The 72,089-nt window shown below is 38.1% G+C and overlaps 2 protein-coding genes across 2 annotated transcripts; one reads left to right on the top strand and one right to left on the bottom strand.

Moving 5' to 3' along the window:
- Window positions 1-11,175: 11,175 nt before the first annotated feature.
- Window positions 11,176-15,939, top strand: LOC131413800 (HLA class II histocompatibility antigen, DR alpha chain). The gene is made up of 5 exons (XM_058554677.1): window positions 11,176-11,342; window positions 13,405-13,650; window positions 14,089-14,370; window positions 14,667-14,832; window positions 15,527-15,939. The coding sequence occupies exons 1-4, from the start codon at window positions 11,261-11,263 to the stop codon at window positions 14,819-14,821; spliced, it is 765 nt and encodes a 254-aa protein (XP_058410660.1). The 5' UTR covers window positions 11,176-11,260; the 3' UTR covers window positions 14,822-14,832; window positions 15,527-15,939.
- Window positions 15,940-33,140: 17,201 nt separating this feature from the next.
- Window positions 33,141-48,995, bottom strand: LOC131413799 (DLA class II histocompatibility antigen, DR-1 beta chain-like). The gene is made up of 6 exons (XM_058554675.1): window positions 48,800-48,995; window positions 37,941-38,210; window positions 35,060-35,341; window positions 34,239-34,349; window positions 33,770-33,793; window positions 33,141-33,469 (listed from the first exon to the last, which is right to left on the bottom strand). The coding sequence occupies exons 1-6, from the start codon at window positions 48,897-48,899 to the stop codon at window positions 33,456-33,458; spliced, it is 801 nt and encodes a 266-aa protein (XP_058410658.1). The 5' UTR covers window positions 48,900-48,995; the 3' UTR covers window positions 33,141-33,455.
- Between the last annotated feature and the right edge of the window lie 23,094 nt (window positions 48,996-72,089).

Raw genomic sequence — 72,089 nt, 5'->3', positions numbered from 1 at the left:
AAAATTAACTCGAAATGGATTAAAGACTTAAATCTAAGACCTGAAACTAGAAACTCCTAGGAGAAAACATAGGAAAAAATGCTGTTTGATATGGTATTGGTAATTATTTTTTGGATATGACACCTAAAGCACAAACAACAAAATAAAAAACAAACAAGTGGGGCTACGTCAAACTGAAAAGCTGCTGCTAGACAACGAAACCTTCAACAAAGTAAAAAGACAACCTACGGAATGGGAAAAAACATTTGCAATCTACATATCTGGTAAGGGGTTATTATCCAAAATATATAAAGAACTCATACAACTCAATAGCAAAAAAACAAATAATCCAATTAAGAAATGGGCAAAGGACCTAACAGACATTTCTCCAAAGAAGATACACGAATGGCCAACAGGTACATGAAAAAATGTTCAGGATCACTAGTCATTGAGGAAATGCAAATCATAACCACAATGAGATATTACCTCACACACGTTAGAATGGCTATCATCAAAATGACAGGAGATAGGGGCCAACCTGGTGGCATAGTGGTTAAGTTCGCACACTCTGCTTTGGCGGCCCGGAGTTTGCAGGTTCGGATCCCGGCACGGACATATGCACCGCTCATCAAGCCAGGCTATGGCAGCATCCCACATATAAAATAGAGGAAGATGGGCACAGATGTTAGCTCAGGGCTAATCTTCCTCAGCAAAAAATGAGGAGTATTGGCAATGGATGTTAGTTCAGGTCCAGTCTTCCTCACACACACACACAAAAAGACAAGGGATTAAAAATGCTGGTGAGAATGTGGAGAAAAAGAAACTCTTGTGAACTGTTGGTGAGAATGTAAACTGGTACAGCCACTGTGGAAGACAGTGTGGAGGTTCCTCAAGAAATTAAAAATAGAACTACCATATGATCCAGCTATTCCAGTTCTGGGTATATATCCCAAGGAAATGAAAACACTAGCTTGAAATGATGTCTGCACCACTGTGTTCATTGCAGCATTATTTACAATAGCCAACACCTGGAAACTATCTAAGTGTCCATCAATGGATGAATGGATAAAGAAGTTGTGGTATATATACATATACACAATACATATATATATATATATATACACAGACACACACAATACGTATATATATACACACACACAATACATATATATACATATACACAATACATATATATATACACACACACAATACTTATATATATACACAATACGTATATATATATACACACACACACAGTGAAATATTATTCAACCATAAAAAATAAGGAAAGCCTGCCATTTGCAACAACCTGGTGGACTTTGAGGGCATTATGCTAAGTGAAATAAGTCAGACAGAGAAAGACAAATACAATATGATTTCACTTATATGTGGAATCTAAAACAAACAAACAAACTCATAGAAAAAGAGATCAGATTTGTGGTTACCTGAGTGAGGCAGAGGGTGGGGAGAGGGAGCATTGAAGAAAGGTGGTCAAAATGTACAAGCTTCCAATTAACAAGATAAATAAATACCAGGGATGTATGTACAGCGTGATGACTAGAGTTAACACCACTGTATAATATATATGAAAGTTGTTAAGAGAGTAAATTCTAAGAGTTCTCTTTAAAAGGAAAAAAAATTTTTGTTTTCTTTTTTTGCTTTCTCTTTTCATTGTATCTGTGTGAGATGATGGATGCCAACTAAACTTATTGCAGTAATCATTTTACAATATATGTAACTCAAATCATTGTGCTGTACATCTTAAACTAATACATTGATGTATGTCAATTATATCTCAATAAAACTGGGGAGGAAAAAAGAAATTCAGGCTCTCTGCTAGGCCTCTGCTTCCACAACCCTGGCTGGGAGAGGAAACGCACGTTGTCACTGTTCCCACATGGTCTCTACTGACACCAGGAAAGTAGGAGTGCCTCATTACAGCTGGACAGTGGTGCAAGTCCCAGCTTTCCACTTGGGCTCCTCTGAGAATACCCTGGCAGAGAAGGGGAGGAGTGCCTCATTACAACTGGGTGAGGCGGAAGTCCAGGCTCTCGGTATAGACCTCACTAATGCCACAGTGTGTGCGTGGCTTATTACTGATAGGCAGTGGTAAAAGTCCTGGATTCCCAGTAGGCGTCCTCTGACACAGCCCTGATGGGTTCAGAGAGGCCTCGTTACAGCCAGGCAAGGGTGGTGGTCTGGGCTTCCCACTCAGCATTTGCTGCCTGAGGTGGGGGTAGGGGCCACAGATTCTTCTGTGGTGTTTGGCTGGAGCACTGTGGTAACTGACTACCTGTTCTGCCTAGTAGGCTGCCCTTTCCTATTCATTTGGGCAGAGAAAGCGTGCTTCCCTTAGGACATTTTTGTCTATGCTTATTGGTGTTTCCTGGTTTGTAGTTTCTCCAACACCCACTTCCGAAATATATTAGGCAAAAAGAAAACCCAGGGAACTCACCACTTTGTCATTTCTTAGTTCCAAGGCCTGTAGCCAATTTGCCATCTTCTCTCCACCTTTCAGAGTCGTCTTATGTTTGTCTGTAGCTGTACTTAGCAGGAAGAATAGGAAGAACTGTATCTACTGCATCTCGTCCTGCAATCAGAAGTCTCTCACCATAAATTTTTAATATCTTTTTGACATATATTAAAATATTGTGGGGGCTGGCCCCTTAGTGTAGTGGTTAAGGTCGCACGCTCTGCTTCGGTGGCCTGGGGATCACAGGTTCAAATCCCGGGCACAGACCAATGCTCCACTCATCAAGCTATGCTGTGGTGGCATCCCACGTGAAAAAATGGAGTAAGGGGTCAGCCCAGTGGCATGGCGGTTAAGTTCGCGCGTTCTGCTTTAGGGCCCGGGTTTGCCGGTTTGGATCCTGGGCGCAGACCTACTCACCACACATCAAGCCATGCTGGAGCAGCATCCCATATAGAGGAGCTACAACTCTACAACTATGATACACAACTATGTACTGGGGCTTTGGGGAGAAAAAAGAAAAAGAGGAAGATAGGCAACAGATGTTAGCACAGGGCCAATCTTCCTCAAAAAAAAAAATGGAGTAGTATGGGCACAGATGTTAGCTCAGGGCCATTCTTCTCACCAAAAAAAAAACGTATTGTGCACTATCCTCAGAAAATTATATGTTTACTTAATGTAAATTAAATTTGGTAACAAAAAGAAAACTAAAACAGCAGGTGTGAGATTAATTATGTTAAAACCATAAAAATGCAGATTTTTTTCAAAAATATCATGGGAAATTGCATATACATATATTTCCCATGTATGCATACACACATATATGCACAAAAATAAAATGAAAATTATCCATATATCAAGACCTGGGGGGGGGTCTCCTAAGGCTTAATCAAATACTCAGACTCACATGATTACCATAGGCCACACTTCGCTCTCAGATTCACTTAGAAGGATATCAGACAGGAATCAAAGCATGCCAAGGGGGCAGCATCAGATGTTTCTCCTCAGTGAGACAAGTTCTTGAAATAGTCCATAATGCAGTCCAGCGCTAATCTCTACCCACCCCTCCCTCAAGTGACAGTTTAGGTGCAAGTTTACACCTGTGGGAGTGGAGTCCACCTGGCTTAGACTCATCACCCCCCTTGAAGCCAGTACCTCTTGTAACAACTCCATGGGCCTAGCTTCTAGAATCCCTATAAGGGCATGCCCAGTTACAAGGGTCCCTGCATTCACAGATGCCCAAACTATGGGTTCCTAGTATTTGTTGTAGTTCATCAAATATCTCTCCCAAGCAAGATACAATTTACCAAGCAAAGGCCATTTTTAGCATAGGCAATTTTGTCTAGAAATCCAACTGACATTCTTTTTTTATTGGGTTTCCAAAAAGCAGCAAGAAAATTAGCCTCAGATTATATTCATCATGGAGAAGTAGAAAGGGTGTTAAACATTTACCTGCAAGAATCAAAGTGATTTACAGTTAATTTTTTCCTTTTGTAAAATCACTTCATTTTTCAAATTATTTAAAAGAAATATTCCATATTTTGTGTGCTTATCAAAAAAGGCAGGGATATTTAGTATAAAAAGACTTTAGGATGAAAGGGATGATTAGGCACATGTGTGTGCTGATGGATTGTAATTAGTCTTTGGGTGGTGAACATGATGTAATCTATGCAGAAATAGAAATATAAAGATGAACACTGAAATATATACCATGTTACAAACCAATGTTACTGCAATAAAAAAAAAATTAAAAAAAAGACTTTAAAGGTTTTTAAATTGCAAATCATTTGAGCAACCTAATTAGATCAAACACACTTGGGAATTTTTGAGTATGTACCTAAGGAAAAAATTAATTAAAGCATCTTGAATTAAGAAATCTTTGACCTTTCATAAGCTACCTGAATACTAATGTCAAAAAGATTTATGAAGAATTAAATACTACTGACCACAAGAGGGAAGCCTAGTCCCACTTTTACAATGCATTAGAAAAACAGGGGGAAAGATATTTCCTGAGAACATTTGAAATATTGACCTATAAGCACAGTGTACAAGACAAAGCAACTGTCATTCCCACCAGAGGCAGCATTTGTGGTTGGACTGGTTTACTGTTTTGAATGGACTTGCTCTTGGACTCCACATATTACTGGCTACAGAGTTAGAGACTTGATTTAGAATACCACTGTTCCCACTTTCTAACATTGGCCAAAAGCCTGGGGTTCTTTATAATCCAGGCTCTTCAGAATAAATTGGAAATACAATTATTATTTAGTGAATAATATGGTAAGATTTAATATGATATCTATTATTAGTCATATTTTTTAATTAGTGAGAGATAAAATGTGTGCCAAAAAGAATTTCAGTAAAACCAATAACAATCCTCTGGCCTATTTCTCACCTTTCTTTCCATCTTAAAAGTTCAAAGTAACTTCAGAAATCCAAAATATGTTAGGTTACTCTCTATCGTCAGTCTTGTTTTTTCTGAAATATTTTACAGCATTGATCACTCCTCATGTACTATCCTATCTAAGTCTTGAAATGATATCATCTTTAGATGCTGTTTATGCCCTCATGTTCTCCCCTGTTCTGCTGTGGTCACTGTACAAGTTTCCCTCTGACACTATGTTTGACCTTGTTACACTCAGTACAAACAAGAGCTACCTTCTCCTCATGACTTCTATTTTTTCGTGAAAATTTCTTTCCTTCATTCATGACATTTAGACTGAAAACTTTAACTACTTAAGTACTTTTTTAATCATTTTCCACCACCTTCCTCATCCTAATCCAGCCAGTCAGCAGGCCTAGGGATTCATTCTTCACATTTCTTAATTTCTCATCTTCACGCTTGTTTTCCTAACTTCTTTACAATGAATGTTTTGCATGTTTAGAACCCAGCTCCTTGACTATGATTGCTGACCAAATTGATTAAACAAACCCTGTTCAAGTTTTCAATTTCTTACCCTCAATTACACCCTTTAGAAAAGGGTAGATTTAGAAGAGGGCTGCTATACAGACATTCCTAACAATCTTCAGAAATGAGCAGAGATTGTGCTTAATGGATAAACATTTCCAAATAATGCTGCATGTGCCCAGAGGAATGGTGGCAGAAATGGCTGCACTATTGTCTGGACAGGGTCAGTTCTTAAAACTCCAGCCCCTAAATTCCCTCCTGACTAAAGGAAAGGGTCTTTATAGAAAGCCTGCTACTTTCCTCTGAAAGAATAATCTTCAATACTAAGCAGTTCTATGTGGCACATGCTCCAAGAGCAGATGTCTTTTAGTAACTTAAAAGCACGCTAACACTGTAGTGCTGAAGAATTTGATAAAGCACAGAACTGACTGATGCCTCAAATACCAATTTTATACGTGGAACAAAGAGCAGGAGACTTAGAAGAGATTGAAAGAACCTCAGATTTATTCCTTATCAGAGAGACCTTAGTGTGTGACAATGTCTCTTGTGTGAGATTTTTGTCTCTAGTGTGAGCTTTTGTAGGCTCTTCAGATTCCCTCATGGCCTATGTCTGGTGTGTAGGAAATACTGAAACATCTTTTGTGCCCACAGACTCTAGGACTGCAGACTATTCCCAACACGCCACCTCTTCCAGGATCTACCACCAACTAGTCCATCTACTCTTCCCTTTAGGTTTCCTGGGTGGGGTCAGGAATAGATTCCTGTATGATGCTTAGTCTAAAAAAACCCATGTTATATGCCTACTCTTCTCTATTAACCTGGAAGAAAATTGGACTCAGAAACATACCTTACATTGCTAATTCTATGTGCATTTATTTCACTGTATTGTAATTATGTCTATATAACTAATGTCAGACGACGACTGTTACTTATACTTCTTCATATAGCATGTTTGTTTGTTTTTATAATGTGTATCTTTCCTCGGTTTCACCTAATGGGACCGTTAATACAGATGTATCTGTGGACTTGTAAGCTATGCCTTACCTCTTTTGCAGAATTTACAAGTGGGAAAAACCTGTTTCTAGTATTGTCTCTCCATCGACCAAAAGATGGTCAGAAAGTATAGAAGGGAGCATACTCATGATATCTTTGGGTAGACCTGCTCTTTACTATTAATTCTATTATCTACCCCGAAAGCATAGGAAAGGGACTAACTTACTCACCCGGAACTTAGTGAAATTATTTCCTAGGGGGCCCAAGAGTTTGCTTTACCTGCCAGGAAGTTGGGTGGATGAGGACAATGGAATCTGTTCCTGACCCCGCCCAGGAAACCTAAAGGGAAGAGTAGATGGACTAGTTGGTGGCAGATCCTGGAAGAGGTGGCTGTGTTGGGAATAGTCTGCACTCTTAGAGTCTGTGGGCACAAAAGATGTTTCAGTATTTCCTACACACCAGACATAGGCCATGAGGGAATCTGAAGAGCCTACAAAAGCTCACACAAGAGACAAGCTTTGCTTTGAACATCATCCCAACGCAGAGAACAAACATTTTATTTCCACTAAAACACTTCTTGCCTGTTTCTCTTCCTCCCGTTCCCTGAACCCACCCCAACTACAACGTGAGGAAGAAGGAGAATCAAACTCATTCCTTCCTGCAAAAATTTCCAGCAGAGGATAGGAAAAGATTTACCTTAAATCAAATTGGGACTTTTGATTATTATGTAGTAGCAAACAATCTAATTGCTGACTTAAGATATGTTTGTGCAACTTAAAGGAATTATAAGATGGTATGTTCATTAAAATTGAGCAAATAATTCATGTGGTTTGGTACACTTTCTATACAATGGCAAGAGAATAGCTCCTCTAAGGAGACTACCTAAAGGGACAATAACAGACTCAGTGAAATTCAGTTTAATTAAAAATTTCATTTAGTGCTTATCCAACCTAGCAGTTACGGTTGTATACTTAGGATGTTCTAAAAAACAGCAACAAACAGTACCTTAAATATAGAGTATGGTAAAATAGTATTTAGTTAAAGAATTAATAAGTAAACAAAAAATTATATCAATTCAATTTATTGGAAATGGAGACTTTTCTACCCTCCTTCCCCAACACACACTCATGCACACATAGGTGTGTGCACGCAAATACATCTGTAGTCTATAAAATCATTCAGGTCTAGATGAGATCCCATCAGTTTAGACCTCATGCGATAGAGCATGATATTTTAGGATGCAGTTTCTGGACTCTGTCTTCCATGGACAGTTGAGTAAAATCATCCTCTAATCCTGGGAAAATAGCTGAAAGGAGGATTCACAGGTGAGGGCAGGCACATTCTAAGGAGAAGATGAAAGCAACTTTGCATTGGAATGCCCTGTGTGCCTAGGATTTGTGCTGGCTTTTGAGTGGCAAAGATGATAGATGGAGTTAGAAGTAGCTCTGAAAATAAGTTGCCAGAATGTCTAAGGAACAGGAGGAGGTGCTGAGGAGTGAATTAAACTGTTAATTGGCCACATGGGGGCAGCTATGAAGGCAACCACTCAGACATCTTTGGTGATTTTTCAAACTAGTCTTTTCCTTCACAGTCTCTCAATTATCAAGTTCAGCTTCTGCCTTTTAAAAAAGACAAGGAAATTGGGAGTTAAAGAACAACCAGACTATAGATGCTCAAGTTATAGCAGCGGAACCTGTGGTTGGCTGGCAGAGAAATAGTCTGAGATATGGATTTGAAGTTTCCACTCCCCCTGACACACAAATACATGTATGTGTGTATACATATGTACATATGTGCATATATATTATATATGTAAGGAAATGCAGATATATATATAGGTAGATATGCATTTGTTTGTTTACAAAGACTACTCAAACAAAGAAGGGCAATTTTACACGCCTGGGGGCCTTCACAAAGATAACTCTGGTCTTTAAAACATCAGGTTTCAGGTGGAAGTGAAGAGAGAACTAATTAAACTCTCAAACTGTTATCCTCCCAGATTAGAGATGAGCCCAAATACCATGGAACTCTTTATTCACACAGAACATGTAAGGAAGGCCCATTAACCCACCACCCTAGCTCATTTGTTGATATCAACAATTGGCAGTTTTCACTCTGATAGAGATTTATTTTAGCAGACTAGCTTCTGCCCTTTCTCAGGATGGGGAGGAGAAATGATACAAAACAAGAAAAGTGTCTTACATGGGGATTTGGGAAGAAAATGCCTAGATCAATATTTCCTTAGCTCCTCTGGTAGGAAGTCCTTAGCAGGAGAAACATCACAAAGACTCTGAGTGCTGAAGGGAAAAAGGGAGAAGGGAAGCTAAAAGAAGGAGCTGGAGATTCTCAGAACTCAAACCACACAAACGTGAAGTGGTGAGGTCTCAGACTTGACCTGGGTCCAATGTGAAAGCTATCTCATTTGTAAATCTTAGCCTATTACCCCCAGATAATATTATCTCTGGATCTAGGTTTGATATTGCGTGGAGAACCACAGCGAGCTATATATATTTGCATTTAGTAATTTTTAAAAAAATTCCCATTCACTTCTATGGTCTGTCCATATTGTACGGAAGAGAAGTAAGAATATTACATTGCCCAGGCTCCCCTTGCCCAGGGTTCTGAATGTGGCCTACATTATGTAGTGAAACTTAGTGTTATGAGATTTGGAAGGTGGCAGGTAGGCTGAAGCCACCTCATGTAGTGGACACAAGGGTGTCACAGACAGGAGCCTTGTGTTCCCAAGACATTCCACACTCTCGGGGCTCTAGAGGAGCTGTGATGTCAGTAATGGAAAGCTACTAGGAACCTCAGAGGTCAGGAATCTCTTAAAGTTAGGGGTCTGTACTGACATACTAACAGTTTTAAGGTATAATTCCTCATCATAGGGAAAAATTGTGATAAACAATTCTGTTTACAGTGTCTACAGAGATTTCTATTTCCTGACTGAACTCTGACTATACAATGGCTCATCATCATTTAATCTTACCAAAAAGACCTCATTCAGGTGCCCTCAGAAATTCCCTCAAACACACAGGAAGCTAAAATTAGGAAGAGAACAGAGAACTTAGTGTCCAAATAGGAACTTCTATCCTATCACAGGGAAAGGGAACTGAAAGTCTTTTCTAAAGTCTCCCAAATTTAGTAATCTCATGAGGAGAACCAATCAGTGTTTTAGGACTCAACAATATCATAAGTTGCTGAGCAACGCCTTGGGTTGAAGATGCTATAATGACATGTAAAATTTCTTTCTGTTAAATGTCTCTGAGTTTACTATATATTTATTGAGCAGCTTGTAAGAATGAGGCATTATGGCAGCCAGCAAAGGGTAGGCATAGAAAAATTATCCTTGGTTTTGTCTCTGAAAGAGATGACAAGCCTAAATCATAGGATCAGACTCTCAGCAGACTGATATTGTAGGACTTTCATCTGATGTAATCCCCTGCCTCCAGCGAATATATTCCTTAACAATTTTAGGGCAGAATCGTGCTATGGGTCTCCTCCAAGTGATCTAAAAGTCAGTGTCAGAGGATGTTCAAAGCCCCTAGGGTGTTTGCACTCATGATTTTTGAAGGCAGCTGCAGGGCGATTAAGACCTCAGCACAATAGTGTAGAAAATCCACGGAGTGTATGTGTCATGACTGATATTAAACAGTGAACTCACCATCCGAGTTCACTGCCGGGTCTGTCTTCATTGGAAGTGTTTGGATTCCTTTCTATGTGTTGTTTAATTTTCCTTTCTATTGCACCGTATTTTCAGAAGCAAGAGGATCATATATACTGTTAAGTGTCTTATAAGTTAAGTGTCTTAACTTGCAGTATTCTCGACAGTGAACATCAAAATTAATTCTTTGGATCAGAACTTCAATAATCACATGACATGAGGAGAACTTTCATAATCTTATAACATGAGGGAAGTAATGGTAAAGGTCTCCTGCAGGTTATTATCTCTAGCATTCCCAGGAAAATAAGCTCTGCCCAATTTACTTCACCCTGTTCATTGACCTGAGTCTTCAAATGAGGTGTGTCCCAACAATTTACTTCAATCTCTCGTCATATTTGAGATGATAGGGATTAGGAAAAGGTATCCCCTTTACAGTCCACTGTTTCCAGTAACCACTACCCATGTTCCAAGGTGTAGCTTTCCATTGCTCTCTGGCATTGGGAGGGTTGAAACCCAGAGTTTCTACTCTGATGGTCTATAAATGTAGTTCAGCACCAGGGATCCCAAACTGTTGGGCTGAGTTGGCCATCGGGAGTCCAGGACACTGGAGGAGAAGTTTGAAACAATAAGAAGTTTCTTAAGTGAAGCTCTGTCACACAATACTATCAAGATTGAGGCATTCTCCATAGCCTGACAGTGTGCCTTCTCTTTAGATGATTTGTTGTCCCTTAAATAAACTTCCCAAGCTGTCACAGCACAGAGGCATGGTCTGTCATTAACTCTCACTGTAGGATATTTTCATTGATTCTATTGTCACTAACGTGCTTTAAATATATCCCTTTTTCTAACTTGGATTGGGGTGGAAGAGTCTGTGAGAGATTGTTCGATATTCTCAAAAACTTGATATTTTGTTGTTTTTATTTGGTTGTGTGATTATTTGATTGATTAAGAACTTTGCTTTTTTTAAAAAAATATTTTACTGAGGTCATATTGGCAAAGGAAACCAAAAACTTTACTTTTTTATCTATCCAATTAAGTATTTCCTTTCCTGGGCCCTTTACAAAAGTCCTTCCCTTATCAACAGATGTGTCATCTTCAAGGATTTTTCTGATTTGCTGCAGCTCAACTGATTTGAATTTTAATCAGTCAGACTCTATCACACCCTACATTCTCTTTTCTTTTATTCTTGTGTGTGCTGCCCCACTTTTAACCTCTACTGACCCCCATCAAAGCACTCAAGAAGAAAATGGCCCTAAGTGGAGTCCCCATGCTAGGATTTTTCATCACAGCTCTCCTGATGAGACTTCAGGAATCAGAGGCTATCAAAGGTAAGTGCTGAGAGAATCAAAACTAGGGACAACAAGCTCTGAGAGGACTGGAGAAATGAACCGTGGACACTTGCAACACAATCTTTGGAGTGAAAGAAAAGTGTGACAGGTGTTATGTGGGTCTAAATCTAAAAGTATTATAAATTGTAGTTGGAAGAGTTCTCTCCTCACCACAAGTTGGAGTAAGTCAAATTTAGTTTAGAGGAGCAAAACTGAGTTGTATATTGATCAATACCATTGACTTTGAGATAAGTCAAACTCGAGGGGGGAATATTTTCTGACAGGCACTAACAAGCTACCTCTCTGGGCTTTAATTTCTGTTTCTGGAAAATTAGTAAAATTAAAAACCTCACATAGTTTTGTGAGGATTAAATGAGAAAAAAATATGAGACGTTCTTGGCACCTGTTCTTAGCTGAATACACGGTAGTTATTTTTTGGCATGCGAATCCTGTCAGCATATTTTGAGCACAGACATTATATTGAAGATCACCAAAAAGGAAAGTCGCTAAAAAACAACAATCTAGCCAAGGGAGGTGGAAGGTCAGGTATGCTGATACGAATTGCATTTAGTTTATGCCTCTTGGGACAGTGATAGCCCCCCCACTACAGTGGATCTTACCATGATCTTTGGTTACTATTACTAAGTGATATTCCCAAGAGAGTAGAAAAATGAGTAAAGTGGAGTGTCTGCTATTCTCAGCCATCTCAGAGCAAACATTGTGCTGTTGTGAAGATGTGTTGTGAAAAAATATTCTTCACCCAGAATGACCCCACAGAGGATGTCAGGTAGACTGGAAACAAGTAAAGTAATAACCCAGCTTTAAGACTGACGATGGCAATTGTAGGTTTCTATTTCCCAGAAAGAGCCATATATGGCGATACATACCTGGAAAGACAGAGGCTCTTCCCAGGGACTGGAAAGGGACAGCTAGAATTTGTGTGTGTGTGTGTGTGTGTATGTATGTGTGTACACTTGCGTGTAGCGGCAAATGCTAAATAAATCCCTGGGTTTATCAATATACTGTCAGACTTTAAAATCCTCCTCTCATCTACATATACCACAAAGGCTGCATACTCTCCAATCGTAGCTTTCTTTTTTCAAGTTGATTGTCCCCTTGGTACAGATTATTCTCAGTATCAACCATAATAGAACATGTCCCTTAATGAGAGTCTCAAATTAAGGAGCTTTAAGATAATAAGGGCATGTTGCTGAGATAAATCCAAATATGATCCTTCTCACAGAGATATCCACGATGTGGGTGTGGATCTGGGGAAGTGGATGCTGCTCTATAACACTACAAGGCCTCGATCTTAATTTTCTGGGTACCTCAGTCCCCAGTTACATTTTCCGTGGGTCTGGTCCTTAAATGCAAAGCAGTTTCTGACCCTAAAGTGCTTGTTATAGGTCTGATGATATACCAAGAAATTACTTACCTTGTCTCATTTAATCTTAAGAACAAATCCATGGTAGAAGCAAAACCACAGCAGAATAATAGGAAAACTGCATGTAAGTGGGTAAAATAATCTACTCAAGATCACTAGGTAAGTAAGTAACCAAATAAAAATGCAAAATTTAATTTTATTCTAGAGTTCAGAACCCAACCTTTTAAACAGTATTCCCCTCTTCTTAGAGTTACAATGGTCTGAGAGATACCCTGGAATTCTGGCTTAAGTGTATTTAATGCCTGGGTAAACAGAGTGAGAGAACATTTCCCTTTTGGGAGCTGCTTCTGGATTTATAAAGAGAGAATTATTTCTCAGCTCATAACATGGAGCCAAACAACAGCTTCACAAGACTCTGGATTTTTCAGCCTTCATTCCTTTCAATCCACCCTTTCCAACACTGCCCCTTTGCTTCTCCCCTCCCAGCTCTATTTAACACAGATGTCCCTCACCCAGGCCTCATCTTCCTACTCATCTTTTTTCTCCATTACTCCTCCATTCCGCTTGGCCCTATCCATTTCCACCATCCTCTGCCCACATGTTTGTGCCTCACATCCTGGGTTCTTCTTAATCTCCCTCTCCTGGTTCTCACCCTAACTCCCTTTCCTGCCTTTTCAGAGGAGCATGTGATCATCCAGGCTGAGTTCTATCTGAATCCTGACCCGTCAGGGGAGTTTATGTTTGACTTTGATGGTGATGAGATTTTTCATGTGGATATGGAAAAGAAGGAGACGGTCTGGCGTCTTGAAGAATTTGGACGTTTTGCCAGCTTTGAGGCTCAGGGTGCATTGGCCAATATAGCTGTGGACAAAGCCAACCTGGAGATCATGATAAAGCGCTCCAACCACACCCCAGACACCAATGGTACCTCTCCCTGATGCACTCCTAGACGTGGGAATCACAGCTGTAATAAAGATACTCCAGCTGTTTGTGTTATATTATTGTGACTAACTTTCCCTCCCAGGGGCCTGACTTTGCCATAAGCAAGCCCCAAATTCTAATGCCACAGACCCAAGAACTTTATGTTTTTTCCTTTCTTAATGTGCTCATGTCTTGTCTCTGCCATCCACAGTCACTCTCAAAGTCATTGCCCTGAATCCATGCTGGCAGAGCCAGGAATGAGTCCTTGGATATCTCATATCTCAATATTGGTTCCAGTTCTTGGGGGGGGTATCCGAGATACATATATAAGACTGTGGCATAGATTCTCAAGGCACAATTTCAACTGCTTTTTCAGCTTTGGTGGGAAGGAGAGGGGAAAGCCTAAGCAGGGAAGGCTAATTTCTGTCATGTGTCCCCCAGTACCTCCCGAGGTGACTGTGCTCCCAAACAAGCCTGTGGAACTGGGAGAACCCAATATCCTCATCTGTTTCATCGACAAGTTCTCTCCACCAGTGATCAATGTCACATGGCTTCAAAATGGAAAACCTGTCACTGTTGGAGTGTCAGAGACAGTCTTCCTGCCCAGGGAAGACCAGCTTTTCCGCAAGTTCTACTATCTCCCCTTCTTGCCCTCAACTGAGGATGTTTATGACTGCAAAGTGGAGCACTGGGGTTTGGATAAACCTCTTCTAAAGCACTGGGGTATGGACCATCCTTCAATCTCCTTTTTTTTATGGTTTCCTCCTGTGATGCATGTATCTGATCCTTTGGAACCCCAAGTCCCCTGTTTCATAACAACTATTACAATTCCTATTCCTTGTCTTCTCCTATTACTCAGCTTCCTCCGCTTTCTAATCTATAATTTCCTTAATACATCATTCTGTCTCCCTCTTATGTAATTGATTAATAACTATTCTTTTGACTAAGTACCCCACATTTGGTCCTAAGTGCTGTTCCCTACACATTCTTTACTTCTGTACTGTTTTATTTTAACCCAGAGTTTGAAGCACCAACTCCCCTCCCAGAGACAACAGAGAATGTGGTGTGTGCCCTGGGCCTGGTTGTGGGTCTGGTGGGAATCATCGTTGGGACCATCTTCATCATCAAGGGTGTGCGCAAAGGCAATGTTGTTGAACACCGAGGGCCTCTGTAAGGCACTTGCAGGTGGGTTTGATGTGGTCAAAGAAAGACATGTATGGAGTTATCCAGGGGAAGGAAACAGAGTGAGGAAAAGGATATGTGATGCCTTTAATGGAAAAAGATAGGAAAAGTCAGAGCTCTTGATTTATCTTTGCTAGGACAGTATCAGACATTAACATTTTCTAGTATCCCAAGGCTTCAAGGTTCCTCATCCATCCCTTTCTATACATGTACACCTAGACCACATCTTCAGTCTTGGAAATTATCTCCAGTAGCTAATTTTATTGTTTTACATTAGACCACTGAGTCCAGTGATCTAGGAAAGTCAGCTTCAAGATTTGGGCACTTCCTAGCTTATATTTCCTGAGGCAGGCCATCAGTTCAGAAGCATTTCCAGGGCTTGACACTTTTGGGGTTAGGGTAGATTCATTGCATGAAATGGAAATCTCTTGGAGGCCAATGCTTGTTTATGCGCCTCCAATGTGAAAGTGGTGCAAGAGTTCTAAGAGAAGGTAAAGCATGGTCTGCTCATCCACGCTCACTTGGAGAGTAGGGTATAGTAGTTCATGTTGGAAAGGTTATATTTGCTAGAGATCAGATGAATATTAAGAGACTTTCCCAAAGTCAAAAGGTTAAGGGAGAAGAGAAAGGTATCTGAAGGAAAGAGCTCAAAATACTCATCTTAAATTCTTTAGTAACTATGTGTGTCCTGCTACAGGTAATGGACTTTCTTAGAGAGAAGATCAATGAAGAAACTGCTGCTTCAATAGCTTTACTAACCCAGCAATACTCCATTTGTTCACTTCAGCAAAGACAACAATTCTTCAGCACTTTCCAGCCCTTTAGCTACTCTAAGAATATTGATTTCTTCCCAATCTCTCTATACGCTAATAGCTAGTTATTCCTTGTCTATTGTCCCTTCTTATTTTTGTTTTCTTTCCATTTCCTACTATCTTTTTATTATTACCATGTAATGCCTCTGTAATAGACCCCACAGAATTCTTCCTCCACTATGGAACCTTTTGAACATTCTACAGGGGTGTCTTCTGTATACTTATTGCTTGGGCCTTCTTCAAACTGTGATTGTGATTTTTCTAAATACAATAAACTACTGAGTGGGTCTTAGGTGGAGTTTTTGGTGTCTGAGCCAGTTCTTCATGGGGGCTGGGGAATATATGTCATCCTTCCATCCTGAAATATCTGAATGTTTAATTTATCTTATAAGCTCTGTAATTAATCCGAAATATCCAGGTTCATTAGGGCTTGGCCTCATTCAGAGGATCTGCAAGCAATCCACTTGCTGTGGTCCAGTCGTCATCTGGAAAACCCTAGAGTAGGGTTTATTTGTTGGGAAATTTCTACTTAGTAATGGGTCCAGAATCTGATTTTGGTTCTTGAGCCTCCAAGATCTTGGATTTTCAGTAGAGTGAATCTCAAACCCTAGGGTTTGGCCTCTGATAATGGGTGAGACAGGTGATGGGGAGCAGAATAATAGAGGAGAATCCATATACTTTACAGAATTTATATGTCAACATCACCCGTTCCAGACTTAATGAGAAATGATATTGGATATGGAGGATTGGCATTACCCATTTTATTAACATAGTCTCAGAGGCCTGTTTCATTACCAGGAGAATAGTCTGACTTATTCTTGGAACCATCTTGTATTTGGAGATGTGTCCCTGAGTGGAAAAACTGAGTAAAGCGTTGGGGGCAAAAGTGGGGTATGGCATTAAAATGGGAGGAAAGAATGTTTGAGACACAGTGAGCTATTGCTCATTTATCTGTGAAACTATGACTTTATATTTATTTCTAAAATGGTTAGCAGAACCTACCCCAAATCATAAAGATTAATTATCCATGACAGTGTGGTAGACTAGCAAATAAGGGCTATCAAGATGAATTAGACTTGGGCTTCATCTTGGCTCTATCACTTACTAGATTTGTATTCAGTGGTATCTTACTTAACTCAATTTATCCTGATTTTTCTTATGAAAAATACTGATGCTAATTTTTACCACATTGAGTTATTACGAGAATGAAAAGAAAAGCGCAAAGTACTTAGGGTCCATGCTTAGTGATAATAATATTGCAAAAATTATCAATTCCATGATTTTTCTTAAAAATTCCTACAGCCTGATGAGAAAAATCTAAGAAAAGCAAAACAAAACAAGCACAAACCAAGGCAGCACAACCTTGAAGGATAGCAGAATTGCCACCCCATCATATGCCTCTTTGGCATAAGGATATTTTGAGCTGATGGAGTGGTGTTAGATAACAGAATTGCTTTAGATTACTTGCTGGCTGAACAAGGAGGAGTCTGTGCCATAGGAAATACTTCTCACTGTACCTGGATCAACACCCCTGGTATCACAGAAACTCAAATACAAGAAATTAACGAACAAGCCATTTGGCTCAAAGAGATTGATGCCTCTTCAGGTACGTTCTTTGATTTATTTGGTACCAGCTGCCAACTGGTTTGGTTCAGGGGGGACTTGGCTAAGAAGGTATTTCAGTCTCTTGGTATTATCTTCTTTATAGTCATCATCATAGTTTCCCTAGTGGGCTATGTTCTCTCAAAGGTCTTAAATACATGTTCACAACCATCAGCAGTACATTAGAAGATCTCGCTTGGACAAACAAAAAGACGATGAGCAATGAGATGAACAGCAAAAACCTTCCATGAAACTGACATCATAACCTGTAAGTTCACAGCCAAACAAGAATAACTTAACCCTGATGGAGACTGAGATTGATGCTAATACCAAATTTTTAGTCATCCTCTCACAGATGTCAGACAACTGTGAGAGGATGACCAAAAGGGGGAAATTGTCATAGTAATTAAACAAGGAGACCATTAGACTAAGATGGCTCCAATGCCTAGTGGCCTACATAAGCAAACCCAAACCTAACCCAAAGTCAATTATTGGTACTCCAGAAAATGAAATTTAAGAACAACCAATCACAAACAGCCAACTAAGATTTTCCAAGTAAGGCAACCACTTAAGCTATAGCCAGTCAAATAATTTTCTTTCTTTGCTTCCATGTCTGTTCTATAAAAGTGTTTCCCCTAGCTCTTGCTGGTGGAGCACTCTTAACCACTTTCAGTTTGGTGATGCTGGATTTGAATTGATGTTCACTCAAATAAACTCTTGAAAATTTTAGTGTGCCTCAGTTTATCTTTTAACAGACTTATAAGACTAGAAATAGAAAGTTTCCGTACCTATGGTTTATAAAATCAAAGCAAAGTCTTCAGAAAATTGAAGATAGAATAGGCACAGTGTTTCTTTTATATAGCTCCGACTTTTTATTATAAAATAAACAGAAGTACAATAAGGAATACATGAAAACTCAGACACATATGGAATAAAAAGAAAAACTTGATATCCTCCCACTTAAAAAAGACACTTTTTAAATATACTTTATTTTCCAGAGCAGTTTTAAGTTTATAGAAAAATTGTGCAGAAAGTATGAGAGTTCCCATATACTCCTTTTCTTCCCCCAGCTCCACACACAGTTTCTCTTATTATTAACATTTTGCATTAATGTGGTACATTTGTTACAATTGATGAACCAATATTCATATATTATTAGTAACTAATGTCCATAGTTTATATTAGGGTTCACTCTTTGTATTATACAGTTCTATGGATATCCACCGTTACTGTATCATTCAGAATAATTTCACTGACCTAAAAATTCCCTGAGTGTCACCTATTCATCCCTCTCCTCTTCCTCCTGAATCCTTGGTAACCACTGATCTTCTTACTGCCTTTATAGTTTTGCCTTTTCCAGAATATCATATAGTTGGGATCATACAGTAAGTGGCTTTTTCATTCTAAGATAATTCTTTCAATTAGCAATATGCTTTTAAGGTTTCCCCATGTCTTTTCATAGCTTACTAGCTTATTTCATCACTGAATAATACTTCATTGTGTGGATGTCCCAGTTTGTTAATTGTGCTTTCACCTTGAAAGACATCTTGGTTACTTCCAGGTTTTGGCAGTTATGAATCTTGTTCAGGTTTTTGTGTGGATGTAAGTTTTAAATTCATTTGAGTAAATACCTGGCAGCATGATCGTTGGATCACATGGTAAGAGTATTAGCTTAGTAAGAAACCACCAGTGTGTTCCAAAGTGACTGTACCATTTTGCATTACCACCACCAATGAATGAGAGTTCCTGTTGTACTACATCCTTGCACATTTGGTGTTGTGAGGGTTCTGAATTATAGCTAGAAAGCCAATTTTTTAAAACTTTTTATTTCAAAGTAATTATAGATTCACAGGAAGTTGCAAAGATGGTACAGAGAGATCCTGTGTACCCCTTCACCTAGTTTCCCCAAATGGTTATATCTTAAAAAACTATAGTACAATATCAAAACCAGGAAACTGACATTGGTACAATGTGTGTGTAAATTCTATGCCAATGTTTGATCACATTTGTAGATTTGTGTAACCACCACCACAATCAAGCACAGAACCATTGCATTCCTACAGAGATCTCTCTCATGCTACCCTTTATAGTTAGAACCACTTCCCTTCAGACACCATCACTTTGACATCTGACAACAACTAATCTGTTTTTCCATCTCTATAATTCCATCATTTCAAGAATGTTAGGTAAATGGAATCATACAGTGTGTGATTTTTTGAGATTGGCATTTTTCATTCAGCATAATGCCCTTGAGATCCATCCAAGTTGTTGGGTGTATCAACAATTGTTTGTTCAACTATTCACCTATTGAAGGGCATTTTGGTTGTTTTCTAGTTTGGAACTATTACAAATAAAGCTGCCATGAACATTTGTGTTAAGATTATTGTATGAACATGAGTTTTCATTTCTCTGGCATAAATGACCAGAAATGTGATTACTGGATCATGTGGTAAGCATATGTTTAGTTTTTTAAGAAACTGCCCAACTATTTTCCAGAGGGGCTGTACCATTTTACATTCCTACCATCAGTGTATGAGAGATTCAGTTTCTCTACATTCTGACTAACATTTTGCATTATCAATATTTTATATTTTAGTTGTTTAAATAGATATTAAACTTAATAGGTAGTGATATATCATGCTCTTAATTTGCATTTCCATAATGGCTAGTGATGTTGAATATCATTCCATGTGCTTATTTTTTAATGTGGAGTTTTGAGACTCCTTTATATATTTTAGATACATACCGTTTATGATATTTGGGGTGTGAAAATATTTTGTCTCTGTCTGTAGCTTATCTTTTCATTCTCTTAACAGAATATTTTGCATAACAAAAAATTTTAATTTCAATAAAGCCCAATTTACTGATGTTTTTCTTTTATGGATCGTGCTTTTGGTCTCATGTCTAAGAACTCTTCACCAGGCCCTTGGTCCCAAAGATTACCTCCTGTGTTTTTTTCTAAAAGATTTATATTTTACATTTAAATTTGTCATCTATTTTTAGTGAATTTTTGTATAAAATATGAGATTTGGTCTAGTTTCTTTCTTTCTTTCTCCTCCTTTTTTTCTTTTTTTGCCTATGGATATCCACTTGCTCCAGCACCATTGTTTGAAAAAACTAAACATCTTCCATTCAATTGCTTTGCACCTTTGTCAAAAGTGAGTAGATGTGAGTCTATTTCTGGATTCTCTATACTGTTCCGTCAATCCATGTGTCCATCCCTTCACAATACTCATCAGTCTTGGCTACTGTAGCTATAAAAAAGTCTTAAATCAGTTAGAGTGATCCCTCAACTTTATTTTTCTTTATCAAGTTTGTCTTGTCTACTCTAAGTCCTTTGCTTTTTCATATAAATTTTAGAAAAACTTTATCTACAACTATTAAAAATTTTGCTGGGATTTGGATTGAAATTGCATTAAACCTGAATAGCAATTTAGGAGAGACCTGACTGTTTTAGTATGTTCAATTTTTCAGCTGAAGACTATGGTAAGTTTCTCCATTTATTTAGATCTTTGACTTCTTTCATCAGCATGTCAGCATACAAGTCCTGTACATGTTGTGTTAGAATTGTACTTGTGTTTCTTTTTTTTATTGCTTGTAAATGGTATTTATTTTTAATTTTTGATTTATGTCTTCATTGCCATATATAGAAATACAAATGGATTCTTTTGGTTGATCTTGAATTCGGCAATCTTGATGAACTCCCTTATTAGTTCTAGGAGGCTTTTTGGGAGTAAGGGAGCATTTCCTGGGATTTTTTATGTAGATTATCATGTCAACTGAGAATAGGGATAGTTTTATCTCTTCCTTTCTGATCTGTATGTGTTCTGGCCACCTCCTCTTCACCCTGTCGATGAAGGAGGTGTCCCCTACCCTAAATAGTATGAGGTGGCTGAACACACAAAACCCAAAATGGACAGATAAGATTGATAGCAGTTTATTAAGTATACTCACAGCCTGAAGGAGGAGGACACTACAGTCCATGTAGGGCCACAGGGGGGTTGCACTCAGGAACAGAGTGAACCAGCAGGGGCTGTGAGAGGCAGGCTTTGTAGTTACAAGAGGATGGGGTCCTTCTGGTTCCCAAGGGGGAGGATGTTATTGGTTTGTTTGGATAGTTCCATGGGCTGGCAGGGAACTGAACTCAGGTTGAGGATCAGATGGAGTGCAGCTGTTCAGGCTGAGGGGAAGTTTCTGGGTGGGGGAACATATCTGGTAAAAGCAGGGAAACTCATAGTTAGGCCATTAGAGCCCTTCGAGGCTTGAAGATGTTATGCCAGCACTTGAAATTTCAGATCTCACAATATATCATGCCATTTATTATTTTTTTTCTTGTTTCTTTGTGCTGCCTAGGACTTCTGTTAGTATGTTAAATAAGAGTGGTGAGAGCAGAAGAGGGAAAAGCATTCAGTCTTTTATAAAGTGTGATTTAGTTGAAGAATTTTTGTAGAAGTTATTTATTAAGATGAGGAAGTATTCCTCTATTGCCACATTTTTGGTGGTTTTTATCAAGAATGAGTGTTGAATTTCATCAAATGCTTTTTCTTCATTAATTGACATGATCATGCGATCTTTCTTAGTTTATTAATTTGCTGGATTCCACTGGTTGATTTTCAGCTATTAAACCAAAATTATTGCTGGAATAAATCTCACTCAGTCACATTGTATAATTCTTTTTAAATTTTGCTGAATTTTATTTGCTAATGTTTTATAAAGGAGTTTTGTATCAGTAGTCATGAAGGTATATTTCTTTTTATTATTTCTTTTGTTGTACTGTCTTTCTCTGCTTTTGGTATCAGGAGAAGCTGACCTCATAAACTAAGTTGAGATGTGTTCCCTAGGTTTGGTAGATTTCTGCAATGAAACTATCTGGGTCTGGAGATTTGTCTTTCAGCAGTCTTTAAATTATGAGTTAAATGTCTTTAATAGTTATACAGCTATTCAATTTATCTATGTCATATTGAGTTAGTTGTGGTAGTTTTTGCTTTTCAAGGAATTGGTTCATTTCGTCTAGGTTGTCATTTATGTGTAGAGTTGTTTGTAGTATTCTCTTAGTGTTCTATTAATGTTTGAAGGGTCTTTAGCGATATCCCCTGATTTATTTCTGAGATCGGTAATTTGTGTCTTCTCTCTTTTCTCTTCTTTGTCAGTCCTAGAGTTTTGCCAACTCCATTAATCTTTTCAAAGAACAAGCTTTTTCTTTCATTGACATTTTTCTGTTTTTGATTTTGTTAATTTCTGTTCTTATATTTACTATTTCCTTCTTCAGCTTGCTTCAGGTTATTTTTCTCCTTTTTCTAGATAATTGAGGTGGGAATTTAGATTATTGATGTGTGAACTTTTCTCTTTTATAATGTATAAATTTAGTACTATAAATATTGTTCTAAGTACTTCTTTAGTTATGTCTTACAAATTTGATGTATTTTCAAAATTTGTTGTTATATTTTCATTTTTACTGAGTTTGATATAGTTTTTATGCTCCTTAAGACATCCACTTTGACCCATGGATTATTTAAAAGTGTGTTCTTTAGTTTCCAAGTGTTGGAGTTGTACTGATTATCTTTATGTTATTGATTTCTAGTTCAATTCAATTATATCCAGAGAGCACAATCTGTATGACTTCGGTTCTTTAGCATTTGTTGAAGTTCCATTTATGGCCCAGGATACGATCTATCTCTGTAGATGTTCCATGGCCACTTGACAAGAATGTGTTTTCTGCTGTTGTTTAGTGGAGTGGTCTGTAAGTGTCAATCAGATCCTGTGGATTGATGGTGTTGTTGAGTTCTATAGTCTTACCGAATTTCCATATAGTTATTTTTTTAATTGTTCAGAAAGGGGTGCTGAAGTCCTCAGGTATAACTGTGTATTTGTATATTTCTTCTTGCAGTTCTATTAGTTTTGCTTCACCTATTTTGCAGCTCTGTTGTTTGGTGCACACACATGTAGAATTGCTATGTCTTCTTGGTGGATTGACACCTTGATCATTATTTAATGTCTCTGTATGTCTCTGGCAATATTCTTTGCTCTTATTTCTACTTTGATATCATAGTGATTCCTACTTTCTTTGATAATTATTTGTATGGTTTGTCTTTTTCCATTCTTCTGTTTCATCCTTCCTATGTTGTTATATTTGAAGTAAGTTTGTTGTAGACAGCATACAGTTGGGACACTTTTTCCACTCTGACATTTGTCTTTTAATGGATGTTTTTAGACCATTTACATGTAATGCAATTATTAATGTATAAGTGCTTATGTCTGCCATATTACCTTTTGTTTTCTGTTTGTTTCTTTTGTTTTGCTTCTTGTTTTCTTTCTCTGCCTCCCTGTGGGTTGCCAAAACACTTTTTAGGGCTCCATTGTGTTTATTCATCATGTTTTTAAGCATATCCCATTGTATAGTTTTTAGTGATTTATCTAGGTATTATATTACAAATGCATACTTTATCATAGTCTGCTGGTGTTGGTAATATACCAACTCAAGTCAAGTGCAGAAACTTTACCTCTTTTTAAGTCTCTCCCTTATTTGTAACATATTTGTCTTAAGTATTTTCTCTACATACATTGAAAACCACATCAGTATTGTAATTTTTAATTCAACTGTCAAAAAATTTATAAAACTGAAGAGAAGGAAAGTCTATTGTATTTACCCATATTTTTACTAATTCTGTTATTTATTCTTCCTGATGTTCCAAGATTTCTTCCATTGCTGTTTCCTTTCCAGTTCAAGAACTTCCTTTAGCCTTTCTTTTAAGGTAGGTCTGCTAGCAAAAAATTCTCTTGATTTCCCTTCCTCTAAGAATGTCTTGATTGCTCCTTCATTTCTAAATGATAGTTTTACTGGATATAAATTCTGGGTTAACATTTCTTTCCATTAAGCAATTGAAAAATCTTGTGCTACTTCTTTATGTCCTCCATAATTTCCAATGAGAAATTTACTATCATTCCACTCATTTTCCCCTCATACATGAGATGTTATTTCTCTCTTGCTGCTTTCAAGATTTTTTTTATCTTTAGTTTCCAGAAGTTTGGTTGTGATGTGTTGACATGGATTTCTTTGAATTTATCCTGTTTTGAACTTGCAAAGCTTCTTAAATCTTTAGGTTGATATCTTTTGCCAGTTTGAGGAAATAGTCAATCAACATTCCTTCAAGAACTTCTTCAGTATCACCCATTTCTCGTCTCCTCCTGGGACTTGAATGACACAAAATTTTTATTTTTAGTATACTCCCACAGACTCTCCAGCATAAAATAATAATAAACCTTATGAACAACTTTACAAAAACAAATTTGTTTTTAATAAATAAGTTACTCAAAGTGTACAATGTACCAAAGTTCACAAATGACCTACAAAATATGAAGAGTTCCATATCTACTAAAGAAAGTCCATTATATAAAACTTTTCCACAAACAAAACCTCAAGTTTAACTCTCTTCAGTAAATTCTTTAAAATATTTAGGGAAGAAACCACACTAATTATATGCATAGTTCCAAGAAAGTAGAAAAAGAAAAATCACTTGCAAACACTTTTTATGAGACAAGCACAGCATTTATTTCAAAATCTGACAAGGATACTACAGCAAAAAGAAATATAAAGACATAGCACTCTTTAAGCATAGATGTCAAATTCTTAAGAAAATATTAGCAAATTGAATCTGGTGATATGTAAAAAGTATAATACACCATGATCAAATGGCGTTTATTCCAGGAATGCAAAATTGTTTGAACATTTGAGAATCAATTAATGAAATTCACCATATTAACTGAAGGAAGGAGAAAAGGCATATGACCATCTTGATGAAATCATAAAGTATCATTTGACAGAATTCTACACCTGTTCTTATTTTTTTTTTAATTCTAGTACTAAAACATTAGTTTTAAAAAGGAATTTTCTCAATCTAAGAAAGAATAGCTACTCCACTGCACACATCAGACTCAATAGTGAAGGATTTAAAATATTCCCTTTTCTGGAGTACTGGAGGTGTTAGACAACGAAAAATGGAAAGAAAAATAAATAAAATGTATAAAGGTAGCAAAGTAGGTATAATTGTCATTATTTCCTCTTGACATGATCAGGTACTTAGAAAACAAAAATAATAGACAAGCTAAAAGATTTAATAAGTAAATTTAATAATATTGCTGGATACAAGGTCAAAATACATAAAACCAATTATATTCTGCTCTACCAGAAACAAATAGAAATCAAAATCAAGAAAATGATACCATTGACAATAGTATCCCAAAATATCAAATATCTAGAAATAAATCTAACAAAAGATGACAAGACTTCTATACTGAAAACTAGAAAATATCGTCTTGTCAAAAATGACAAGTATATTTGGAGACTGTAAGAGTAAATTTTTTTTTTTTTTTTTGGTGAGGAAGATCGGCCCTGAGCTAACATCTGCCAATCCTCCTCTTTTTTTTTTGTTGAGGAAGACTGGCCCTGGGCTAACACCCATGCTCATCTTCCTCTACTTTATATGGGATGCTGCCACAGCACGGCTTGACAAGCAGTGTGTTGGTGTGCGCCCAGGATCCGAACTGGCGAACCCCGGGCCGCTGCAGTGGAGCGCGCGCACTTAACTGCTTGTGCCACCAGGCCGGCCCCTGGAGACTGTAAGAGTAAATATTTTAAAGATGTCAGTTCTTTCCAAATTAATCAATATTCACTAAAAGTCTCATTGAAAATCATGGCAAGGATTTTTGTGTCTCCCCTTGCTTTCTTGCTTGTTTTGTTTTGTTTCTTCTGTTTTCTTTCTTTTTTCTTTTTTTTTTTTTTGATGTGGGAGTCTTGTTAAGTTGAATTTAAAATTCATATGTAAATACTCAAGTCTTAGATTAGTCAAGCAAATTTTGAAAATTAAGAACAAAACTGGAAGAAATTCAGTACAAGATAACAGTGTTAACATTGTGTGGTATTGGCTATATTAGTTAATATATTGTGGTATATTAGTTAACATTTTGTGGTATATTAATTAACATACTGTGGTGTTGGCTCAAGTGTAGACAAACTAGACAACAGAATGAAATAGAAATTCTAGAAATAGATCTTCTCCCAAATACAATGCCCTGGTCTGTGGTGGCACTGCCAAGGAATGAGGGAAAGATGGTCTTTTCCATAAATGCTGCTAAGTTATTTGAACGTTCATTTGAGAAAACTTGCTGTGACACCTACTCAAATCATCAAAAATATCAATTCCAGATGGACTGAAAATATTTAGTAGAGTTCAACATTGAAACAAACTGGGCCCTGAATTTCCTTTGAGAGAGAGTCTTATTAATAGTTACAATTTCTTTATTAAATGTAGGACTATACAGATTGTCTATTTTTTGAGTCAGTTTTGGTAAACTATGTAGGGTAGGTTAAAGAAGGGTACAAATTATTTGTCATTAATCTTATGGAGTTGTAGATTGTATTTCCCCTCCCCTTAAATCTGGACTGGCCCTGTACTCACTTTGACCGTTAGAATGTGATGGAATGATGCCACACAACTTCTAAGGCTCAGTCTAAAGAAGTCTTGCAGCTTTTACTTTCCTCTCTTGGGAGTCCTGAGTCATCAGGTAAGAGGTCTGTCTTCATTGCTGATGGGACCACATAGGCCACGTTAGAGGCATTGGAACTGCGTGCAGATGGAGAAAGGGTCCCAGTGTCCCAGCTGAACCTCCGGAGGACCCCAGCCCCAGCTACTGTCTGACTGCAACCACATGAGAGACCTTCAGTGAGAACCACCCACTAAGCTCAATCAACCCCAGAACTGTGAAAAATCATTAAATGGCTGTAGTTTTAAGCCTCTAAATTTGGGCGTGATTTGTTACACAGAAATAGATAATGAAGTATTGTGTTTTTCAAGGAATTTCATCAATAATGTCAAATCTACTGGCACAAAATTCTTTATAACAACCTGTTAGTATCTTTTTAATGCCTGCAGGATCTGTAGGAATGGCATCTTTTTCATTCCAGATGGTAATAATTTGTAATTTGGATTTTTTCCTTTTTTCTTTCTTATCAGTCTTGCAGGTGGTTTATCAAAAAAAGAAAAAAAGAAAACCTTCTGGCTCTATTGATTTTCTTTTTTATACATCTATTTTCAATTGTATTAATTTCCTACCTTATCTTTATTATTTCCTTTCTTCTACATTTTTGAGTTAAATTCACTTTTCCTAGATTCCTAAGTTAAAATTTAGATCTCTGATCTTTATATATTTCTCTTTTTATAATATAAGCATTTAAACATATAAATTTCCCTTAAGGGATTGCTCTGATTGCATATCACAAATTTTGAAAATTTGTTTTAGTATCCCCTTAAAATATTTTCTAACTTCTCATCTGATTTATTTTTTGATAAGCCATGGATTATTTAAAAGTGTATTACTTTATTTCCAAAAACTCAGCTATTTTCTCAATCTTATTGATTTGTAATTTAATAAAATTGTGGTCAGAGAATATATTCTGTGTGACTTTAATCCTGTGAAATTTATTGAGGCTTATTTTATAACCATAGCATATTGTCTATTCTGTGCATATTCTTTGTGAAATTTACAGAGATATAAATCCTGTAGTTATTGGATGTAGTCAATATCCATATCAATTAGGTCAAGATGGTCCATATCTTTGATTTCCTTACTGATGTTTGTTTGCATGAAACTACAGAGATGTTTTTCTGCCTTCTATCTCTCTCCCAAGTTCCCACACCACCATCATGAACTCAGCAAAAGTTCTGGGAGGAGAATCAGCGGCAGGGAAAAGTAACCATATATTATATTTGGGAACTCTATAGACTCCAATCTATCACACAAGCCCAAAGGGTTGTTTAAAACTTGGCTGGTTTCTTCTTATCCCACCACAATCTCTCTTTCTGTGCCGGGTCCAATCTCCCACACCTGTTGATGTTCAGCAGATGACACAAGGGAGGAGAGTGGGCGTTTGTCCTTGCTCATCTAAGCAGAAGTTGTCCATCTCCAGAATTTGGCATTTTTAGACATTTTTGCATCTCTAGCTCTTTGAGGTCTTTAAAAATAAGATTTTTTCCAGTTTATTCATTTAGTTTAGCTTATAATTTTTTATTCTTGTTGTGTTAGTGGCAGTGATAGTCCTTGTTACTTTTATCATTCTAACTGGCACCAGGACTTACGATGTTTTTTCCTAGCCATATTGATAGTGCTACTTCAGTCATTTAAAGCTCTGTATATTATTCCTTTGTATGGCTATACCATAATTTATCCGTTCTCTATCTGAAAATTCAGAATGTTTCTTTCTCTTCTGTTCTTTGTATGTCATCTTGGGCATGTATGTGACAACTATTCATAGTATAAACACCTAGGATGGAAGTACTGGATTATCTAAACTACTCAAAGAGGTTTACCAGTTTATGCTCACATAGCCCTTCACAATACCCAAATATCTTCCTGCAGCATGCTGTCATTTCACATATTTTGTTGTCTTTTGAGGTACAGAATTTTTATAATCAAGACAAATTTACCAGTTTTTCTTTCAGAATTTGAAAATGTTTTTATTATTCCAAACCCTGTGCAACAAACACTCAATTTTATGTCTCCTTGGGCTCATGTAAGATTGTTTCCTTAAGATAGATATCTACAAGTGAATTTTTGTTGTTGTTAATCCTGCAGCATTTGCATTTTTAGTTATAGTAGATACTGCAAAGCTGCCACCCGTTTACGATCCTAATAACAGTATATGAAATAATCCATTCCCATAGAATCTTTTAAATCTGTGATTTAAAAAGCAAACTAGTAGGGGCTGGCCCCATGGCGTAGCAGTTAAGTGCACGCACTCTGCTGCTGGCGGCCGGGTTCGGATACTAGCAGTGCACTGACGCACCGATTGTCAGGCTGTGCTATGGTGGCCTCCCACAAAAAGTGGAGGAAGATGGACACGGATGTTAGCTCAGGGCCAGTCTTCCTCAGCAAAAAGAGGAGGATTGGCATGGATGTTAGCTCAGGGCTGATCTCCCTCACAAAAAGAAAAAAAAAAAAAAAACTATTATATTTTCAAATTTGAGGGAAGAAATATTTCATCACTGTTATTTGAATTTGCATTTTTCAGATTATTGGTGAGTTTGAATAAATATTTCATGTTTATTGACCACTGGCATATGTTCTTCTGTAAATAGACTGTCTATATCCTTTGCCGGATTTTCTATTGCATTTTTTGTTCATTTATTTTTTGACTTGTTGGAAATTTTACATAATAAGAAGACCCAATGTCTGCCTAGGTGTTGCAATTTTTTTTTTCTGAGAGCTATATATTTCTTTTAATTTTGTTATTTTCTTCATGTAAAGAAATTTTTAATTTTTATTCAAATGTATTTTTCCTCATATCTTCTGGATTTTGTCTTGCTTGGAGAGATTTCCTTTTTTAACAGGCTGTTTTTAACAAGGTTATTGAGATATAATTTCATACCACAAAATTCACTCTTTATACCTGTAACAGTCAATGATTTTAGTAAATTTATAGATGTGTGCAACTATCACCACAATCCATTTTAGGACATTTCCATCAGCCCAAAAAGTTCCCTGTTTATAGTTAATCCTCACTCTCATTGCAAGCCATAGGCACCCACTGATCTGCTTTCTGTGTCTATAAAGTTGCCTTTTCTAGATATTTCAAGTAAATGGAATCATATGACATGTAGTCTTTTGTATCTGGCTTCTTTCACTTAGTATAATATTTTTGAAGTTCATGCATTTTGCAACGTATCATCATTTCCTTTTTATGTTTTTCAGTTGTTCCTCTTTATTGCTGAATGGTATTTCATTGTATGGATATAGTTTGTTTATCCATTCACTAATTGATGAATATTTGGATTGTTTCTAGTTTGGGGCTATTATAGTTAATGCTGCTATGAACATCTGAACATATATATTTGTGGGAACATATGTTTTCATTTCTCTTGGGTAGATTCCAAGGAGAGGAATTGCTGGATCATATGGAAAATGTAGATTTAACTTTTTAGGAAATTGCCCAGGTGTTTTCCAAAGTAGTTGCAACATTATACACTCCCATCAGCAATGCTTCAGTGATTAGAAAGTCTTTTTATCCTCAAACACTCGTAACAGTGATGATGATAGTAAAAGAAATAATAATAGCCCCTGTTTTAGTCATTTTAAGCTTTCTTTTTATATTTCAATTTTTATTCATCAGGGATCCATTTCGTTGAAAGCAATGAGTTTGAGATAAACCTTACCAATGATTTGAAATTCTCTATATGAAACTACCCAACTGTTCAGGGATCTCATTCTGGACTGTTCTACTGGGGTATTTAACCAATAATGAATCAATGCAAAAAAAGTGCTTATTAAAATAGATGTATAATAGGTTTTAGCATCTTATAAAGCTAGTCACTCCTTATTAGATGTCTTTTTAAAAAAATTTCCCTGGAAGATATATTTTTCCTCATAAAATTAAGAATCAGTGTATTAAGTTACAAAAACAAATATCCTCTTGCTTGCCTTTTTGTTTTTTGGTAATTGGATTTATGGCTGGCATTTAATACCAATGTTAAAAAAAAAACAAAGCCTTGGATTGATGCTGCCCATCAAAAATCTTCATCCTTCATGAGGAAATAATTGAAAATACAATCTAGTAGTACCAGATATTACAGTTTCCCTACCCTAAAATCATTCCCCTCTAACTCATCTACCATTTCTTTCTTTCTGAAAAAAAGATGATTTTGCTCCTTTTCTTCCCACGTGCATCAGGGGAGGCAGGCCATGTCACAAAGGGTGAATCATGGTTTGTCTTGAGAATACCATTGTAATCCCTTGGTCCCCCTAATGTGTGGGGAAGTGGGCTTACTGCAAACACTGAGAAAAGTTTAGTCGCTCCTTATAAAACCACGCGGGAAGAAACAGTTCTCTTTTCCTGCCTTTAAGATCACTGATGATACCATTGGCCTGATGATTGACCAACTCTGGATATTCCCTACCTTGGGTCTATCAGCTATGTGAGATAATAAGTTAAAGAAAAATAAAGCCAATTAGATGGGTTTTCTGTTACTAGTAGCAGAAAGCATCTTCATTGAAATATTCACACCATACACTTTAATTCTACCTTATAATTTCACACCACAGGTCTCAGATAAAATGAGACAACTTATTTCTTCATCTCAGAGAACAAAGAGAGAATAAAGTTACAACCCTGGGATCAGAGCTTATCCTAACTGTATGCATATTGCAGATGTTACTATCAGAGTATTAAGTTCCTATAGGATGGTAACATGTTTCACACGAATAATACCTAATATAATTAAAATATGCATAAAATAAGCTTTGAATTTGCTTGAAAATAAAATAATAGCTGTCTCTGACAGTGGAGAAATTGTGTTCAAATTACTATTAATTTGAAATAAATTTTCAAATCAATTATCTACTCTTTAGATTTGATTTACATTTGAAACTGACTTTTCAGATGGAACACAACAGCAGAACACATCATCTTCTTAACCGATTTAGTCACCTGTCTACGAAACCTGTCAAGTCTTTTATATTACTGAAGTCTATGGAATTTAGAACTATATACTGATTTAAAACTATAGTTCCACAGCGTTTTATGCAAAGGTCAAAAAAGTTTGATTTACTTGTCGAGCTTGTTTCCCATCATATACTTTTTGTCAAGTTTGTTTCAATAGTTACAGTTTGTTTTCAGTTTTATGTATTGAGTTTTTAAACTTTTGATTTAAATTTTTGATTACATAAAATATTTGAATGTTCCTCAAGGTAAAACTATTTATATAATCAGAAAAGCACAGCTTTCATTTTTCTTGCCTTCAACCTATTCTCTCATTTTGCCCTATAGGCAACCATTTTCTAACAATCTTTCCATTGCTCTATCTAACTGTAAGTAGATAGATACATATATACATAGATACAATGAATGGGTACAGCTATATATTCCTATTCTCCTCTTCTATCTTATTGAATAAAATGTTGTGTACTGTACAAACTCTCCTGTACGTTACTCCAAATGCATTTTGGAGATTATTCCTAACAGAGTATTCTCATTTTTTCTTCCAGTTGCAGAGTATTTCACTGTTTGGATGCACATCGGTGTATTCATACATCCTTCTTTGTTCCCAGCATTGTCTCTGATTTCTGCTAAAGCAAGATCCGTACAGGATTAGCCTGTGAAAGACGGTAGATTTGTCACATAATCTGGAGGGGCTCAGGAATGCATTTTTCCACTCGAGTTGTGGCTTTGTCCTAATGGCCTTCTGAGATCTATTTATGGGGAAGGATGCAAGCCAAAGAGTCAGAATGCCTTAACCCTAACCCTAACCCTAACCCTAACCCTAACCCTAGCCCTAGCCCCAGCCCTAGCCCTAGCCCTACCCCTAACCCTAACCCTAGCCTTAACCCTAACTCTAGCCCTAGCCCTAACCCTAACCCTAGCCCTAACCCTAACCCTAGCCCTAAAAGATTGAAACATGGAAGCCTACCATTAGTCTAATAAAAAGGGAGTGTAAGTACCCAGGTTTAGATACTTTCTTTTAAAAAATCAGAGAAAAAGGGACAAAAGAACATGATTATAAAAATTTTGAAGGCATAACAACTTACAAATTATCTGCATTTCTCATATTTGTAGTCCCCTCTCTGTATCCCATGGTGTGAAGAGACTTGTGTGTTTGTCTTTGAGAATGAAAAGATGTAGGAGACCACCATGATATGGCATCATTAAAGGCTTTTTCTTAGCTCAGCTAAATATTCCTAATTACAGAACAAAGAAAACTCAAGATAAAACAGAGTATGAAGCAAAGAAACCTTCCAGATCCACACATGACCAAAATTCAGGAATATAAATAAAAACCATTATTGTATTGTGATGGAATCCTGGTTTTCCTTTTTTTTCGACCTCTTGTCCTTGAAGCTGTATGAAACAGATGATGTTCACTCCATGTTTACTTGAGAAAAACTTTATGAAGAAATGCGGGCAGAAGGTGAGTGCACATGCAAGGGAGGCCATCAGGGTTGAATACAAATGCAACTGGGAAAGAATGACTAGGTACTGCAATCAACATAGGGTAGAGGCTCAGGAAGCCATCAGGGAGGACATTTTCTGCAGAGTCACTGAAGCAGGAGCAAACCAGAGCCTAAGAAAGCACTCTTGGCAGAAGAATAAGAGCCAAGCACAAAACCTTTTCATGCTGTGAAGAAGCTGGGACAGAAAGTTCTTCCTTGAGTGTCACCATCGTCACTTCAGCTCAGGAGTCCTGCAGAAGACAGAGGAGAATGTTGTTTCCAGGTCTAACTCTACAAGGAGTTCCTTTCCCTTCTCTCACAGCCTTGTTATAAAGCTCTGTGGTAAGAAGAAGAAAAAAATTCCTATGTCACCCCGAGCCAATGCTACTTTAGAGTGCAGGCCATTTATTAAGTGGAGAGAAGAAGCTTTACTGCAAACTGTCTGATCAGAATTCAAAGTCTTTCCCATTATTTCTTCTTCTGTCTTTTCACCTCCACCATCTTTTCTAGGAGACCAAACCTATCTCTAAAAGAGAATTAAAGAGCATTACCTGTTGGCTGAAGTCCAGCATGTCCTGGGAAAGAGAGGGGAAGATATACACTTAAAAGATATGGAAGTAAATCAGTACTCAAACACAATGTTGCCAAACCCTGACTCCTCACCTGAGATTTTTCTAACAACACAACCCACATCCTATGATACCAGGGCAGAGAGTGGAGCAGAAACTGAGGGCATGTGACCCATGAAGTTTCTGTCACACAAATCCCGTATAATTTCATCAGCCTTAGTGGCCCTTTCTGCATTTGCCCTACGATGTCAACCCAAGATCAAACCTCTTATGTTTCAACCATAAGTAACCATGGACCACTGATTTCTGGATTTCCAGGAAATCTGAGGTCGACTAGGTGAAGAAAGGCTTTGTACCGGGCCACTGGTATACAGAGAACGAACTTAAGCAAAGCTATGTTTCTTCCTCCAGAAAAGTCTGTTGGGGTCTCAGCTGCCAGCAAGGTCCTCACCTTTCTGATTCCTAAAGTGGATGAACAGCCCCACCCCAAGGAAGAGCAGACCCAGAACAAAACCCCCGATTCCACTCAGCATCTTGCTCTGTGCAGATTCAGACTGTACCCCTGAGAAAAGAAACCAGTTTTAGTGATTTTTACCCCAAATTGAACTTCTCTAATTGAGACTCTGGGATTGAGAGCTTTGAGAATGGAGGAAGAAGGCTGTCTTGGAAGAGCTACAATAATTGGCCATCTCTGGAAAAGAGATTTAAAAATCACGCTGTGTAGCTACATTGTTCAGGCACTGAACTCATGTAAATATCACAGCTTTGACATAAGGCCATTAGTTCAACATCTGATGGAAGAGGAGCCTGGGGCTCCATGAGGTTAAGTAGCTTGTGTAGGGTGATAGGTTAATAAACGGCAGAGCTGAGATTGGACTCCCCTCGTGTCAGGAAAGTCCCTACATTTTACAAGATGCGCCTCTGCTCAGATCACAATGAACAACTCAGAGCAACAATATCAGAAGTACAAGCCCCGCCTGAGGCAGGGGACTGGTGCCCAGGGCCAAGGGGAAACACGCCTGTGATATCATGAGAAGGCTCAAAACAGAGACAACTCTTTTCAGTCTGCCAGGCATAATTGCCTTCCCAGGGGGTATAGGTATTTACAGAAACTATCATAGGGCTATCCCCTTTGACCTGTGCTGAAGGAGAGGAGAACATGGAGCAAATGAAAATAATATGGTGTGGGGAGAGGAGAAACCTGACACTCAGGGGTAAGCAAAGTCCCCTCCTTGGTGGGTGAGGAATTTATGAGGGCAGGGAGATTCTCACTCCATTCCACTGTGAGAGGGCTGGTCTGGCTTGGGTGCTCCACTTGGCAGGTGTAGACCTCTCCACTCTGAGGAACTGTTTCAAGCATCACCAGGGTCTGGAAGGTCCAGTCTCCATTACGGATCAGGCCTGTGGAGACGACCCCAGCCTCCTCTTCCTGGCCATTCCGGAACCATCTGACTTCAACCTGGCCTGGATAGAAACCATTCACAGAGCAGACCAGGAGGTTGTGGTGCTGCAGGGGCTGGGTCTTTGCAGGGTACACAGTCACTGTGGGCTCAACTAGGAGAGAATAGGTAGAGGGAATAAGGGAGGAAGACGGAGTAAGTCCCCTTGGTTGGCTGCCTTTCTGCCTCCAGTCTCCAGTCCCAGCCTCCAGTCTCGGGCAGGCTTCCCTCAAAGCTGGCCATGTGGCCCAACAGGAGTTAGTGTCATAAGCGTTGAACTGAATCTTTACAGCATGGGCCCATTAGATTTGAGAGATTTTGAGGAAATTTGTGGGATTTTTTTCATATCTTGAAACTGTTATTCATTGTTGAATTGAAGTGTTTACAAATCTTTGCAATGTATATAGCATATTAACAGAAGCATGATTTCTGGGGCCAGGCTATCTGGGTTCAAATACAGGCTGTGTCTCTTACTGACTGATTCTGGGAGAGTTTTTAAATTCCTCTATGCCTCAGCTCTCTCACCTATAAAGGGGGATAATAATACTAACTTACCTCTTAAGGTTATGTGAAGATTAATGAACCTAAAGTATATAAAGCAATAACTGGAATTTAGCCTTCAATATATGTTAGCTATTCAATATCCTTGTTTACTTGGAAAGAAAATATGATTCAAAGCAATGTGGATAAACTGGGGATCAGCTTGGGGTAGATGGAGATAGAGTATGAAATCCTGGGAATGCTACACTCACACCTTAGAATACCACAGAAATGTTTCTACCCTGGAAAGCAGGAATAGACAGAGGTGATTCTCAAACCCGATAAGTTGAGTCCCAAGAAAAGCACGAGTCCTGAAGGAGAGGAAAAGGATCACGGAAAGTCATTCATTTAAAAAAGGTCTTATAATTACCCTCAGCAGATCAATGCCTCTCCTTTGCAAAACAAGCATATCTATTATTGGAATTGATATCATTTCACAATTGCCTCTCTTTTTAAGCTAACATTTGAGTTCAGGGAAGAGTCTAGGACTCATTAATGTGTGTGCTTAGTGGCTGAGACAATTCCTGATACTACCAGCCTCAATAAATACAATTATTTTTTATTTAAAAAGGAGAAATCTGGGGGAAAATATTTTTACAATACCACAGAATGTTAGATTTAAGATTGACGGCAAATCATTGCTAACAATTTTGCAGTATATTTCATTGAACAAAAATGTTTAAATTCCTAGTATGGAAAGTAATAAACAGAATCAAACTATAAACCACAAACTGGAGCAAATGCTGAATCAAATATCAGTAAAATGTTAATAATCTTACTGTATAGAAAACCTGTAAAATCACTGAGAAAACACTCGGACCACAGAGATAATAAAGATAATTCTTAGAGCAGTAACAACAATTAGCCGATAAATGTGTACAAAATGTTCAAGAAATTTAGAAATCAAAGAACTATACGTTAAAAATTACAGAGATAGGGGCCGGCCCGGTGGTGCAAGCGGTTAAGTGCGCGCGCTCCGCTGCGGCGGCCCGGGGTTCGCTGGTTCGGATCCCGGGCGCGCACCGACGCACTGCTTGGTAAGCCATGCTGTGGCGGCGTCCCATATAAAGTGGAGGAAGATGGGCACAGATGTTAGCCCAGGGCTGTCTTCCTCAGCAAAAAAAAGAGGAGGATTGGCGGATGTTAGCTCAGGGCTGATCTCCTCACAAAAAAAAAAAAAAAAAAAAAATTACAGAGATAAATTGTTAAGTATTTGACAATATTCAAAAAATGATCTAACAAAAGCAAATGAGACGTAAATTGTTACAACTATAAAAAGAAATAATATGTAACTACTTAAATACTATTAGCATTATAAAAATAGTAATATCAGAATAGTAAGTAACAAAATTATAAATAAAAATACTAGTTTCACAATCATTTCAACTATGTAAAGATAGATACACTAAGAAAGAAAAAAAAAAAAAAAAGAGGAAACTCAGACCTAAAAGAAGCCTCAGAAAGATCAGAGATGCTTCAGAGTCCCCTCCCCCTCAAAAATTAGTCTGGTACATTTTTCTCAATGAAACGCTTATGCACACCAACACCGGCACACTCATTTCAGGGGTTTCAGGATTAGGAAGGGTGGATGCCAAGAACAGACTGTGAGCAGCCTCCTCACATTCTCCCAACCTTTTACATTCCTCCTCTCTCCTCCCAGAACACCTTCACCCCAACCACAGACACAATCTTAAATGTCCCTCCCCGTGTGTCTAACCACCCACTTCAACCAAGGTTTCCTCCTTCTCCAGCCCCCTGTCCTGCCTCTCCCTCCCTCCTCCAGCCCCTCCTCCACAGAGGCCCCCAAAGCCGCCTGAAGCCCCCCCTCCTGCAGCCCCCACACCTACTCCCCCTCTCCGTCCTCTCAGACCCTGGGCCCACTCCCCCCACCACACACACATTCTCTCTCATTCCACCTCAGCTCACGGTACACCCCTCACACACACACTCTCTCACCCCACAATCACACACTGAGAAGCCACACACTCTTCTCTCCACAACTCGCTCTCACAGGGACCTTCCTAACTTGTACTTGCTCACAACCCTACACGCTCACCCCAGACTGTATCTCTCTCTGTCTTTCTCTCTCTCTGTCTCACACACACACACACACACACACACACACACACACACACACAGCCCCCGCCCCCTGGCCGCCTACCCGCCGCGCTCACCTCGCCGCTGCACCAGGAAGCTGTCAATAACCCCGTAGTTGTGTCTGCAGTACGCGTCCACCGCGGCCCGCTTCCGCTCCAGGAAGTCCTTCTGCGCGTTCCAGTACTCGGCGCTCGGCCGCCCCAGCTCGGTCACCGCCCGGTACTCCCCCACGTCACTGTCGAAGCGCACGTACTCCTGCCGGTTATAGAAGTATCTGTCCAGGAACCGCACCCGCTCCGTCCCGTTGGAGAAATGGCACTCGTGTTTAACCGTCTCCAGGAAAAGTGCTGCGGACACAGGAACCATCTGGTCACCCGGGCGAGATCCTGAGAAAAGACTGACAGCGACGCCCACCAATGCGGGGCGCCCGGGCACCGGTGGGGGCACTAGGACACCCCTGACTGACTCCACGGGCCCCACAGCTACCAGCACCCTCCGGAGACATCTTTCATCTGCCTGCGGCCGAAGAAGGCCGGGCCGGGCGGAGGAGACCCCTCTGGTCTGGAGACGTTCAGGACCCACAGGGCTTCTGTGCTTGGCTGCAGACTTCCAAGCAGGAGCTGGAGCTGGAGAAGGCTTTGTCCCCATCACCACCTCCTCGTGGACGCCTCCACCTGAAGGACACTCGCCGCTCCCTCTCTTTATCCCACAGCTCTTCGCCTGTTCCTTAAACTCTTCCCACCTCCTTCATTCTGTAAATACTTCATTAGTGCTGACGTTGGGCCAGGCCCCTGCTGTCTCCTGGGAATCCAACGAAGGGAAAAGGGAAAAGACATCTTCCTCTCCATTCCCGGAGTTTAAAATTTAGGGAAAGTAATGGACAAAAAATAACCATACAAAAATTTATACAAGAGGGAGAAATGTCAAAAGAAAAGTATAAAGTCCTAGAACAGAGAAGAAGAGGATGATCCAACTTACCTCAGGATGCCAGAGAAGTGGTGAGAGTGACATTTAGGATGTGACAGGAAAAGTTAAGTTGATGTGAGCTAAAGAAGAGTGAGTGTGTGTGTACATGTTTGGGAAAAAAGGGAGGCGCATTTCTGGTAAAGGTAACACCATGTGGAGAAGCTTGAAAGACTTGATGAACTTCCTCAAGAAACCAAAAGAAACCAGTTCACTGAAGCAGAGACAGGGAGAGGAAGGAGGTAAAAGACTAGACTGGAGAAATCAAGCGCAGTCAGGGACTTAAAAGCTTTGTAGGTGATGTTAGGATTTTGAATTTACACCAAAAGTAGTGGGAAACTGCTGAAGAGTTTTAAGGAGATTAAAACTGTGATCCTAATTCAGTTCCACAATTTCTTATCTAAATTTCTAAATCCAGAAAGCTCAGAAAAACAGATCTTTTTAAAAACATTGATGCTAAACTCATTTGGCAAATCTGACCCAGTGGGGTAAAGGGTCAGACATGTCTCAGAACTCTTACTGGTCAGTTGGTCACATGTGCTTCTGTAGTTTCAATATATATAAACATACACATATACATAATATATGTATATAGTGTCTTTGTATTTAATTGAGCTGAGAAATTTTCAAAAAGAGGTAAAAAAAATAACCCTGTGGTTAAAAGTGAGACAAATAAATGGGAACATCTGATATTGTCAATAGGACAGAAGGTAAATTACTGAAAAATTTTGATACATTTTACTAAAAAGTTGTTATAATCACCATTTATAACTTATAAAGGCAAGTTATTGAAAGTCAACAGAGATGACGATAACTAAGAACTCATGAAATATTGCAAAACATTGCATAAAGCAAAAAATAAAAAATGATCTTGAGTTTGCATTGATTGAATGGATTCAACAATAAAGAGGTGAATTTTTGCCACTGTCTAGCTTATTATATTTTTTTGTAATTAAATAAGCAAAAATAAGCCACTAAGAACTGAATTGGAAGGTGTCTTGACATGAGTACAGCCATGTTTGGCCGCTCCATTGACCTACAGCCACCAGCACAAAAAGAAATATGAAAGCTGCTTTCTGCGTGGTGGGAACTGGCCCTTCTCTCACGGAGGGAGTTGCAAGTTGTAACATTTCAAGGCTCTTGGAGCGTCGTAGCACGGGATGGACTGGCCATCTGTGCCGGGCTGGGACGATAACCAAAGAGAACAATGCACGTACACAACTACTGGGCCGCGATGTTAGCCAGGGGGCTCAGTGCACGTACGCCACTGATAACCATTTTGTGCATGGAAACACTAAATGCTTGCTCTGCAAACTCTGTAATTGCTTACTCTGAAAATTACTGATGGTATAAAAACTGCTGGAAACTGAGCCCTAGTGAGAGTTCCACCTGTGGAAGGGACACCTTGCCCAGGACGTGTGATCCTTGCCCAGCCGCGTCGATTGACAGGGCTCTCCCGGCAGTGGGGCGTGGATGTTGTGAGTAACTGATTTGATGTGAAGTAATTGATTTGATGTGAAGTAATTGATTTGATGTGTTCTCTTTTCGGTTAACCTGGTGTTTCTCTTTCCGGTTGATTTGTGTCATTTTCTCTTCAGCCGACGTGGGTGTTTTCCCTTTCCAGTCGGGCTGATGTTTTTTCCCTTCTAATATTTGACCTATTTAGATCTGTTTGCAGACTGTCACCTTTACTATCCTCTATATAATAAAATATACCTTCGGTCCATTTGTTTGGAGTGGAAAGTGTCTTTTACGTCTCCGATCGAATCCTCGAACCTCTCTTAACATAATTGGCGCTGTGAGCAGGATTCGATTAAGGAGATGCCTTTCCTATTCAAACGAAAGGTAACTGAAGCCAAGGTGGAAGAAATTCCAGGATGGGAGGACCCTCCCTCTTGCACTCTGGCTGGGGAGTGGACTCACAGGTCAGGATTATGTGAAACTTGGGATGTTCGTCTGTGAGATATGAACCATTGGATGTGACCAAAGCTTTGCAGACAGTAGGAAAAAAGAGATAATGTTTCTTTTCTGGCACGGCAAGGTTAATGTTTATTGACTGCTTATCGTCGGGCTATAGAAGATAGGGATAAAATACAAGGGAGAATGTACTCTTGAAAAGAGAAGTTTCAAATTTACAGTCCCGGCTGATGTCACCCAAAATAAACTCTTTCCTTGCCGTGAGCCTGGCATTCTAGTTTTATTTGGCCCCTCTTAAGTGACAAATAGTGAGCCTAAATGTGTATCCAATAATAATTTGGCGAGCCAGCCGGGAGGCTCTTTGTCCGTGGCTCGGTGGGTCTGGGCCGGGTGGGATGTCCTGGGAAACAGTCCAGCAGCTGCCTAGGTGATTTGCCCTAGGGACTGTTCCCAGTGCCTTCCATCTGACCTGGCACCGCTGACCCTGGGCACATTTTTCTTATGACAGGGAAACAGCCTCTAGAATTATTTGTTTGTTTGCCTATTTGTTTGTTTTTGCTTACACCAAGAACTCCCTTCCCCTCCATCTGGAGTCCTGTCTCTTTAAGAGGCAGGGCTATCCCTACTGGAGTGGGAATAATTGTAGGACTTTTACCCGGAATCTGTTAGATGCATCTATCTGTTCTGTTTGGGATCCCATTTAACTGTCTATTCTGTATGTTTGTAATTTTGAAGGGGGGAAGTTCCATCTGTCCCCAAGGAGAGCCCTCTGGGCCACCTCTTGGCTAAACGGGCTATATTCAGCTAGGAGCCCATATCCAAGAAGATAAGTTTTTTATTGTAACACCACATTGCCACAATATTCCATAGACTCCAGAGAGGAAAAGTGGCCAAAATGGGGCAATTTCAATTTAAACTTTTGAAGTAATTTGAAATTGGGATGGCTATTCTGGAGAATCTGTTTCAGATGAGATCACCTTAAGGGTCACCCTTAAAAGAGAGGATTCAAAACCTCTCACGATGAAATGCAATCTTTAATTAATACACAGAGGCTTCTAAAAGACAAAGTTATTTCAAAAACAGCTTCCAAAATCTTTTTGGTAACTTGAAGCTTTAGAATTTTGCTAAATTAAGTTAATAAAAATTTATTGAGTCTCTGAGTCATTTCCACATAAGATAAAACATTAAAAATTGGTTACTAAGCATAAATTTGTCTGCCTATGGTCTCTTATCTCAAAAAAAAAAAACTGAAAGATGCTTACGTTTAATGATAAACATGTTATGTGCATGTTGAGGAATTTTCTATGAGAAAGTACACATTTCTGGAAAGTCTGTATACAAAAAAAAGCAAAAGGTATGTTGTCCATAAAGAAGGTATAAAGAATAGAGATATTTATGTTTGTTTTGTTAAGAAAAATAAATTTGTCCTAAAGTACTAAGAAAAGAAAAAAGGCGTAGGACAAATTCTAAATGTAAAAAATAAGTGACAGAAGGTTTGTAAAAGTAAAGCCCTGAGGAGTTTTGCACATGATCAAGTTGGCTAAAGTAAGCTGATAAAAAATTAAAATTTGGCTTTCTCTCTTATAAAGGTAATTTTCTTAAACTTTTGGTCTGCTCTTTACATAGAGATTAAAAGGTGTTCTTTTGAGTAAGTCTATGTAAAAGACAAAACACCTATGTTTTGTTAAAATAATTTCCTATGTTCAAAAGGACTGAAGTCTCTCCCTTAAGGTTTTTGTTTTTGTTTTTTGACTGTTTTAACTCTCTGTTTGCCTTTCACTATTTTTGTTATCAACTTGATTAAATAAATAACTAGGCATTGTTTCCTATTTGACCAAGTGTTTTAAAATCTTTTGATATTTTTGATAAACTTCTGCCAAAATTAAAGTTTTTTTAACTTAAAAAAGAAATTACAAAAAGACATATGATTATGATGCCAAAATACAATTGTTACTGTATTTCATGTTGATGCTCACAGTTCTTTAATTTCTACAGAACAGAAGTATAACTCTTATGCTGATCAGCTGGTGCAAAGTCATGCAACGCACAACCCAGGCTTAGCACAATAGGTCCACGAAAAGAGTGGACACTTGGGAGAACAAACTTCATACAGGTGGGCACAACAAAGGGGAATCCTTGTCACCCATGATGATATTGCCACTGCAGTAAAACAATGTCAGTTATGCCAACAGTTAAATAAATGGGGAGTTCCACACCCCTACCAAGGTCATATCCAAAAGAGATTATTTCCCACTCATACCTGGCAAATAGATTTTATTGGACCATTGCCAAATTCTTGTGGATCTACTTATGCCTGCACTGCTGTTGATACATATTCTGGTTATTTATTGGCTATACCAGCTAAAGTGCCCACCCAACAGAGTGCCATAAAATTATTAGATACAATTAAGTTATATTATGGAACACCAAGACAAATTCAGAGTGACAACGGTTCCCACTTTACAGGTAAGTTGATTCAAACCTATACCAAGGAAAATTATATAGAATGGATTTATCATATACCTTATTACCCCCAAGCTGCAGGCCTCATAGAACGAATGAACGGATTGCTTAAACAACAATTGAGGAAACTTGGTCATGGCTCATTAAAGGGGTGACACAACCATCTAAGTACTGCTCTAAATGTGTTAAATAACAGGCCACTAGGCCCTAATGAGACTCCTCTGTCAAGGTTGTTACCAGCAAAGATTACAGAAGTGGCAGCCGCCACCCATGAGCTTATGACCTTAACCTATTGGCCCCTGACTCAGTCTGCTAAACCGCCTTTTCGTGCCACGGCCGAAGCGGCTGGATTGGATTTATCTACTGTTCATTCTATTCAATTGCCCCCTAAGAAGCAGTCTATAGTCCCTACTGGGATAGGGGTACAATTTCCCAAAAATACCTTTGGTTTGTTAAAAGGACGCTCTGGACTGGCAGCAAAAGGTATTAATGTACTGGGAGGAGTCATTGATCCAGATTACCAAGGAGAAATAAAATTTATATTATATAATGGTAGTGACACAGTACTACTAACTGTAGAGTCTGGGGAACGAGTGGGACAATTATTGGTGCTTCCCCTCCTGACTCCAAATGTGTCACAAGGACAACCTCCAAGTGAATTAACTAAAAGAGGAATGCAAAGATTTGGGTCTACAGATGGATGGAAACCTGGAGCAAAGGTGTGGGTGACACATCCACCCAATGTGGCTCCCCGTGCTGCAGAAGTAGTGGCCCAAGGGCCCACTGCAACACTCATAGTTATGTATCCAGAAAATGAACAGTTATATCATGTTCCTAAAAATTCTGTTTCTTTGCGTGAATAGATACTCCTGCTGTGTTCGCTATGCTGTGCTGCACCTCCATGTCTGCTGCAGACCTACACACAGAGGCATTAGTTGCCTCTGTAGGACAACCTTTGACCCTGCGCTGTTAGACCAACTGCTCTACACCCGTGGGACTTATAACCTGGACTATGAATGGCCGAGAAATTTGGTCTCAGAAACATCAAGCAATCTCTCGGTACAAGCCTATATCTGACCAGTCACACAGAACTAGTTATAATTTCTCCATTGCTCTGTCTTCTGTTACCCTCCGTGATGGGGGCTGATCTGGACTTCTACAAGCTAGTTTGTTAGGCCTAAGTTACCTTATCTAATGTTATCTTTGATGCTGTACATAATTTGCAAGATCAAGTTAATAACATTTCATATTCTAAGGGGTTATTTGATTGGTTACCTTGGGGTTTGGGTCCTTTATTGTGAGATAGTTTTATAATTATTGTAGTCATTGGATTTTGGATTCTTGGATGTGCCTTATGTACTTGTGTACGAAGTTCATTGTCTGTGCATATGGTGTCTTATGGTTAATGGAGACGGCCACGGCCGAATATGTCTTGACATGAGTACAGCCATGTTTGGCCGCTCCATTGACCTACAGCCACCAGCACAAAAAGAAATATGAAAGCTGCTTTCTGCGTGGTGGGAACTGGCCCTTCTCTCACGGAGGGAGTTGCAAGTTGTAACATTTCAAGGCTCTTGGAGCGTCGTAGCACGGGATGGACTGGCCATCTGTGCCGGGCTGGGACGATAACCAAAGAGAACAATGCACGTACACAACTACTGGGCCGCGATGTTAGCCAGGGGGCTCAGTGCACGTACGCCACTGATAACCATTTTGTGCATGGGAACACTAAATGCTTGCTCTGCAAACTCTGTAATTGCTTACTCTGAAAATTACTGATGGTATAAAAACTGCTGGAAACTGAGACCCAGTGAGAGTTCCACCTGTGGAAGGGACACCTTGCCCAGGACGTGTGATCCTTGCCCAGCCGCGTCGATTGACAGGGCTCTCCCGGCAGTGGGGCGTGGATGTTGTGAGTAACTGATTTGATGTGAAGTAATTGATTTGATATGAAGTAATTGATTTGATGTGTTCTCTTTTCGGTCAACCTGGTGTTTCTCTTTCTGGTTGATTTGTGTCATTTTCTCTTCAGCCGATGTGGGTGTTTTCCCTTTCCAGTCAGGCTGATGTTTTTTCCCTTCTAATACTTGACCTATCTAGATCTGTTTGCAGACTGTCACCTTTACTATCCTCTATATAATAAAATATACCTTCAGTCCATTTGTTTGGAGTGGAAAGTGTCTTTTACGTCTCTGATCGAATCCCCGAACCTCTCATAACAGAAGGTGAGTGTGTATATAAAGTGTGAGTCACTATTTTTAGAAGCAGCACAGTATAAACCAGTGTTTTCAACCTCAGCACTGTTGACGTTTTGGATGAGATAATTCTTTCTTGTGAGAAGCCTATTCTGTACATTTTAGGATGGCTACCAGCATCCCTAGCCTTTATCCACTAGATGTCAGAAGAAAATCGCAGTTGTGACAACCAAAAATAGCTCCAGACATTGCCAAATGTCCCCTGGAAGGTTGGGGGGCAAAACTGTCCCTGACTGAGAACCACTGGTGTACACCATCTGAAAAATCTGTGGTGAAAAAGCCGCTGCTAATTATGAAACAGCTGAGAATTACATTGAAAAATTTGCCAATATTATTTCTAATAAAAACCTTGGTCCTAGGGCTGGCCCAGTATGTATAGTGATTAAGTTAGTCTGCTCCACTTCGGTGGCCTGGGGTTCGCGGGTTCAGAACCCCGGGTGCAGATGCGCACACCGCTCATCAAGCCATGCTATGGTGGCAGCCCACATATAAAATAGAGGAAGATTGGCACAGATGTTTGTTCAGGAACAATCTTTCTCAAGCAAAAAGAAGGAGATTGGTAACAGATGTTAGCTCAGGGACAATCTTCCTCACCAAAAACAAAAACAAAAATAAAAAAAAAGCCTTGGTCCTGAACAAATTCATTTTGCTGGAAGAATAGCTCTGCACTGGGAAGAGATTCCTAAAAAACATTCATAGTGCCTAATAAAAGAGTGTTAAAAGCTATTATGGATTCTAACCAAGAGATGACTGTTCTTGGGTGTGCTAATGCTTCAGCCTCACCCAAAACAAAGTGGGCAGTGATTGGAAAATCCAAAATCCAGGATGTCAAAAGGTGTAAGTATTTTACTTGTACGTTGTTTTTCAAAAAAGAAAATATAGATAACCAGATACATATTTTCTAGCTGGTTCAATAACCACTTTGTATCAGTGGCTTACATTCATTACAGGCAGGCTGGGCTGTGAGAACACTGCAAAATGTTATTGTCCCTGTACAATTATTCCACATATTGCACTCCTGAACCTCTTGTAAAAAGTAAAGTTTTTGGTTTTTAACTTCCCCCAGTATGACATCTGTGTTGAAATCCATGACCAAGGAATTTTTTGTCCCAGGAAGAGCAAGTATAAACAATTTTTAAATTCTATTATTGCTGCAATTTACAGAGGCCTACAAATCCCTGGTTTTCTGAAAGAAGTCAATTGCTAGTGCTTATTATGAAGCTAATAATTAATATATCAACCTTAACAAATGTTTGGCACAGACTTTGGGCTATATTCATGTTTGCAAATGAGCTAGTAGATGAAGATTTTGAAAACTATCATGTCATTAATGAAAAGAGAATCATATCAAACTTCAATATATGTAAAAGCTTATCAGATAAAAATCTAAATAAATCAGAGGATGCTGCCATCAAAAAAATATTAAGCACTGACAATGAGGTCCCTTTTGCACGTTCTCTGAGTAATGGAAACATGGTAGTGGTAACACTGAGAGCACACACCAACTTGCTCTCTATGCTTCAGCCATTCTTGCCTTCTTTCTGGCCCTTAAACACAGCAAACATCTTCCCACACCTCAGCCTTTTCCCTGTTCCCTCTCTGTGGGACACTTGTCCCTTAGACCTTTCAGATGACTGGCTTCTTCTCATCATTCATGTCTAACTGAATGTCACTTCTCAGGGAGAGCTCCCTAGCCACTGGAACTGAAGTCAGGTGAATCCATTCTCTCTGTTCTGTAACTCTGATGTATTTTTTTCAGAGCACTTATTGCTCTCTGAAATTTTTTCTTTGTTAAATGTTTATTGGGCTTTTCCCTCTATCATTGTGTAAGTTCCATGATAGTAGAGGACTCTTCTATCTTATTCAAATAGAATTCTCTGAGCCTAAAACAGAGCCCAGGAAATAACAGTTGCTCAGAAAAATATTTGCAGTCAAAATGAATAGACCCAGTGTTCTGGGAGTTGATCACTGTGGGGATCCTGGAAAGCAAGGAGGGGCTCAAGCTCCAACACTCTTTTATTCAAAACCCTCCCACTTTCTGTGAGAAATTCAGATAAACTTCATCTTTCTCCTCCTGCTGAATTGGAGGAAACATTCACAGGTAAGGAAAAGGTGATTTGAAGAAAGAGGAAAAATTTCATTACGTTTCAGTTCATCTAGCGGATCTGTTAGAGTGCTGAGGGTCTGTGTAAACACTGGGGACTTTCAACAATGACATAGCTGGAGAAAGAATAGGAAATAACTGGAAATAGAGGTAACCAAACATGGCTAATTAAGGAAATCAGAGGGCATAATGAATGAACCCATGACATTTGGGACCAAGACCTCATGTAGGCCCATGAGTTCCCTTGACTTGCTTATTGGCTTCTAGCCCTATGGGAGGTAAACAACCTTCACACACTCTTTAAACCCTGCTCAGGGTGTATACTTTGAACCATATGAAATTGCTGATGTTTGACTATTTTTGACTTACCAAACCAGAATTTCATATAACTTATCCTATACTAGTTGTATCCTTTCTTGTGGGCTCTGGCCAGAGAAAGGTGAGATATAGGAGAAACTGATAGTATAAAAAAGTTCAAAATAGATTCATAATGAACACTAACCCATGTCAGGTTTTTCAGAAGATGCCTTGAGTTCTTTAAGGCATCAAAGAACTCATCGATGCTCCTAACTATAGAGTCATTCCAAGTTCTAAGGATCCCTGCTTCAGCTCCAGGGCGATTTCCATGGGAGAAATAGAAAGCACTAATCCCAACTTCTGTCAGAGACCCTCCAGGACAGCGACACAGACCTTATAAACATTGGGGCTCAGGGAAAAGGAAAGGAGATAATCAAGGAGACCCTTGATACATCCTCACGTATTAGGGAGAGGAGCCAACATCACAGATCCTGTTGAGGACATACAGGATCTTCTAGGAGAGATCTTTCTAATTCCTTTTGACTTCCCATAAAATTTTCAGAGAAATCTTCCTTTTTTCTGGCATAAATCAACATAATAAAGGGAACTACTGGATAAAGAATTATCTTGACATCATTATTTCTAAATCTTCTCAAGAACCTGAGGGAATGGGATGCAAGGCTGTAGAGATTTTATTAAAGGAGAGATGAGAAGAAATGACCTATATATATGGAGGCTTCTTATGCAGCTCTTGTAGAGACGGCAAGCATCCAGGCTCCTTTTTTGTGGAAAGAGTTAGCGATCCATACGATAAAGATAAGTGGTCACTGAAGAAAATGTCACAATTTTTACGGGACACGGCCTGGACACAGTGACAAAACTAATTCCCTTCCTCCCACCAACCCACAATAGCTCACCACCCAAGATGTGCACTTACATTGGGTTTTCCTGGTCCAAGCGAGGGGAGGGCTCAGCACCATCAATATCACTGTCAGAGCTGCCATCCAGGAGCCTCCAGGGAACCACAGACAGACCATGCTGGAGAACAGGAGAGACAGGATGCAAGGGAGCAGGCAAGTCTAACTCAGTGAGGACTATGACCCTCCTCCACTCATATCCCAAATAATACCAACCAGGAACCTCATTTTTTTGTTCCTGGATTGGGTAATCTCAGTGTTGAGAACCAATCAGCATCAGAAATGAATAGCATCATCAGTTGCTGGTCAGAGATTCAGTTTGAAGGTCCTCTTCTGAAACTTAGATTTCCTTCATTAGAAGGACTGTTTTAACTTGGTACTTTAAAAGTTTGGTCCAGTTGTATCCGAAAAATTTTAATTGAGCTCCTATTGCAAGCCAGCTCTGTGCTGGTCAGTGATGTTACATAAGTTTGAGCCTTTTAGGAGCATTCATCTCTCTCACTTGAAAACAGAGCTATTTTGATAAATGTATGTTTGTGTGTCTAGGAGTCGAGGGGGTGGAGGGAAGATGATTGCAAGTTAAGAGATCTTGAATCTGATCCTTATTGCTCCATAACACAGTGTTGTCGATTTGGGAAAATTACTTAGCTTCTCATAGTTGAAATGAAGGCACTGCGATCTTTCAGGTATTTCAATACTGGAAAATGCTGTGATTCTGTGGACAGCTCAAGGAGCAGCATCCCCTGGTAACTGATGATATGACAGAATTATAGTTGTTGATTGGAGAGTATAACCCGCACCTCCTTAAAGATAGGTATGTCCCTGATAAACTAAAGGAAATTGAAAGTTAGTCAATAAGTAACTAAACTGGAGTGAAAAGCCTTTTCAAATTTGTCTCCTGATGCTGTCATTGAGTTTAATGGCACCTCCAGAATACACATAGAGAAAGGGGATTAGAGAAGGTGATCTATGTAGAATGAAGGGTCTTGAAAGTACGTTTATATTGCACTTAACCTAACAGTGTGATAAGGCTAACTGTCCCAATCAATCTATGCAGGGGGCTGAGAGATCCATAAAGGACTCAAAGTCAGCCTTTGGCGCAACAACTCTGCTTTAGAATAATTAATGCTTTATTTGAAAAAGTGTTCAGTTTCTTACTCCTGGTCTCTGTTATGATTTCCTTATTTTGTTGGGGATATGTCCCTTTATTATTCATCTTCTCTTGCTTTATCCTAAGGAAAGATATAAGAAGACATTTCTAATGAATTCATTATAGAGGGTTCAGGAAATAGAACACTATGGAAAAGCTATGAATTACATTCTTTGATGTAATCATATAATTTTAAACCTATAATTCTACTTTTAGATAATTATTACACATTATATTAATATAAATGTAATATCTCAGATTCTGAATGGACTTTAAAGGAAACTCTGTATCTAAAGTTCTGCATTAATTCACACACCACCATAGTTCTGATAAGCAGTTGTTCTTTATGTCCCTAACATTTCTAGTGACAGAATATTCACCATATTGAATAAAAACAACTAAAATTTATCGGGCAATTTTTGAGCATTTTAGTTTGTAACTAGAATTATACAAGGGATTTTTATACGTCATATTTTTTGTAATTCTCACATCATCTCAGTGATTTTAGTACTCTTTCCATCCCTGCAGATGGAGAGGAAGAATGGCAGAGGTTAAACAGCTTTTGCAAGGATACAAGGCTGGTAAATGCTACACTACAGATGGGGCCAAGATATATGTGATTCCAAACCTTACAAGCTCGATCATTATATCTTACTGCCTCACATTCAATTTCTAAAAAGAATAGTGTCCTTATACTAAAACTGCTTTTATCACTTTAATTCATGGATATGCGTATCAAGAAGACTACTCCTTTTAATGATTGACAGCATTTTATATAGAGAGCTACTATGTAGCAATTCTAGTTCCTCCAAAAGATTCCCCTCATTACAACTGTACCGTCTTCTGGAAATGAAAAATTTGCATTTATCTTATGTAATGACACCCATAGCTCCCACACAACTCTCCTTCTTATTAAAGATAACAGTGGCCTCCAAATTCCTAAATCCAATCTATTACGCTCAATCATTATTTTAGATTTCTCAGCAAAATGTAGTGCAAGTTTGAACATTGCAGAATAGAATAGAAATAGTAAATCATTTACTATAGCAAAATATATTTCTGTTAATGTGAAAGTTCAAAATTTCTTGGAGAAGTTGAGTAGAAGTCACTATTGTTAGTAGATTTGAGAAGAAACTATGTCCCTAGATCCCGACGATAATTCAGTCCTATTGGATGTTGTGCAGTTGCAACCAGGAGAATATCACGTTTAATCTGACAAACAGAAAATCATTATTTACTCAGACTTGACTAGCTGTAACATGTGACAATCTGGGAAAGCCAAGCTAAGGTTCATCCTTATAGATAAACAAGTTTCTACTCTGAAAAAGTAAACTTACTAGTAAGTATTCTCCCCCAGGGGGAGAATGAGCTACATCCTTCGTTTTGACAGCTCTTCCTACATGGTGCACCTGTCAAACCAACCAACTCTTTCAATATTGTAGAGCAATTTTGAGAACACTGGAGCTCTCACTAACTATTGTTAGCATCCCTATTTTGGTCATATGTTCATTCCATAGGTTACACACATAAGATAAAGGAACAAAACCTGGTGCTATTACACATCTATCTAGAGATGCTAAAAATGATCTGAGTGCAAAAGATACACTGTCAGTCTCTATAGTTCAGTATTTGAGACCTGACCTTAGAGAAAAAGTTTTCAGAGGAATCTCATCAGTTGTTAAAATAAGTTAACAGGGGCCAATTAATAAAAAAAAGAAATCTAAACTATGACTACGGTATTAACCAGGGGAAAAGTGTCTTCTAATAAGTACAACAGAAGGTAAATAGGACAATTAGGAACTTTAAGCTTGTCCAGAAGTGAGGAATCCTTTTTGCTTTTACAATTCCTAAGCTATGGAAAACACAAAAGCATAACAAGAATCGGTCCTATAGGCAATTGGTTCTGCTGTCTAGGCAAAACACATTGCAGCTGTTTTATTTTCCTTCCAGAATAGAAGTTAAACACTAAAACCTTTTAACTATAAACATATCCTTCTGTGCTATTGCTGTTATTAATTGCAATATGGTTAATCTTGACCATAGTCTTTTCATTTCTGGTTTTATAGCCATGTGGCTTTAGACCATCAGAAACAAACTCCTTGTTGTGCTCTATATGGACAATTCACTGGAGTGTTTACCTAGATAGGCTTCTATGAGTGCCTGTTGTTGCCCTCTCTATCGTTAAAGACAGAGTCACTACCACTAAAGATTTAAACTGTTAAGTGAGTTACAAAATTCTCGATAGCTTTAAGAATGCTCAAGAAGACCATGACATGTTGGGAGACATTTGTGGCATGCAGGAATCTCTGATACACTTCTGGCAGATCACTGTTATAATATGAAAAGTACTAACACCAAATCACATTTAACAATGTTGGCTCAGGCTCCATCTCTCTCTTTCTCTCTCTCTCTCTAATGAGTAATTAATATAATATAATATGTGAATTCTTAGAGTCAGTCCCATTAAAATCCTGAAACAGGAATGTATGCAAGCTATTATCAACAGTGTTAAGTGTTGCACTGATAATTCTAGCTCATGAGAGATACTTGGAACAAAAGAGTAAGAAAATACCAAAAACTCATAAACTTTCCTTTATACTAGAGTAATCTTTGAGCAATAATTTTAATGGAGGTTCCTCAAAAAGTTAAAAATAGAGCTATCATACAGTCCAGCAATTCCACTCCTGGGTATTTAACCACAGAAAATGAAAACACTAACTCAAAAAGATATATGCACCACCATGTTCATTGCAGCATTATTTATAATAGCCAAGATATGGAAACAACCTAAGTGTCCGTTGACAGATGAATGAATAAGGAAAATGTGGTATATATACTTACATAATGGAATATTATTCAGCCATAAAAAATATTGAAACCTTGCCATTTGTGACAACATGGATGGATCTTGAGGGCATTATGCTAGTGAAATAAGTCAGACAGAGAAAAAGACATACTGTATGATCTCATTTATATGTGGAATCTAAAAAAAGGAAAAAAAAGTTCATAGACACAGAGAACAGATTAATGGTTGCCAGAGGCAGGGGGTGGGAGATGGGCAATACGGGTGAAGGGTGGTCAAAAGCTACAAACTTCTAGTTATAAAATAAATGTCATTGGGATGTAATGGAAAGCATGGTTAATATAGTTAATAATACTGTTTTGCATATTTGAAAGTTGCTAAAAGAGTAAATCTTAAAAGTTCTCATCACAAGAAAAAAAATTCTGTAACTGAAAAAAATTCAATAATTTTAATATAAATAAACTATATCCAAATAACACTGTAATAGGAAAAATTCCAAATTATAAGAAGAAATTCTACTACTTTATTAAACAAAGATATGTATAATTCCAAACAACGAAACCAAACAGGAACTCTCAGGCATTCCTTCTGGGAATCACTCTGTCAATGTATATCTGAAAATGTTTAAAAATATTCTTGTTCAAGACGGTGGCCTGGGATCACACACGGGACTCTTATTTTCTCTTAAGATTTAATTTTAATACCAAGAATCCATTTAAAAGGCGATTTAATAAAGTCATGTAAAGAAAGAATATCATCTGTGGTGTGGTCGGAGGCAGGGTGACTGCAGAGCTCATCACTGATGAAAATTTCAAAAATTCTTAAAAAGCAAGCAGTGGAAGGAAATGCTCAGATGTATGAGGATGAAGATAAACCCTCAAGTAACTTCTAGAGGCATAGTCAAGGTGAGACGTATACCAAAAGCAGAAATGGAGGCTCAAGTGTCAAAATTGAGTGTTTGCTGACAATGTATCTGTTCACCAGCTGTGTCAACACTCCTCTCACTGCCCCCACCCAAATGCAGGTTGTTATCAAATAGAGAGGTGGGGATTGAAGAGTGGCAGCAACCTGACATTTATTCCTAAGTATGTATAAAAAAATAAATATATATAAATACATAAATTCATAATAACATAAATACATAGAAAGTAAAACAGCATTTTTTAAAAATGAAAGGCCTAGAGAACTGGGGATATTTTTGTGACTATTGGAGCAGATAAAGAAGGTAAGTGCAGAAAAAGGAGGGGAAACATTCTTTGAGTGCAAATGTTGTGGAGAAAGAGTGGGACCTAGGGGAAAATGCTGAGCATGTGTCCTGTGATAAAGAGCGTGGTTCATGGAAAGTAGCACATGTGAATCACAAAAGGACAATAAGTTATGGAAAATGAATCAAGATGGCGCTCTGGGTCAGGGTTACTGAAGTCTGGTGAAAAAACGAAGTAATACCTCAGTAGCAACATAGTATAGGGGTAGCGAATACTGAGAAAATATTGGGACAAAGTAACTGATTTTCACAGGATGTTTTAGGAAAGCTCTTGACCAGGGCCCCAAAATAAACACACAACTAATGCTAGCCTCTTTTCACTGCATGGACCCCAGCATTTGGTACGGGGAAAATGAGGAAATGAGAGATGAATCTCAACAGGGTCTGAAATAGATAGTTCTATGAAATATCAAGATCCAGTTTTGACAAGACTTTTTGTGGATATATTGAGGAGTGGGGGGAAGTAGAAATAAAGGACATCTAGAAGAACCAAACAGTAGCATCCAGAAAATCTTTTGTGATTGATGATTGAATTATGAAATCAGGAGCATTGGGTATCATCTGGGACATAATCCTGGGAATGGTTAACCCTTGGTTACCCGTCAGTTCATCCTTCCATTTTCTAAGAAGAAATAGTTATCTATTTCTACGTAGAAGAAATTGTTGGAGCCACACTGGAGCCTCACAGGGTGGCAGCAGTAACCAGTAATTTGGTGAAAAGATAATTTTGGGGAAGAGATTATCCCTCTTTTACATATTTCAAAATCTAACATCCTCACAGTCAGAAAAATATTCTCTATATCTATCCCTCATATCTTTTTGCTGCAATGAGGTTAACCATTCGCCATTCTGTAAATTTTAGCTAAGGACACATCTCATGTATATGTACATACATATACGATCTGGCTGGGGATATTGAATGCACAAAAAGTTTACTGAGTGCTTCCTATGTGTGCAGAATTCTTCTAATGCTGGGGATACAAAGATACACGTGATTTTGATCCTACTTTTAAGAAAACTAGAAGCCACAGCAAAGATAGACATATAAAACTAATATAAAATAGCATGACAAGATCTACAATAGACGCATCTATAAAAAACAATCAAAACACAAATTGGTGACATTACTTTTCAAGATGAAACAAAATAGTTAAAATTAAGTAGAAAATTATAATTTACAGCACAAGGGAAGTATTTGTATAGATGCGAGTTCTAGAGGAAGTGAGACTTAGAACATATAGGAAGGGGTTATGTTTCAGGTTGGTTAGAGACTATCTGGGGACCAGGAACAATAGTGAAAAACATGTGTGCATGGGAGGGAATGGTCAGGAGGTGGTGGATAGTGAGGAGTTCTGTTTTACAGGAATTGAAATTCCTCCTTAAGTAATGCTGGGAGATCAGAGTGGAGAGTGGATGTGCAGAGTTGAACTAGGCTAGGAAAGGCTTTGAAAAATTGTTAAGAAGTTACATCTTTTAGAAAGACGGGAATGGGAGCAGAAAAAATATTAACTAGGAAAATCTTTAGCAATATGCAGTTAGTTATGAAGGATTGGGCATAGAGATTAGTGTCGTGACAATTGAAATAGCCCTATAGAAATAGATGATAGGAATACTGTGTATCTTTTTGGATTTCCAGACATGCATTAAAAACTGGTATTTGTTGAATAAGGAAAGAATATGAGGTCTTTTAAAGGGAATGTATTTTCTTTCCTTTTGGAGATAACACCCAAAGGATCAGTCCTCATATTGGTATAGGTGTTGGCCTCTGCGTGAGACACTTTGGAGAAGAGAGAGAGATTTGCTGGAAATCCCCGTCCTTTCTCAGATGACTTTTTCTTTCTTTTTTTTGTTTATAACCAATGGGAATAAAGAGTGATGCAGCATCACTTATCTCCAGCAGACACGTCTGACAAGAAGTCTTATTTAAGGTCTTAGGTAGAAGACAGGGGAGGACAGGGAGAATAGTTATCTATTTCTACATAGAAGAAATTGTTGGAGCCACACTGGAGCCTCACAGGGTGGCAGCAGTAACCAGTAATTTGGTGAAAAGAGAATTTTGTGGAAGAGATTATCCCTCCTTCACATATTTCAAAATCTAATATCCTCACAGTCAGAAAAGTATTCTCAATATCTACCCCTCATATCTTTTTGCTGTGATGATGTTAACCATTCACCATTCTGTAAATTTTAGCTGAAGACCCATCTCGTGTGTACATATGGATGTTGAAGTGGTGATTTGAATTTCACAGTTATACTTGAACTTCTGGGTGGATGACAAAGTTAGATATTGATATGAAAGGCTGAAAATTTCCTTTAGTGGAATGAATTAGGACACAATTAGGTGGTTAGCGAGGAAAGAGTATTTGCAGGGTAAAGTAAAACAGGGAGTGAGGATTGGAGGAGCTGAGCATTTAGAAGGATACAGACATGATGCCTAGTTTTTCATGCCTTTGTGAGAAGTCCCAGGCTATGATTAAAAAGCACAAATAAAAAGCTGTGATCCTGGTATCTCCCTGCTATTCCTGTCATAGAAGAGATGGGGGCTGTGAAAAACATCTATTATCCCAACTCTGGTTGCACAGACAAAGGAAGGGGGAATCAAATAACGAATTATCATTTGTTTTCTACCAGGCATGAGTTATGTACTTCCAGATACTTAATTTATTTAATTTTCATCATAGCCTTTGCAATGGCTGTGTTGTATCACACTATATTTTCAGTTAACTGCTGCATCCCCAGCCCATTGAAAAATGCTGTCACTTAGTAGTACTCAATAAATATTGACTACTAGGATCTGATCAAGAAATTAAATATCTTACATTTTTAACATTTTATAGTGAAATAGAATACACATATAAAAATCACATAAAGCATAATTGTACAACTTATTAGATTATTATAATGCCAACATCCCTGGAACTACCACCCAGATCAAGAAACAGAATATTGGGCCAACACCCCATAAACCCATAATGTGCCTCTTCCTATTCACACTCATCTCCCTTCCCACCAAGGTAACTCACTATCCAAACTTCTATGGCAATCACTAATTGTTTTCAATTGAGCAGCCAGGAAAGGATGGTCTTGTCAACTAATGCCGTTCTATCAGTTAGATATCCATATTAAAAAAAAATAAAAGAAATCTGACACCCATCTCACATCATACACAAAATTATTTCCAGTTGAATTGTATTTCTATATGTAGAAAGCAATGCAATAAAACCTTCAGATGATAATATTAGAGAATATCTTTATAACCTTGAGGTAGAAAAAGATTTTTAAAATAGGATACAAAATTTACTAGTCATAAAGAAAAAGATTGGTAGTCACAAGTATAACATTTAAATAGGGACAGTAAGAAATTATTAGGCAAGACTAATGAGTGTCATGGATGTACTAGGAAAACTCCTAATAAGGACCTTCAATGAGCATATTACACAGACGCTAGAAGCCGCTCACAAGCTGAGCTCCACTGTTTGTGGTTAGGAAAAAGAGAAATAACAATGACAGAAGAGCACATATACCTTCAGATACTTTGGAAGTCACTTAAGGGAAAGGGCGCAGTTAAATCTGGGAAACAAGATGACCTTTAGGAAGGCGATGAACTGAATTCTACAGATGCAAAGAGGGGAAGAAAGAGTCGCATAGTAGAGGTTACCTCCCTAATCATCACTTCCAAAGTCAGAAAAGGAAACTCTTCCTTAATGTCCATCTTAATTTCCTCTTCATGTAATAATATCAGCTAAACAGCAAATTTTACCTGATCACCTACGAATGTCAAGCATTATGCTAAGTGGTATATGGACTATAAAGGGTGGAGTATAACTGTGAAATTCAAAGAACAAACACTTATTGAACACCTCCTATGTGGCAAAGAGTGTGCCGGGGCTAGAAGTACCAAGATAAAGATCTCAGGAAGATCGATATCTACCAGGAGAGAAAATACCTGTACAGCATAAAACCGTGAGTCAGAGGGTTTATGTTCTTTGTGTACCATTCTCTCCTAAGTTCCTAGAGAAACACCTGGTTCAGAGTAGCTAATCATTAATAGTTGTTGAATTGATGAACAATATATTAAGGATAAATATAGGCATTATAAATTACAATGAAAATACAAATGGGTATCATTTAAAAGTAACAAGATTTAAAAATAATTGAAAAAGGGTATATTCAGATAGGTTGGAGTATTTAAAGGAAATTTGAAAATGTAGTTCATTTGCAGAAGTGAGACTTGAAGCAGAGAAGGAAGAGGATATGATTCAGAAGAACAGCAGGGGAAAAAGAACAATCATGAACCACATGAACAAGGGCAGTGTTGCGTAGGGATTAGGCGTAATGGTGGGTAGAGAGGTGAATTAATTTAAGAAGAAGTCCTGATTGACTAGAATGAACATCCAGATTAAAGAACAGTATGAGATAAGAGTAGATATGAATAGAAGACCTGTTGTATGAAAGACTTTGGAAGCTGGGCAGAGCAGTTACTTCTTTAGGAAGGTGATGAACTGAAGTGTACAAATGCAAAGCAGCAAAATCAACTGTTGGTAACCCAGGTGCCATATAGGTATAGGAAGAGCATCAAGACTAGGGAGGTGACAGGGAGACTAGAGGGCTGGTATTACTCAATGTCTTGTCTTTACAAACTTGAATGAGGATATTGGATAAGTAAGAAGAGAAAATGTAGAGCTTTTTAGAACTGTCTCTTTTCTTCTTTCAGGTGCAGCGTCCAAAGAGTCAGTCCTCCAACCCCAGGTTGCTTCTCTATCCTGGGCCTTAGACTCTTTCTTTTAGAATAAATCAGGCCAATTTGCTGGAAAAAGGCACTTTATGAAAATTCCCATTTCTTATCAATTTCCTTCCTATAAAACCAATGAGTGAAGTAACATTACTTGTCTCCGCCAAATAATGCTACTGAAAAGATCCTAACATTAGTCTGGTTTCAAGATCTTGTGAGAAAGTGGAGGAGGGGCAGTTTATAAGTTATGTGGTGAGAAGAATGTCTGATACCTGGAGTTGATGGGAAGAAACAGGATATGGTTATATGGATTGACAAGAACTCTTCCCTTTGGGTTTTCAAGCATGATTTAGATGGGTGTACAGTGCTATAATCAGGATACTTGTTTCTTTTTAAGCATCGTTGGAAAGCCCCTGGCCAGGACTAAATGGAAAGGAAATTGCTATGATGCCAGTATCTCATTGCTGATAGAAAATTAATCTCTGTGGTGGAGAGATGATTAAGAGGAGAGAGATTAAGAGCCCTCTCTCTCCACCTGCTGGTTATCATTTGAAAGTGCAGCAACAATGATGGAAAATGAAATCAATTGTTCTAGGCCCTGATTAGATTTTCAATTATCTCATTTAATCTTTATGACAACTTTGCAAATAACGTGTTATGCCATTTTTGGAAGTGATAGTAGGAATATGGGAATTATATCCTGACTTCAAAAAAAATATTCTCTTTGGGGAATATAAATTTAGTAAAAGTGTATTCGTACTGCAATTATGCAAAATATTCTTCCAGGTATTGGCATTACAAGGATGAATGGGATCTGTATATCTTGTTTCCTAGGAGTTCAGGGCCTACATAATCTTGCTATAATACATGGTAATTATGAATACATAATTCATTCATGCAATTTGTTTATAATGCACAGTGAGGGCATAAATTGGTGGAGCAAGCCACAAGTTTTCAGAAGTGGGCAAAATTGTTAAAATGTTTTACAAATCCATAAGGACATTAAAAAATAAAGATTGGAGTTCTCTGTGTATGTGAGATAGTAAGACTCATAAAAAGGGAAAAGGAAGTATGTCAGATTGATTAAGAGAGCAGAAGGGCTGGCCAGGTGGCACAAGCGGTTAAGTGCTCGCGCTCCACTGTGGCGGCCCAGGGTTCACCGGTTCGGATCCCGGGGGCGCACCAACGCACTGCTTGTCAAGCCGTGTTGTGGCGGTGTCCCATATAAAGTGGAGGAAGATGGGCACAGATGTTAGCCCAGGGCCAGTCTTCCTCAGCAAAAAAAAGAGGAGGATTGGCAGATGTTAGCACAGGGCTGATCTCCTCACAAAAAAAAAAAAAAAAAGGGCAGAAGGGGCAAAGAATATATAATGAAACTATATGCAGGGACAACAAAGGATGAAAGATGCAGCAGGGAGAAGAGTGCTGGCAGATGTGATAGAAAAGTCTTCATTAAAGAGCAGGAGGGGATATATAGAGTGGAACCACCCCAACAAAATGGAAGAACCGTATAGCTGCAGATAGAAAAGGAAATGAACCAAGATGTCACTTTAGTAATCCCAGTGTAGTTACAAGACTAGTAAGGATGACAGAATGGAGGGTATGGATTTACTGAGCACTAATATTCTCATAAGTGTGTTAGGAAATATCATTTATTGAAGAGGGAAAGATAAGTCTTTTTAGAAGGAATGCATCTTCTCTCTTTTCAGAGGCAGCATCTACAGGCTCAGCCCTCAAACTCCAAATCTGCCTCATCAGTTAGTTCGGGTTCAGGTTAATTCCTTTTTGGGAAGGTATTCCAGCTTTTTGCACTGAGGCATTGAAGAAAGAAAAGCATTCCTGGACATCCCCATCCCTTCGTGGACCTTTCTTTTCAACCAATAGGGATGCAAAGGGAAGCAGTGTCACTTGTCTCCAGCAGATGTATCTGCCAAGAAGGTCTGAACTGATCCCAAGTCTTGGGGGAAAGATGAAGAAAGGGGGACAGTGACTGATATGTGGTGAAGGGAACAGCTGACAACCTAGTTTCATGGAAAGAAATAATATACCATATGGAGACACAAAAAAACACATTTTATAGTTGTGAAACAGAGTGAGATTGAAGATCTGAGTATTTCATGTTGGGTGGGAGAGGGAAGGGTACCGGATATTTTTCATGCATCTGTGGGAAGTCCCTGCTCAGTTTTAAAAAGAGAAGGAAATGGCCATGACGCTGAACTCTCCCTGCTAATGATGCATGAGTACCTGTAGTGGACAAGATGGAAATTGTGAAAAAGTCCATAATCCCACCTGCTGATTGTCATAGGACAGTTTGAGGGAAAGTCATGATATCACGTTACTGATTATTTTGCCCTAGTGAAGCAGCACTTCCAGATGTATTATCTCTCAATTAATCATCATAACAGACTTGCATTTGTGTTGGCTGCTGAATCTTCAACACCTAGAATAATTCTTAGTACTCAATAATATCTGGTTAATTAATGAATGAATGAGTAGGATACTCAGAGTATTTGGAATAAAAGTTGAGTGAACCTTCATTCTATGAATTTCACACACCTCAACTTAATATTTCTTTTTCCAATATTCCTTCAATACAAAGCAATATCTCACTTAATCAGAGTTACTCTGGAGCTCAGTTAGTGAATATACATTGTAGGGTGAAAAAAGCACTGTGTTCATTGTCATGAGACCAGAATTCTGGCACCCGATATATACCTTGGTGCAAAGATTTACTCTTTTGAGCTTCTATTTCTTCATCACTAAAATTAAAGGGTTGAATTATACGAATTCCCAAGTAAACACCTAACTGGTTCCTGGAACATGAGAAATATTAATAACATTTAATTTTTTATCCCACTGACATTGATCACTTCAGTAACCGAAAATAATTACAGAAAGGAGAAAGGAAATGGCCTGAAACTTGACTTCCACAAAAAACAAGGATAAAATTTTCAATTATTCCAGAGGAAAATAATTCTTCAATATGGCCAAACAATATTAACTAATAAAAATATTAACCTTTTTTGGATTCTTTTTCAAGCATCCCTTAGAGGTAAGAGAAGGACATTATTTGTTGAAACTGTTCTTAGGAAAATTGTACTCATGTAATTCAAGGGTTAGCCAGTGCACTGCTAGTGCTCCTTGCCACCTGAGGTAGAATTTATGGAATGGAGGGCACCAGGCCAGTGGGGTAGTGGTTATGTTCACGCACTCTACTTCAGCAGCCCCGGGTTAGCAGGTTCGGATCCTGCGCATGGACAGACACACTGCTTGTCAGGCCATGCTGTGGCAACGTCCCATATAAAGTAGAGGAAGATGGGCATGGATGTTAGCCCAGGGCCAATCTTCTTCAGCAAAAAGAGGAAGATTGGTGATGGATGTTAGCTCAGGGCTAATCTTCCTCACCAAAAAAAAAAAAAAAAGAAAGAATTTATGAAATGGAATCTTCACTCTCTGGGTGAAAAACATGTCTCCCAAATTAAACAAAAATCTTTGTAGCTTAATTTTCATCACTATGTATCTACTAACTTTCCAATCCACTCCATGATTAACTAACTATGTAGGTAGAATTATTAGTTACCCCCTTGGCAACACCTTGTAAATACTTCTCTGAAAACCTGGCATAAGTTGTGTTTCTAATGCAAATGGACAACTTCTTACTATTCTAGGCTTGCCAATTCCTAGGCAATGGTGAAAAAGTGGAAATCCTTATTTTATATATGAACTAAGAGATTGTACTTCATGCAGACAGGAATATCCTTAAGTAGGACTTATTGAGGTTTCCTATAGATATCCCTAGAATATAGAAATACCTGTCAAGGAAAGAGAGAAATGACCAAGTGATCGGCCATCTTCAGCATTGGAAAGAAAACATCAATAGTCATAATAGAATTCTACTTTATGGCCTAAAACTTGGCCCAGAATGAACCCTTCACATACATGCAAAGAATGTAGGGAATTGGTCAATGCTTTCTCTAATGATCTACCATGTACAACAGAGCATTTTGACTGCAACACTGACTCACTGTTGCCAATTCTGAGCTACCTCTCATTGAGGTTGCTGGATGCCAGAAGAGTTCCAGGACTTCCAAAATCCAAGTCCATAAACAGTACAGTATGTCATTTTTTATTTGTCTTAAAAATTAAATATTAATATACTACATTTCTTACTATATAATACTTGTTCAATGAAGAAGATTGGAAGTCTATATAGTTAATTGAGACAAATTAATCTGTTTCTGTTCTATCACAAGATAATCATTTTAAATGATTATCATTTTAAATGTGTATTTCAGCCTTTTTTACAAAACATATACATCTCTAATTTTTATAAAAGTGAGTTTATGATATAGAATTTTTTATCTTGCATATTTGCTTAACACTGTATTTTAGCTAATTCCCCATGTCTTTATTATACTTCTATAAATATTCATCTTAAGGCTTAAATAATTATTCATGAAAACATGTGCCATGATTTTATCTGCCATTATTTAGTGCTATAGTGCAGACTATGTTCTATTAATTAAGCTTTCTATTTTGAATAATTGTAGATCCACATGAAGTTGTAACAAATAATACAGAGAGATACCACGTACCCTTTACACTGTTGGCCCAGAGGGTAACGATGTAAAAAACTGTACTATGTTATCACAACTAGGATATTAACATCGATACTGTCAAGATAAAGAACACTGCCATAATCGCAAAGATCCCTCATGTTGCCCTGTTTCAGCCACATCTACTTCCCTTCTACCTCCCATATCCACCCCCAACCCTCACCTTTACCCCTGAACCACTAACTTGTTCTTCCCTTCTATAATTTTTTCATTTTTAATATGTTATATAAGAAGATTGACTTCCAGCATGACCGTTTGAGGAACTCTGCTGACCTACTCTCCAGAGAAACTGATAAAAATTATATATATATAAAGACAACCATTTAAAGCCTCTGGCTCAGGGGTTAGAAGCAAACAGCAAATGATGAAGCATATAGTCAAGAAAATCTATAAAAGTTTGGTAAGAAAGGTGAGAATCTGTGTTATTTAAAAAGGATTCCATCCCTCCCCACTTCCAGTTCAGCAAGGCAGAGACTCGCCACTCCAGACTGCTGCAGCCAAGAACACAGGGCTGTCTCTCTCCCCAGATCCAAGCCAGAGAGCTTTTTCCTGGGAGAAGCATGACTTTGGGATTACTCACTATGTCTCCAGCTATCTGTTGCTGAGGATAAGTCCCAAATGTGTACAATCTAGAAGTGGGAAGTCCCATCTTCTTCCCAAGCACCACTTGTGGAGTGGAGGATCTACCTTGAGTGTGGCATGCTGGGAATACTGAGCCCCAAAAGCCCTTTCCTCAGCTAATGAGGTGGTGATTCCTCACCAGGAGAGGCAAGCTAAGAAAACTTTAAGCTGTTGACCACTCCCTCCAGCAAGTGCTTAGCCCCCCCTTGGAGTGCAGATTTCACTTGAAGAGAAGGTTGCCATTGTCCCCATATCCAGCTTCAGAGCCCTGGCTCAGATATTTTGCCTTTAAGGAGAAACAAGCTGTAAAACAGCTACCTCCTAATATATTCCCAAAGGAAGTGACTTCGTCTGCAACAGAACATGGAGAAGTTTAAACCTAAAGGCACTCCCAAGAACAGTAGAGGTTGCGGTGAAAGGCAATTGGGGATTCCTTAATCTAATGAAGTTATAGTTTAGACTGTAGGTTGGATAGTTTGCAGGTAAGAAGCAGGGAATAAGACAGCTGAGAGAACTCCTCCTGTGTTTTGAATATTAAACACTGACCTCAGAAACTATTCCACAAAGGAGTCACAATTTTATTAGATTAGTTTGTAGAGAAATTTATGCCCCAAGGCACTGTTGAAACCAATGGCAATGAGTAGAGTTTAACAATTGAGTGTGGTGAAGGAAAGAGTGGAAGAGAGTCCTATTAGTACCACTGTCATTCCAGGGTAACTGTGGACACACCCAAGCTGGGTTTCCCTGAGAAAAAACATCAGAGGCTTCACACTGGGGTGAGAGGAAGAAAATAGACTTTGTTGAAACAATCCAACCTATCATTATACAAACAAACAAGCTAATAAGCCCCAGGGGGTAGGGGTAGTACCCAGAGATGCTAAAATATATTTCCTAATGTGTGCAATTCCCAAAACACGTTTTGAGACATGCAAAGAAATGAGAAAGTATGACCACTACACCAGAAAAAAAAGAAAGGAATAAAAGCTACCTGTGAGAATAACCAGATGTTGGATTTAATAGAAAAAATTTTCAAAGTAGCCATTATAAAAATGTTCATAGACCTAAAGGAAAGTATAACTAAAGAAGTAAAGGAAAGTATGATGACAATGTTGCATCAAAGAAAGAATATCAATAAAGAGATAAAAATTATAAAGAAGAACCAAATGGAAATTCTGGAGTTGAAAAGTACAATAACAGAAATAAAAAGTTCATCAGAGGGGCTCAACAGTACATTTGAACTGCAAAAAGAAAGAATTATAGAACTTGAGGAGACATCAATAAAGATAATGAAAGCCCAAAAACAGAGAGAAAAAAAGAATGAAGAAAAACGAACAGAGCCTCAGAGAAATGTGGGACACCATTAAATGAACCAACATATGTGCAATGGGAATACTTGAAGGAGAGGAGGGAAAGGAGAAGAAAAATTATTCAAAGAAATAATGGCTAAAAACTTCCCACATTATTGAAAAAAATATCCAATCATCCAGGAAGCTTGACAAACTCCTAGTAGAATAATTGTAAAGAGATCAACAAACACACCATAGTAAAAATGTTGAAAGTCAATGACAAGGAGAAAATCTTGAAAGCAGCAAGAAAAAAATGACTCATTGCTTACAAGAGAACCCCAATAAGATTGACAGCTGATTTCTCAGCAGAAACAATGAAGACCATAAGGCAGTGAAATGACATATTCAAAGTGCTCAAAGAAAAAAAAACTGTCAAGAAAGAATCCTATATCAGGAAAGTTATTATTCAAAAACAAAAGAAAAATAAGATTTTCCCAGATAAACAAGAACTGAGATAATTTGTTGCTAGAAGACCTGCTTTGCAAGAAATACTAGAGAAAATTCCTCTGGTGAAAGCAAAGACAAGTGACAGTAATTTGAATCTACACAAACAAAGAGCACTGCTAAAGGTAATTAAGTAATTATAAATGACACTATAAAAGCGTATGCTTTCTCAATTCTTTCCTTGACTGATTTAAAAAACAGTTGTTTTAAAAACATGAATTTTTTACTACGCATGCCTAATATTATGCACTTTCTACTATTACAGTAGCTATGCACATGTGTAGAAGACAATTTTAATAACTATTCAAAAAATTTCCCTACAGGGAAAATATGGCAACTGTCTTTCTAGATCAGCACTGTGTAGGGGAAATATAACACAAGGTATGTATGTAATTTCAATTTTTTTAGTAGTCACATTTAAAAGTAAAAGAAGTCTGTTAATTTCAATAATATATATTACTTAACTCGGTATGTCTAAAATATTATCATTTCAGCATGCAACTACAAAATTATTGACAAAATATTTATATTCAATTCTTCATTTTAAGTCTTTAAAATCTGACATATATTTTACACTTACAGCACAACTCAATTTGGATACTGAATTTTCACAGGAAATCTATATTTATATTTCATAAAAATTATAGTTAAAAAAGCAGATTCACGTTTGCAAGTTGTTCAAAACATACTTAAAAGTTTTCCAATAACTGAAGTGAATATCAATTTTTAAAATTAAATAAAATTTAAAACTCAACTGTGCAGTCACCCTAGCCACATGTTTCAAGGTTTCCATAGCCACAGTGGTTAGTGGCTACTCTACTAGACAGTGCAGTTCTGGACTCTCAAAGAACACTCCTCATACACTAGGCCAGTTATTTCTTTCACTTCATCACCATGACATAGCATCTTTATCTCTTTTACCTCCGTGAGGTAACTGGAATACTTACTCTGGTAACAGAGAGAGAAACAGAATATTGGTACTCACAAACGTGTTTACTTTTGCCCTTAACCATTGTACATAGCAAACTCAACATGTAGCTAAATCTTTGTGTCTCTACTACACTGTTTTGCATGGAGGAATGAAAAAGTGTGCCATTTCCTATTGCAGAAAGTCAACACTCAGCATCTGTGGCATTTTTCAGTCCCCAGATATCTTGGGCCTGCCACTCACCATTCTTTAGGGTCACCTCCTTCAACTCAGTATGTTCAGGATTGATGGGTTTAGTTTTAATAATAAGCTAAGCAAACCAATATTGAAAGGGTAACTGTGCTGCAAACAGATAATTCTTTATGAAGACAAGTATAAATTCAGGCCAAAGGATGATTTAATTGCTGTAATCTTATTTAATTCTGCAAATTTTGTTTAGCCAGAAAATATTGGGCCAGCCCTGCGTGGCTCAGTGGTTAAGTTTAGCGTGCTCCGATTCAGCAGCTCTGCTTCAGTTCCTGGGCACGGACCTACACTGTTCTGTTAGTGGCCATGCTGTGCTGGCAGACCATATACTGAAAAATAGAGGAAGATTGGCATGGATGCTAGCTCAGAGCAAATCTACCTTAGGAAAAAAAAAAAAGAAAATATTGACTAAGTAGTTCTTCCAGTTAATTTGGTCTTAAAATCTTTAACTTCAACATCAGATATATCTGATTTAGCCACTTCTCCCAATGTTGTTTTTAAAATGTAAAACTTATCACAAAACATAATCAGCATCTTCAATAACTAGATCAAAATCATGCTGCAAGTCCTTCTTAAGGACTTAGAGGCATCCACTCCCAGCCTCCTATAGATGTCCTAATATTGACAGTTTCAGCCAAATCTCCAAGTAGAAGATAAAGATCACTCTAAGCTTGGTCTTCTTACGTCTTCTGTTAATAAAGAGCTCTTTTAGAAATTCCATAAATCATTGAGAAAGGAAGAAAAATCCACATAGTTCAATACCATCCCTAACATCAAGGGTGCCTCCTGGTCCAACTCTACCCATTTCCAGCATGTTGGACTGAATTCTCAAGGAGAATGTCTTGTGCACTTAAGCACTCAAAAAATGTTTGTTGGATTAAATTGCATGGGTCCTTTACAACTTCTTTCTTTTCATGGCATGACTTAATCTTCCTTTTTGTGGCAACACTGGCAGACCAAATAGATTAAACCATAGTCAGAGTTAAATAAAAAAAAAAAAAATTGTATAAAATAATATACATATAATGTACTATGGCATCTATAATATGTAGACATATATGTGCAATATATTAGTCAATAACAGCATAAAGGAGATGAGGGGAAGCAAACCTGTAATGGGCTAAGGATATGACAGATGATAAAGTAATGATTATAACAATGTGTTGTTGGGTTTGCAACATTAGTAGATGTCATACATATAACAATAATACCACAAAAGGAAGGAAAAAGGAATTGAGCTTTGTAGGAGGAACGTTTATATATATTACTAAAATTAAGCTAGTATAATACTAAAACTGATTCTTTTAAGTTAACATGTATATGGTAAACTCAAGATCAACTATCTATATCCATATCTATAATGAAATTAAAATGCTACATTAGAAAATATTCACTCAATGTAAAAGTGTAGTAAAGATGCAATAGAGGAACAAAATGATATGAGACTTAGAAAACAAAAAGTAAAATGGCAATGTAAATCTAAAACTGTATAAAATCCATTTCCAGAGGATCCATACTATCCAAAACTATATAAAAAATAACATTAAATGTGAATGGATTAAACAATCAATCAAAAGGCAGAGATGAGGGGCCAGCCTGGTGGCGTAGTGGTTAGGTTTGCACTCTCTGCTTCGGTAGCCTGGAGTAGGCGGGTTTGGATCTCAGGCATGGACCTACATGCTGCTTATCAAACCATGCTGTGGCAGTGTCCCACATACAAAATAGAGGCAGACTGGCACAGATGTTAGCTCAGGGTCAATCTTCCTCAAGCAAAAAGAGGAAGGTTGGCAACAGGTGTTAGCTCAGGCTCAATCTTCCTCACCAAAAAAAAAAAAAAAAAGGCAGAGATGATTATCAGATTGGACAAAAAAATGATCCAAGAGTATGTTTTCTGTAGAAGACACACTTTATACCCAAAGACGCAAATAGATTGAAAGTAAAAGGGTGAAAAAAGGTATATCATGCAAGCGACAACCACAGAAAAGCTGGAATGGCTGTACTAATAGACCAAATAGACTTTAAAACAAAAAATCTTACTAGAGACAAAGAGGAACATTTTATAATGATGAATGCATCACTCTATCAGAAATATATAACAATTACAAACATATATGCACCTAATAACAGAATGTCAAAATACATGAAGTAAAAATTGACGGAATGAAAGGAGAAAAAGACAATTCGAAAACAATAGTTGGAGACTTCAATACTCCACTTTTTATAATGGATGGAACTAGACAAAATATCAACAAAGGAATAGAAGACTTGGCTAACACTATAAACCAACCAGAGCTAACCAAGATCTATAGAACACTCCACCCAAAACAAAATATACATTCTTAGCAAGTGCACATAGAACATTCTCCAGGATAGACCATGTGGTAGGCCACTACACAGATTTCAATACATTTAAAAGGTTAGAAATATTACAAAATACGTTTTTTTACCTCAAGAGAATGAAATTAGAACTCAAACAGGATGGGCACTTAGGTTGCTTCCAAGTCTTGGCTATTGTGCATAACGCTGCAGTGAACACAGGGATGCATGTACCTTTACAAATTGGTGTTTTCAAGTTCTTTGGATAAATACCCGACAGTGGAATAGCTGGATCATATGGTAGTTCTATCCTTGATTTTTTGAGGAATCTCCATACTGTTTTCCATAGTGGCTGCACCAGTTTGCACTCCCACCAGCAGTGTATGAGTGTTCCCTTCTCTCCACATCCTCCCCAACACATGTTGTTTCCTGTCTTGTTAATTATAGCCATTCTGACGGGCGTGAGGTGGTATCTCATTGTAGTTTTGATTTACATTTCCCTGACAGTTAGTGATTTTGAAGGGACGAATGGATAAAGAAGATGTGGTATATATACACAATGGAATACTACTCAGCCATAAGAAACGATGAAATCCAGCCATTTGTGACAACATGGATGGACATTGAGGGTATAATGCAAAGTGAAATAAGTCAGAGGGACAAGGTCAAATACCGTATGATTTCCTTCATTAAGTAGTAGATAATAACAACAATAAACAAACACATAGGGACAGAGATTGGATTGGTGGTTACCAGAGGGGAAGGGGGGAGGGAGGAGGGTGAAAGGGATAATTCAGTACATGTGTGTGGTGATGGGTTGTAATTAGTATTTTGGTGGTGAACATGATGTAATCTATGCAGAAATAGATGTACAATGATGTACACCTGAAATTTTTACAATGTTATAAACCAATGTTACTGCAATAAACAAAAATTTTTTTTAAAAAATATTAAAAAAAAAAAGAAATCAAACAGGAAAAATTAGGAAATGAATATGTAGAAATTAAACAATGCATTCCTAAATAACCTATGAGTCAAAGAAGAAATCAAAAGGGAAATCAGAAAACACTTTGAGATGAATGAAAATGAACACACAATATACCAAAACTTATGGAACGCAGCTAAAACAGTGCTTAGAGGGAAATTTATCACTCTAAATACCTATATTAAGAAAGAAGTAAGATTTTTAAAAATCATTAATTTAGCCTCGCATCTGAAGACACTGAAAAAGAGAGGAGTGACATCAGCAAGATGAAGTGCTAGGAAGTGGTAACACTTGTCTCCCTCCAAAAATAATAAATAAATAAATAACTACAAATCCAAGAAAATACCTCAGGAAATGCCCTGGACTACAACAAAGAAGCAGAAAAAACCCTGTGGAGCTCAAAAACTGAGGATGGCCACATAAAAAAATACAGGAAGCATTTTATCCATATCATCCCATCCACTAGGCCAGAATAGCTTGGTTCCAGGAGATCCCCTCAGAAGAATTATACCCCACATGGAAAAGGAGAGCAGGAGAATTCCAGCAAGTCTCATAACTGTGGACATTTGCATCCTTTGTTACAGAGGTCTCCCACAGTCTTCACCAATGCTCCCACCCCCCACATCTACTCCTCAGTGAGCCCTGCCTTCAGGGGCCACACTCAATGCTGCGCCCCACTCTCCAGGATTGGGATGCCACAACACCTCATCATATACAGGACCAGAGCTGCCACTGCTCTGCACCCCACCCCAGCCTTTAGGAAAATAATTATTTTAAGGAATGTCAATGAGATTCAAGAGAATACAGATATACAATTCAGTGAACTCAGGTAAACAGTACATGAAAAAATAAGAAGTTCAACAAAGAGAGAGAAAAAATGAAAAAAGATCAAACAAATGCTGGAGCTGAAGAATGCAGTGAATCAAATAAAAAAACAATAGAGAGCTTCAATAGCAGGCTCAATGAGGCAGAAGAAAGCATCTGTGAACATGAAGACAAATCTCTTGATATTATTTAGCCAGAGGAGAATGAAGAAATTAGAATGAAAAAGAGCAAAGAAAGCCTATATGAATTATAGAATACCATCAAAAGAAACAATATATGCATTGTGGGAACCCCAGAAGGAGAAGAGAGAAAGAAAGGCACAAAAAACTTAATTAAAGAAATGATGGCTTAAAACTTCCCTAATCTGGGGAGATATATAGCCATCGAGATACATGAAGGTCAAAGATCCACAAACAGATTCAACCTAAAGAGATCTTCACTGAGACACATTGTAATCAAGCTCTCAAAAATCAAAGACAAAGAAAACTTTGAAAGCAGCAAGAGAAAAAAGACTCATCAGACACAAGGGAATCACAATAAGGCTATCAACAGATTTTCAGTAGGAATCTTGCTGGCCAGGAGAGAGTGGGATGATATTCTCAAAGTGCTCAAAAAAAAATTGCCAAGCGAGAATACTTTACTCAGCAAAGTTTTACATCAGAAATGAAGGAGAGATAAAGACTTTCCCAGACAAACAAAAGCTGAGAGAATTTGTCACCACTAGACCTGCCCTACAAGAAATGCTTAAGGGAGTTCTTTAAGCTAACATGAAAGGATGCTTATTAGTAACATGAAAACATATGAAAGTATAAAATTCACTGGTAAAGGAAAATATATAATCAAATTCAAAATACTTTAATGCTGCAATGGTAGTATGTAAATCATTTTGAACTCTTGCATATAGGTTAAGAGATAAAAGTGTTAAAATAACTATAGCTGCTATAGGTTTTAATGGACACACAATATAAAAATATGTAAACCTGAAGGGGGCAAGTAAATGGGTAGAAGTTTTTTATGCAATTGAAGCTACTATC

This window comes from Diceros bicornis, chromosome 14, assembly GCF_020826845.1.
Source record: "Diceros bicornis minor isolate mBicDic1 chromosome 14, mDicBic1.mat.cur, whole genome shotgun sequence".
NCBI classification, from domain to species: domain Eukaryota; kingdom Metazoa; phylum Chordata; class Mammalia; order Perissodactyla; family Rhinocerotidae; genus Diceros; species Diceros bicornis.
The sequence above is the reverse complement of the archived record's forward strand: the minus strand, read 5'-3'. Positions and strand labels throughout refer to the sequence as shown.

Bases quoted from the DNA above. Each gene is read 5' to 3' on its own strand.
- LOC131413800 (XM_058554677.1), top strand. From the start codon at position 11,261: ATGGCCCTAAGTGGAGTCCCCATGCTAGGATTTTTCATCACAGCTCTC. The intron at 13,651-14,088 runs GTACCTCTCCCT...TGTGTCCCCCAG, and splicing joins CCACACCCCAGACACCAATG to TACCTCCCGAGGTGACTGTG. The intron at 14,371-14,666 runs GTATGGACCATC...ATTTTAACCCAG, and splicing joins ACCTCTTCTAAAGCACTGGG to AGTTTGAAGCACCAACTCCC.
- LOC131413799 (XM_058554675.1), bottom strand. From the start codon at position 48,899: ATGGTCTGTCTGTGGTTCCCTGGAGGCTCCTGGATGGCAGCTCTGACA. The intron at 35,342-37,940 runs GTGAGCGCGGCG...ATTCTCTCCTAG, and splicing joins CTTCCTGGTGCAGCGGCGAG to TTGAGCCCACAGTGACTGTG. The intron at 33,794-34,238 runs GTGAGGACCTTG...TCTCTTTCCCAG, and splicing joins CCACTTTAGGAATCAGAAAG to GACATGCTGGACTTCAGCCA.